This window comes from Salmo trutta, chromosome 14, assembly GCF_901001165.1.
Source record: "Salmo trutta chromosome 14, fSalTru1.1, whole genome shotgun sequence".
NCBI lineage: Eukaryota > Metazoa > Chordata > Actinopteri > Salmoniformes > Salmonidae > Salmo > Salmo trutta.
The window spans coordinates 32262733-32334821 of NC_042970.1; the positions used below are offsets into that span (position 1 = coordinate 32262733).

The 72089-nt window shown below is 42.9% G+C and overlaps 3 protein-coding genes and 1 long non-coding RNA gene across 5 annotated transcripts in view; all 4 read left to right on the forward strand.

The window, feature by feature from the left end:
- The window catches only part of LOC115207844 (receptor tyrosine-protein kinase erbB-3), a 35416-nt gene extending 33178 nt beyond the window's left edge, over window positions 1-2238 (forward strand). For both annotated transcript variants that reach the window (XM_029775344.1, XM_029775345.1), the window contains one exon: window positions 141-2238. In XM_029775344.1, coding sequence (XP_029631204.1) covers window positions 141-1024 — 884 coding nt within the window. In that variant the 3' untranslated portion in view covers window positions 1025-2238. The remainder of the gene's footprint in view (window positions 1-140) is intronic.
- Window positions 2239-10300: 8062 nt separating this feature from the next.
- On the forward strand, window positions 10301-24143 carry LOC115207845 (proliferation-associated protein 2G4-like). Its single transcript, XM_029775346.1, has 12 exons — window positions 10301-10446; window positions 13688-13816; window positions 15676-15781; window positions 17422-17491; window positions 18922-19078; window positions 21546-21624; window positions 22314-22392; window positions 22555-22688; window positions 22864-22958; window positions 23055-23182; window positions 23443-23496; window positions 23591-24143. Exons 1-12 carry the CDS (start codon window positions 10362-10364, stop codon window positions 23654-23656), a joined length of 1182 nt encoding a protein of 393 aa, XP_029631206.1. The 5' UTR covers window positions 10301-10361; the 3' UTR covers window positions 23657-24143.
- Window positions 24144-27622: 3479 nt separating this feature from the next.
- LOC115207846 (uncharacterized) lies at window positions 27623-29271 on the forward strand. The gene is made up of 4 exons (XR_003881065.1): window positions 27623-27692; window positions 27793-27819; window positions 28376-28398; window positions 28942-29271. It is a non-coding gene; the product is annotated as an uncharacterized LOC115207846 (long non-coding RNA).
- Window positions 29272-32041: 2770 nt separating this feature from the next.
- crbn (cereblon) lies at window positions 32042-51263 on the forward strand. The gene is made up of 11 exons (XM_029775348.1): window positions 32042-32176; window positions 32761-32870; window positions 33121-33323; window positions 33561-33710; window positions 40896-41058; window positions 41421-41483; window positions 41706-41790; window positions 44245-44360; window positions 45809-45873; window positions 46999-47130; window positions 49556-51263. The coding sequence occupies exons 1-11, from the start codon at window positions 32104-32106 to the stop codon at window positions 49737-49739; spliced, it is 1344 nt and encodes a 447-aa protein (XP_029631208.1). The 5' UTR covers window positions 32042-32103; the 3' UTR covers window positions 49740-51263.
- Window positions 51264-72089: the final 20826 nt, after the last annotated feature.

A 72089-nucleotide genomic window follows, 5' to 3' on the forward strand; every position in this document is an offset into this window, starting at 1 on the left:
CACATGTTTTTGTTTGTGGATGGTTGCATGGTCATTGTTATGACTCAATGTGTCAGTGTTAATTGCAAGAGTACTCAGATCATTTCAGATCTCTGGATCACCTTACTCATTCCTCTGTCCCTTGTCACTGTTCTCCACAGATACGCTACTGTCTAGCTCACGGGTCACCCTTCCTCACGGGAGGACGTCCAAGGTTCCCTCATACCCGTCAGGACCCTCGGAGGACAATGACAGTGCCTGTGAAGAATATGAGTACATGAACAAACAGGCGTTCATGATGACTCTCTCCCCCAGGCAGCAGCCTGGCCGCTCCAAAGATGGCCAGTGGTTGAAGATGAACAAGAGGCAACGCTCTTCTCTGCCATCCCTGGACACAGAGTATACAGAGTGCACGGGGCACAGGACATCAGCTGGGGAGAACAGGGGAGGCCAAACCAAGAATGAAGAACTCCAGGACTATGAATTCCCTGCCCTCAACTCTGATTCAGACAAAATAGAGGAAAGTGGCTCTGGGGACGTTGAATATGAGTACATGGACATTCGAAGTGTTGGACCAGAGGCCAGTGAAAGACCAGACGATCCCCCAACACGAGTTGTCCCTCATCCTGGAGCTACGCCCAAACAGCGGATGAGAGGCGAGAGAGAGGTGGAGGAAGAGGACGATGAATACGTAGAAGAGGATGACTATCATTACACTAACAGGCAACCCAAGCTGCGGCAGGCTCTGCGAAGCAGGGAGGGGCTGAGGATGCAGAGAGGAGGAGAGGGAGAGGTGGATGAGTACGAGGACATGGATTCACTGGCTGCCCCTGGAGCTGGGGACCCAGTGGAGTATGAGAATTTGCAGGGAGAAGGTGAGGGTGTAGTGCGGGCAATCGGGGGTCAGCGCACAGGGATGGGGGCATTTGTAAAAGTGCGTGCAGGGGTAGGGGTGGGGGAGCCTGGTGGCGGAGATTGCTCATTTGACAATCCAGACTACTGGCAGAGCAGGTTGTTCCTGAAGCCTAACACTGTGAGCACGTAGGGAAGTGGACCTCTTTCAACAAACCTGAAGGGGATAGCTGCCTCTGTAGCTTTTCCATGTCCGTTGAATTCAATGAAGGACCAGGAGAGGGGAGAAACCAATCCAGAGCCATCCAAATATCAAAAATATTTAAGACATATCTCTGTGTGCCATTTTTGTATTTTAAAGAGCGACTGACACTAAAAAGCTACTTCTTGTTTTAAAAATAGCCTAATATGAGTCAGAAACATTCATTCTAGTGTCAAAACAAAGTGTAAATCATAAAGTCAGTCTCGTTCAATACAGAGATTTTACGAGATGATAGGAAAACATTTTATGTCACGGAATAAAGGGTACCGTAATAGTTTTCTTGAGGTTGGGTTTATTTCAATCCTGCCCACCAAGCCATCATCAATTTGGAGGTTGCAATGCCCGTAGTCAATTTGATTTGACATTCGATATAGGGACCATCAGTAAATGGTACATGGGACAATATTTTTTAAATATCAATAGCTCCAAATTTAAATGACTTAAAAACCTAATACAAACTATAAATTGTAGAAATTCATAAACAAATATTGAAAGCATTTAATGAGACAATTAAAAGATGTGCAACATGAAAAATCTACTTTGCCACGGTCACATACCAGCCTGCAGAAGCTAATTGGCAAAAGAAGTTGGCTAGCACTAGCTATCTTAGGCAACTTTAAGACACAAGGCCTGGTTTCAAGATATCTAGAAGGGTGAGTTACTGTAACTGTGTACTGTTTTGGTAGAGTGAATGTACAAACGCTTGCCACATACGAACACACACACACAAGAGACACCCACATTAAACCACCTTACAAGACAACTCTTGTTTGGCTTCAGTCATGGCCGCTGCGTTTCTTAATGACCAAGCCGAAAAAGAAGCCAAATCAGGAAGTTCCGCCATTAATGTGTCTGTTACAGGTTTACATTGATCATGTTTTTTAGCCATAATAACATATAGGCTTTGGGATGTTTTTCTTTGAAATATGATACTGTATTATAAGTGTAAGGCACTGTGAGTGTGTGAAGCACTAATAGAAATGGCCCGATTATAAGCTTTGTATATGTTTTTACTTATAAGAACAAAAAATTATTTTGTACAATGTTATTTTTCTATGGTATTTTCATGTTTTGAAAATGTTAATGTAACCTTTAAGTGATATTATTGAGTATTTTCTATATAATAAAACTCTTTGAAGAATGTATGTGATTGTTTTCATTAATGAGTGGGAATGGGCATAATTCACAATCTGTTTGTTGATAACAGATGTTTAATTCATTTCTGTGGTGTCTTGCTGTTCACTTGTTACACAGTCCCATTCATTGGGGTAAGTAAGAAATGAATAGGCACATTCCATGTTGTCGTTATTCCAGTTGGGCTGAGCATATTACCAGAGCTCAACACCTGAAACAACATCCCAGGAACCACATTTATAGGGACCTTAGTACAACAATTAGTGTCCTTGTCAAGTTATTCTCTGTGCATAACGGTTAAGGAAATCAAAGATGCTGATCTAACGCCGTGTTCACATGCTATTGGAAACTTGGAACCTCCGCATTAAAATGAACTTAAGTTATTTTGCGTAGAGCTTCATACTGGTTGATTCCGAAACTTCCCAGGTGGGAAACTGGATCATTTTCCACAAGTTATCAAGTCGTAACTCAACGATATTCCGCTGGCTGTCTGAAAAGTACTTTAGGGTTAGGGTTTAGGGTAGCAATGTACCAAGGATCATAAACTCTGCCTATTTCTATCAATCAAATGTATTTATAGAGCCCTTTTTACAACAGCAGATGTAACAAAGTGTGTACACAGACCTGCGAGCAACTGTGGCCGCTCATGAGTTCAGAATTGTTTTAACCCCCATCCCAATCAAGTTGCCCATCCCTGATTTAGACCATAAAGCTCTATTTGGTTGTGATGTTTTTGCTTATGTAGCAAGAACATAGGAGGAGATTGGAGAATCAGGGGCTTGAGCAGCTACATGAAGTGGAGCTTGGTCAGAGATAGTCTTTATTCTTTTGGAACTTTTGTAAGTGTAATGTTTACTGTACATACTGTTTATTTCACTTTTTCCTGTTTATTTCACTTTTGTTTATCTATTTCACTTGCTTTGTTAATTTTAACATATGTTTCCCATGACAATAAAGCCCCTTAAATTGAATTGATATTAGAGAAAGGAGGAGATAGGAATCACATTGGTCAATGAGTGGATTAATGTACAACGCCCCACACAGTAGACTGTCGCCCAATCGCGTTCGTGGTTATCATGCTACATCACGCGGTGGCTAAACGAATTGTCACGCAATCCCTACTCAAAGTCAGGGTATGAGTCGAGAAACGTGCCTATTTTCATCGAAAGTACGTAATCTCACGGTTCCAAAGCTATGCAATATTAAAGAAAGAAAGTTATTTATCTCATATCTTTGAAAATATTGGTAATGTTGTACTTCTTGTTGACGAAATTCATGCTAATGTTGTGGTTTTGAGCCAGCGTCAAATTGACTCCCATTCACTCCTTGAAGGAGAGCTCTTCTTGTCCCAGAATCACCCAGAATGCACCGCGCAAACCATTGATGCTTAAACGTGTTTTCCATCTCCAAATAAGTATCTCTGGCATGGTAGTGGCGGTGCCTGTGTGAAGCTAGCCACAATAAGGATTAACCACAATTGTGGACTTGACTGTTTGGCTTCAAAATAAAAGTACCCTATTGAAAGTAATTTAAACAGAAATAAATAGTGGAATCTTTCCATATTTGGACTAGATAACAGTAAACAAGGTCGGAATGTAATTATATAAATTCACCAAAAGACAATTATTTATTAATTTTACACAAAAAAAGTAAAAATCAGTGGATATATTAGAATTGCTTTGGTGGCATAATAATAATATGCAGTGTACAAATAAAATTTGATATGTGACATGCGCCGAATACAAGAGGTGGAGACCTTAATGTGAAATGCTTACCTACAAGCCCTTAACCAACAATGCAGTTCAAGAAAATATATACTAAATGAACTAAAGTAAAAAACAAAATAAAAAGTAACACAATAAAATAACAATAACGAGACTATAAACAGGGGGTACCAGTCCCGAGTCAATGTGCGGGGGTACAGGTTAGTCGAGGTAATTTGTACATGTAGGTAGGGGTAAAGTGACTATGCATAGATAATAAACAGCGAATAGCAGCAGTTTAAAAACAAAGGGGGGGTTGTCAATGCAAAATAATCCGGGTGGCCATTTGATTAATTGTTCAGCAGTCTTATGGGTTGGGGGTAGAAGCTGTTAAGGAGCCTTTTGGATCTAGACTTGGCACTCCGGTACCGCTTGCCGTGCGGTAGCAGAGACAACGTGGACACCAACGAACTTGAAACTCTCAACCCGCTCCACTACAGCACCGTCAATGTGAATGGGGGTGTGTTCGGCCTTCCTTTTCCTGTAGTCCATGATCAGCTCCTTTGTCTTGCTCATGTTGATGGAGAGGTTGTTGTCCTGACACCTCACTGCCAGGTCTCTGACCTCCTCCCTATAGGCTATGTCGGTGATCAGGCCTACCACTGTTGTGTGGTCAGCAACTTAATGATGGTGTTGGAGTCATGCTTGGCCACGCAGTCGTGGGTGAACAGGGAGTACAGGAGGGGACTAAGCACACACCCTTGAGGAGCCCCCGTGTTAAGGATCAGAGTGGCAGATGTGCTGTTACCTGCCCTTACCACCTGTGGGAGGCCATTCAGGAAGTCCAGGATCCAGTTGCAGAGGGAGGTGTTTAGTCCCAGGGTCCTTAGCTTAGGGGTGAGCTTTGTGGGCTTATGGTGTTGAACGCTAAGCTATAGTCAATGAACAGCATTCTCACGTAGGTGTTCCTTTTGTCCAGGTGGAAAAGGGCAGTGTGGAGTGCGATTGAGATTGTGTCATCTTTGGATCTGTTGGGGCGGTATGCAAATTGGAGTGGCTCTCAGGTTTCCGGGATGATGGTGTTGATGTAAGCCATGACCAGCCTTTGAAAGCACTCCATGGCTACCGACGTGAGTGCTATGGGGCGGTAGTCATGTATGCAGGGTAACTTCCATTTTTGGGCACAGGGACTATGGTGGTCTGCTGGGAACATGTAGGTATTACAGACTCGGTCAGGGAGAGGTTGAAAATGTCAGTGAATACACTTAAGGGGCGAAAGGTAGCCTAGTGGTTAGAGCATTGGACCAGTAACTGAAGGGTTGCTAGATCGAATCCCCAAACTGACAAGGTAAAAATCTGTTGTTCTGCCCCTGAACAAGGCAGTTAACCCACTGTTCCATCATTGTAAATAAGAACTGACTTGCCTAGTTAAATAAAAGTCTAATAAATATATATATATATTTTTGAAACCAGTTGGTCCGTGCATGCTCTAAATACACGTCCTGGTAATCCATCTGGCCCTGCGGCCTTGCGAATGTTGTCCTGTTTAAAGGTCTTGCTCACATCGGCTACAGAGAGCGTGATCACACAGTCATACGGAACAGTTGGTGCTCTCTTCAGTGTTGTTTGCCTCGAAGCGAGCATAAAAGGCATTTGGCTCGTCTGGTAGGACCGCGTCACTGGGCAGCTCGCGGCTGGATTTTCCTTTGTACAGCCTTACCTATTGATCTTCGGACCATGAATTGGGTATCAGCCTACTCGGTGACACCCACAGATTACAATTCTGAAGAGTTTACACAAATATTACCATTGTTGCTCATATTTGGGAAATTTAACTGTGGGAGGTCAACTCACTAGATAGCCTAGTGTGCGTATTGACGTTTATATTGCAATGTATAGCCTTACCTACGGATTTTGAAATGGGGTATCAGCCTACTCAGTGACATCCACAGATTACAACTGTGAAGAGTTTCACAAATATTAGCATATATTGACTAATTATCAAATCAAATCACATTTTATTTGTCACATGTGCCGAATACAACAGGTTTAGACCTTACCATGAAATGCTTACTTAGGAGCCCTTAACCAACAATGCAGTTCAAGAAATAGAGTAAAGAAAATATTTACTAAATAAAAGAAAGTAAAAAATGTAATAAATGTAAAACAATAAAATAACTATAACGAGGTTATATACAGGGGGTACAGGTACAGACTCAATGTGCCGGGGTACAGGTTAGTCGAGTTAGTTTTTACATGTAGGTAGGGGTAAAGTGACAATGCATAGATAATAAACAGCAAATAGCAACAGTGTAAAAACAATGTGAGGGGTGGGAGGAGGAGGTGTTAATGTAAATGGTCCGGGTGGCCATTTTATAAATTGTCTCTGGCCCCCTCCCAGTTAGGGGGAGTGATGAGCTCTACAGCAGAGTCTCACAACTCAATCGCTGGTTGAAAACTGTTTTCTGCCCCTCCCAAAAGATAGAATTTGTAGATAATTGGCCCTCTTTCTGGGACTCACCCACAAACAGGACCAAGCCTGGCCTGTTGAAGAGTGACGGACTCCATCCTAGCTGGAGGGGTGCTCTCATCTTATCTACGAACATAGACAGGGCTCTAACTCCTCTAGCTCCATAATGAAATAGGGTGCAGGCCAGGCAGCAGGCTGTTAGCCAGCCTGCCAGCTTAGTGGAGTCTGCCACTAGCACAGTCAGTGTAGTCAGCTCAGCTATCCCCATTGAGACCGTGTCTGTGCCTTGACCTAGGTTGGGCAAAATTAAAGATGGCGGTGTTCGCTTTAGCAATCTCACTAGTATAAAGACCTCCTCCATCCCTGCCATTATTGAAAGAGATTGTGATACCTCACATCTCAAAATAGGACTACTTAATGTTAGATCCCTCACTTCAAAGGCAGTTATAGTCAATGAACTAATCACTGATCATAATCTTGATGTGATTGGCCTGACTGAAACATGGCTTAAGCCTGATGAATTTACTGTGTTAAATGAGGCCTCACCCCCTGGTTACACTAGTGACCATATCCCCCGCGCATCCCGCAAAGGCGGAGGTGTTGCTAACATTTATGATAGCAAATTTAAATTTACCAAAAAAAAACAACAACGACGTTTTCGTCTTTTGAGCTTCTAGTTATGAAATCTATGCAGCCTACTCAATCACTTTTTATAGCTACTGTTTTCAGGCCTCCTGGGCCATATGCAGCGTTCCTCACTGAGTTCCCTGAATTCCTATCGGACCTTGTAGTCATCGCAGATAATATTCAAATTTTTGGTGACTTTAATATTCACATGGAAAAGTCCACAGACCCACTCCAAAAGGCTTTCGGAGCCATCATCGACTCAGTGGGTTTTGTCCAACATGTCTCTGGACCTACTCACTGCCACAGTCATACTCTGGACCTAGTTTTGTCCCATGGAATAAATGTTGTGGATCTTAATGTTTTTCCTCATAATCCTGGACTATCGGACCACCATTTTATTACGTTCGCAATCGCAAAAAATAATCTGCTCAGACCCCAACCAAGAAGCATTAAAAGTCATGCTATAAATTCTCAGACAACCCAAAGATTCCTTGATGCCCTTCCAGACTCCCTCTGCCTACCCAAGGACGTCAGAGGACAAAAATCAGTTAACCACCTAACCGAGGAACTCAATTTAACCTTGCGCAATACCCTAGATGCAGTTGCACCCCTAAAAACTAAAAACATTTGTCATAAGAAACTAGCTCCCTGGTATACAGAAAATACACGAGCTCTGAAGCAAGCTTCCAGAAAATTGGAACGGAAATGGCGCCACACCAAACTGGAAGTTTTCCAACTAGCTTGGAAAGACAGTACCGTGCAGTATCGAAGAGCCCTCACTGCTGCTCGATCATCCTATTTTTCCAACTTAATTGAGGAAAATAAGAACAATCCGAAATTTATTTTTGATACTGTCGCAAAGTTAACTAAAAAGCAGCATTCCCCAAGAGAGGATGGCTCTCACTTCAGCAGTAATGAATTCATTAACTTCTTTGAGGAAAAGATCATGATCATTAGAAAGCAAATTACGCTCCTCTTTAAATCTGCATATTCCTCCAAAGCTCCATTGTCCTGAGTCTGCACAACCCTGCCAGGACCTAGGATCAAGGGAGACACTAAAGTGTTTTAGTACTATATCTCTTGACACAATGATGAAAATAATCATGGCCTCTAAACCTTCAAGCTGCATACTGGACCCTATTCCAACTAAACTACTGAAAGAGCTGCTTTCTGTGCTTGGCCCTCCTATGTTGAACATAATAAACGGCTCTCTATCCACCGGATGTGTACCAAACTCACTAAAAGTGGCAGTAATAAAGCCTCTCTTGAAAAAGCCAAATCTTGACCCAGAAATTATAAAAAACTATCGGCCTATATCGAATCTTCCATTCCTCTCAAAAATGTTAGAAAAAGTTGTTGCGCAGCAACTCACTGCCTTCCTGAAGACAAACAATGTATACGAAATGCTTCAGTCTGGTTTTAGACCCCATCATAGCACTGAGACTGCACTTGTGAAGGTGGTAAATTACCTTTTAATGACGTCAGACCGAGGCTCTGCGTCTGTTCTCGTGCTCCTAGATCTTAGTGCTGCTTTTGATACCATCGATCACCACATTCTTTTGGAGAGATTGGAAACCCAAATTGGTCTACATGGACAAGTTCTGGCCTGGTTTAGGTCTTATCTGTCGGAAAGATATCAGTTTGTCTCTGTGAATGGTTTGTCCTCTGACAAATCAACTGTAAATTTCGGTGTTCGTCAAGGTTCCGTTTTAGGACCACTATTGTTTTCACTATATATTTTACCTCTTGGGGATGTCATTCGAAAACATAATGTTAAATTTTACTGCTATGCGGATGACACACAGCTGTACATTTCAATGAAATATGGTGAAGCCCCAAAATTGCCCTCACTAGAAGCCTGTGTCTCCGACATAAGGAAGTGGATGGCTGCAAACTTTCTACTCTTAAACTCGGCCAAAACAGAGATGCTTGTTCTAGGTCCCAAGAAACAAAGAGATCTTCTGTTGAATCTGACAATTAATCTGGATGGTTGTACAGTCGTCTCAAATAAAACTGTGAAGGACCTCGGCGTTACTCTGGCCCCTGATCTCTCTTTTGAAGAACATATCAAGACTGTTTCAAGGACAGCTTTTGGGTTGGCGCCCCCCCTTGGGCTGTGCCGCGGTGGAGATCTTTGTGGGCTATACTCGGCCTTGTCCCGGGATGGTATGTTGGTGGTTGGAGATATCCCTCCAGTGGTGTGGAGGCTGTGCTTTGGCAAAGTGGGTGGGGTTATATCCTACCTGTTTGGCCCTGTCTCCTGACCCCCCTCCACAGTGTCTCCTGACCCCTCCTGTCTCAGCCTCCAGTATTTATGCTGCAGTAGTTTATGTGTCGGGGGGCTAGGGTCAGTCTGTCACATCTGGAGTATTTCTCTTGTCTTTTCCAGTGTCCTGTGTGAATTTAAAAATGCTCTCTCTAATTCTCTCTTTCTCTCTTTCTTTCTTTCTCTCTCTCGGAGGACCTGAGCCCTAGGACCATGCCTCAGGACTACCTGGCTTGATGACTCCTTGCTGTCCCCAGTTCACCTGGCCGTGCTGCTGCTCCAGTTCCAACTGTTCTGCCCGCAGCTATGGAACCCTGACCTGTTCACCGGACGTGCTACCTGTCCCAGACCTGCTGTCCCAGACCTGCTGGAACCCTGACCTGTTCACCGGACGTGCTACCTGTCCCAGACCTGCTGTTTTCAACTCTCTAGAGACAGCAGGAGCGGTAGAGATACTCTCAAAGATCGGCTATGAAAAAGCCAACTGACACTTACTCTTGCGTTACTGACTTGTTGCACCCTCGACAACTACTATGATTATTATTATTTGACCATGTTGGTCATTTATGAACATTTGAACATCTAGGCCATGTGCTGTTATAATCTCCACCCGGCACAGCCAGAAGAGGACTGGCCACCCCTCATAGCCTGGTTCCTCTCTAGGTTTCATCCTAGGTTTTGGCCTTTCTAGGGAGTTTTTCCTAGCCACCGTGCTTCTACACCTGCATTGCTTGCTGTTTGGGGTTTTAGGCTGGGTTTCTGTACAGCACTTTGAGATATCAGCTGATGTAAGAAGGGCTATATAAATACATTTGATTTGATTTGATTAATTGTTCAGCAATTATGGACTTTTTTCAAATGTATATAACAACTTTCCAAACTTGTTTAGCATTATCTACTCCAAATATGACATGATTCCATTATTTGTATCAGTTTGTATCACTTTCAATTGGTGACTTGTATTTTGAAGTCGAACCGCAAATTCCACTATTGTGGCTAGCTTCACACAGATGTCGGTCTTGGTGCCGACACATTAGGAAGTGTGTTGTAAAGAGAGTCGCTGTCAAGATGTCTGACAATGAAGAACAAGAACAGACTATCGCTGAGGACTTGGTTGTCACCAAGTACAAAATGGGAGGTGACATCGCCAACCGTAAGTGTCAGATCGGGGTGACTTGCATTTAAATGAGGTGACCTGCTCTTGGCGGCCTTTCGTACAACACCAGCCTGATGTGTAGGCACAGACCAACACAACCATGTGCTTTGACATAGTAGGCGCAGTTTAGAAACGTGTGATGGTGGAATGGAAATTGGCCTAGCCCTGGTATCCTAGTCTAGTGCTAGCAAGCGGACTTCACGACGTTATTTTGTGAGCAAAGTTCAGTAAGCCAGCTAGCTATGGTTAACGGTTATTTTGTCAAGGACCGTGAACATAACGGCTAGCTAGAAAACGTTACCTAAACATTAATTATCAACAGTCACACCAGACAGTAGTAACCACTATTGTATTTGTTAGTTAGATGTAGTTAGCTAGCAAACGTTATTTTTTTGTATTGTCATAATCTTAGTTCACTGTTTGGGGAGCTACAGTAGTTAACGGAATTTATGTTTCCATGTCAACCACACAGCTAGGAAGTGGCCTTGGGGAAATTTGGTTAGTTATGTCAAACAAAAACCAAGAAACAAAAACTCTAGGCACAAGGATTACTTTCCAAAAAAAATGTTACAAAAGTGTTTATAAAAATATGTTTACTTGACGAACAATGCAAATGCAAAGTTTTGTAACAGAATGATGGTTTATGCTGTTTGAGCCATTCTGTTACCAAACTTTGCATCTGTACTGTTAAAGTAAATTAGTTTTTGTAAAAATGCTGGCTTGTGCATAGAATTGTATGGTTTGTTTAACTTTGCAATCATTGATTTTTGTTTGGCATACATTTAAAGTGAAAAATTTGCCTCCGCATAATTCTGTCGTCATGGAATTGCCCCTTACTAGCAGTCATAACTAGCTAACTTAGCTAGTTCCATGTAAAGTGAAATAGGTCTGGCTATATATGTGTACGTTTGTTCTGCCTAGCTGTAGTCAACTGAGACAATTTTACTGGGAAAGGCTTAAACTTGACAGGGAAATATTATTCCAACCACACATGCATGATCTGGCTAGCTAGCTGCCTCACTGACAACTTGTTCACAGGTATTATAAATGGACAGCTAATTTCCTACCCAAAGCAAGTGGGCTAAAAATGCTGACATTGCTTGTTGGCATGACCTTAGTAGCTTTATGACACACAGAAATAGAATGAGTAGACGGGGCTCTTCATTCAAGTCAATGATGACATAGTGGGTGGACTTGCAGCCATTTTGAGTGTAACCATAGCAGGAAGTTTACCCTTCAATCTGTGCTGTGATTTGTTGAGCCACCTCAATTGACATTACAAAAAATAACATAGCATGAATAGGAGAATTGGGTTAGGTTAGCGAAAATGCCCCAAAATTCCACTGTTGACGGTAATTTGACAAAGCTGGTTCCTTTCTAGACATGACACAGCTAGATCGTTGGCGGTGTTGAGCAGGAGGAGGAGCTCCGCAGACCATTTGTGTCCGGAAGTAATTTTGCCATTCATTGTAGTGATTGCGCTGTGTAGAGTTGCTATTTTCTCAAGTTTTCTCGTAACTTGTGACATTCCTGGATTACTCATTATAGTAAGTCAGATTTAATCAACAGATACGATAGTCAGTTTCACAAAAGATAAATAGGCTGACTACACCGCTCGCATGTGCGAGCGTTGCAAAATACATTTAGAAATCTATATTATTCAATTATTGCACCCACACTGCTCACGCGTGCCAACGAGCGTCTGCGTTGCCAAGGGCTAACACGGACCCAAACTCGTGCACCATTGTGCATAAATGTATTTTGTCCCCCCACACCAAACGCGATCATGACACGTAGGTTAAAATATCAAAACAAACTCTGAACCAATTACATTAATTTGGGGACAGGTCGAAAAGCATTAAACATTTATGGCAATTTAGCTAGCTAGCTTGCACTTGCTAGCTACTTTGTCCTATTTAGCTAGCTAATTTGTCCTGGGATATAAACATTAAGTTATTTTACCTGAAATGCACAAGGTCCTCTACTTCGACAATTAATCCACACATAAAACGGTCAACCGAATCATTTCTAGTCATCTCGCCTCCTTCCAGGCTTTTTCTTCTTTGAACTTATATGATGATTGGCATCTAAACTTTCATATTTACCACGACGACCGACAAGACAGTTCATCTTTCAATCACCCACGTGAGTATAACCAATGAGGAGATGGCACGTGGGTATCTGCTTCTATAAACCAATGAGGAGATAGGAGAGGCAGGACTTGCAGTGCGATCTGCATCACAAATAGAACTGACTTCTATTTTAGCCCTTGGCAACACAGATGCTTTTTGGCACACAGTGTAGTCAGGGTATAAGAGTGCATGACTGTACATAGCTGGCGGTGTTGGCAAAATCACTACTTATCCCATCGAACCAAGCGAGGAGCGGCTGCCCATTGTCACAGTTCCAAGACCAGTCAGAAACATCCAGCTAACCCTACGCCAATGATGCCGGCGGATCTCAAAACTGAACTTGGATCTGCGTTAAGTAGAAATGATATCCTTCGCCACCGTCATCTTACTACATCTCCAACCAGTCATGACTATTCAATAAAATAAGTTTCTTTCCAGCAAATTTGTTATTTACCTGATTGTATAACTAGCAAGGTGTTTTGAAGTCGAGGGTGGAGTATTTATGAAGTTTGGTAATGAGGACGGAAACTAGCATAGTTCAAATGGGAAAACAAGCTTAGCCTTAGTGCGCATGTGTGCCCACGCGCACTAGGCTAATTCAATAGACAGCTTTAAGTTTTTATGCACTGATACCAGGAGCTGGCAGAGAAAAGTTTGATTTAAACAATTCAGAGACAAACAAATAAATCAGATGACCTATATTTAAGGAGAGCGAATGGGTATACAATATCGAAATCCGCTGTAACTGTCAATAGTAAAAAACAAAAATTCAAATGATGTTTGAATGAACCCTGAATACAATAAATGAGCGGGGACGTAAATTCCGGACACGGTAGACTCCTCCTCCTTACCCCTCTATGGACAGGCTTCAAACTGACCCCAGGCCCAGGGTCATGACTCATACCCCAACATTGAACTCAGTTAAATGGCAGCTGATTCATCATGACATAATACAACCATGATGGATAGTCTTATTTATAGAGAATGCACATGTTCTGATTGAATGTGATGATGACATATTTGGTCTCACTTCTACACTCTTTTTCACCTCTCAAATGTCTCATACATCTCCACCTCCTATTCCCCTGCCCTCTTGCTCTCTCTAGAGGCCCTGCGCGTGGTGATTGAGGCGTCCAAGTCAGGGGTGTCTGTGCTCAGTCTCTGTGAAAAGGGAGATGCTCACATCATGGCAGAAACTGGCAAGGTCTTCAGGAAGGAGAAAGACTTGAAGAAAGGTAAAGGGCTGGGGTGGAAGGGGGGTAAGGGCTGGGGTGGAAGGGGGGTAAGGGCTGGGGTGGAAGGGGGGTAAGGGCTGGGGTGGAAGGGGGGTAAGGGCTGGGGTGGAAGGGGGGTAAGGGCTGGGGTGGAAGGGGGGTAAGGGCTGGGGTGGAAGGGGGGTAAGGGCTGGGGTGGAAGGGGGGTAAGGGCTGGGGTGGAAGGGGGGTAAGGGCTGGGGTGAGAAGTGCAAGCGGAATGGGGTTACAATTGTTCTTAATGTTTAAACTGCAATTTTTATCATTTAAACGTTTAAATGAAAAGAAAAAATCTTAAAATTACGTGAATTTACTATTCAGATATAATCCTGCGTATGACCGCTAGGGGGCAGTACATTTCAATCTACCGCAGTCCTTGCTACTTACAGAAGACGCTCACTTTACTGCTAGTTAATGCTGTTTTAGGTTCCCTGCTGTGTCCCTCTCCTCCATGTGCTCAATTGTCAGTGCATGTCCCACTTTTCATTAATGTGATGGCTCGTTGCAGTGATGTATGACGGCGTGTTCATAGACGTCCAACAATCTGCTGTTAACACCACGTATGGTGTTTGAGAGCTCGCGCTTTGTACTCGCGCTTTGTACTCGCAGAGGAATCATTGTACAATTTCACCATCCAGGTCGTTACATTTTGTTTCTACATAGCATCTTGTAGACAGGTTCTAGATATGCCATCAGGGCAGTGAAGCTGACATTGTCTACCATTGACAATGGCTGCATATCAACTGCAATACTTTCTGTAATCAGTGCTGTGATTTTCTCACTCCATGGTGCCTCCATTTCAGATGATGGTTAAGCATTTCACCTGTGTTGCCACTGTAGCTCAATTCCACCTTGCACAGTTCGCATTTATTTCACCACCTTCTCATTTAACTTCTCAAAGTATTGCCATACAGGACTTCGCTGCGGTCCCTTCCCTGCCTCACTCTGCTATTTTGATAACTATTAACCGCGATGAGGTGTGGAGCGCTTTATATCCTTGGCAAATCATTTGAAAGATGCATATCTCCTCCTACTAATGTTACAGAATTGTTGCGTTAGGTATTTGTTTAATTTCCATTTTCCCTTAATGATGATAATGATCGGCTATGAAAAGCCAACTGACATCTACTCCTGAGGTGTTGACCTGTTGTACCCTCGACAACCACTGTGATTATTATTACTTGACCCTGCTGGGTCATCTATGAACATCTTGGCCATGTTCTGTTATAATCTCTACCCGGCACAGCCAGAAGAGGACTGGCCACCCCTCAAAGCCTGGTTCCTCTCTAGGTTTCTTCCTAGGTCCTGGCCTTTCTAGGGAGTTTTTCCTAGCCACCGTGCTTCTACCCCTGCATTGCTTGCTGCTTGGGGTTTTAGGCTGGGTTTCTGTACAGCACTTTGTCACATCAGCTGATGTAAGAAGGGCTTTATAAATACATTTGATTGATTTGATTGGGACCTGTTGGTAGTAGCTTTTTATAACCGTTAACTATCCCAATGTCGTTTAAACGTTCACACCCCTACTATGTAGTTATGACTGTTGGTCCTGTCTCTTACGTCTCCCATAAATGTTTATATAGGGCAGGTGGTTCAAAGCCATGCTTTCTTTTGTGAGGGGGACAGTATGTTGTCATACTGTCTCCAGATGAGAAACACATGCCACACATTCACAATGGGCCTGAACATGGGATGAGTTATTGAATATGTCAGTGAGATGACAGGACTGTGAGGAGTGATATTGGTTGAAAAGAGGGACATTATTTGCCATCAGTCAGGTCTCTCATAAACACTGCAGATTATTTTCAATTGAAGATTTGGTGGTTCTCTCTTCCCTCTTCCAGGAATTGCCTTCCCCACCAGCGTCTCAGTCAATAACTGTGTTTGCCACTTCTCTCCCCTGAAGAGTGACCCTGACTACACACTTAAAGATGGAGATCTGGTCAAAATGTATGAACCTCAATCTACAGTAACATTACCCCTTCACTCTGTGTGTCTTCAGTCTCCCAAGTATGTGTTGTCTGTCATCTTGTTTGCTGTGTTCTCATGCATCTGATGGGGTCTCCTTGGCTGTTGACTTGTCGTCTTTGTTAGGTCTTGTCTCCCTGTATGTCTATGTGCCTGTATGTCTATATGGCAAACGATAAGTAAAGATTGGATTACTAGCCTTGTTCATCTGGTATTGGTGCCTAATTGTCACTATTGCCATTGTATAGTTGAACAAGCCTTTTCATCTTAGTTGTTGGATTGCCACTTGTGTCATCTCTCTGTTGACTCTCCCTTTCCTGTTTTCTGTCTTCTGTTAATATAAGGATGTCACTGTCTGGAATATTGTGAGTGTTAAAGAGCCAACTATACTGAACAAAAATATAAACCCAACATGTAAAGTGTTGGTCCTATGTTTAATGAGCTGAAATAAAAGATCCCAGAACTTTTCCATACACACAAAACGCTTATTGTTGTTGCCAGAGAATTGAATGTTCATTTCACTACTATTCATCCGTCGCAATCACCTCATGTTTCAGCATAATACTGCACAGCCTGATGTTGCAAGGATCTGAACACAATTCCTAGAAGCTGAAAATGTCCCAGTTCTTCCATGGCCTGCAGACATATCACCCAGTGAGCATCTTTGTGATGCTCTGGATCGACGTGTACGACAGCGTGTTCCAGTTCCCGCCAATATTCAGCGACTTCGGCACAGGAGTGGGACAACATTCTACAGGCCACAATCAACAACCTGATCAACTCTATTCGAAGGAAATGTGCTGCGCTGCATGAGGCAAATGGTGGTCACACCAGATACTGACTGGTTTTCTTATTCACACCCCTACCTTTTTTGTTGTTGAAATCTGTGACCAACCATAGAGTCGGGCCTAATTAATTTAGTCGGGCTTAATTAATTTATTTCAATTTGGTCATATGAACTCTAACTCAGTAAAAACTTTGAAATTGTTGCATTTATATTTTTGTTCAGTGTAGATGGTTATGCCATTCTCTGAATCTGTTGAAAAGTCATTTTTCATTACTATACCAAAAGCTTGGGTGTATACTTCACTAGCAATTTCATTGTCATGGGTGCTGTCTTCGGAATACATTATGATCCCCCTGCGGTATGGTTGTAGGTGAACAAGCCAATAACAACTTACCCTCGGAGCATATCCTCACTCGACACTTACCGTAATATAATCACACAAAATAGACTGTTTAATTTATCTCTGACGTTGTCTTTTTTGTCAGTAAACTTTTTCCCATTTGATCTTTGGAAGCACAACATGACTGCCATTTTGTCCTTGTCTAAATGTATTTAATCATCTATATGTCCTTTTACACAATGACATAGATATCAGCAACTGGTTTTGTATTTGTATTTTATTAGGCATCCCCAGCTACTCTTCCTGGGGGTCCAACACATCAAGACACTTACATTACACAAGATAACAGTACATCATAAAACATCGCTACACCACTACATGGTTGGCATAACGATTTCTGAATGTCTGATGAACTTCTATTTCCTTCATAACTTAAACATTTCCATCTCTCCTTTTCTCTTATCCTCTCCATCTCTGTCCCCTTTATTTCTGCAGTGATCTTGGAGTCCATGTTGATGGCTTCATCGCAAATGTGGCTCATAGCTTTGTTGTGGGAGCTACCAAGGTATGTACCGTTATGACCTAATGACTTGGAATTCTTAAGCCCTCATTGAAGAGATATATTCTGGAGGATTGAAAATGACCTCATTTTTGTTGCCTCCTGTTTTGGACCTGACTTATAAATGTATGGCTCATACATGCATAATACATTATCTGCTGTCCTCTCCCAGCGGAAAAAAGGCACAGAATCCTTACATTCTAACATGCCATAATTTAGTGCATGAGATCTACTTGCTCATTCTTGTCATGCAGTGAACGTGCGCTCTGAAGCAAGTGGGATGAGTGGCTGCATGCGCTTACCATTAGTTATTTTGATAACAGCAAAAATACATTGAATTCATCGAATGCATGATAACGTCCATGCGTCAGAAGTTAGAAAGCCTCCTGAATTAGAAGTGAGATCTATTAGACCTAGGTAGTTGTTTAATTTCTTTCAAAGCATTTCTCAGCAAACCAGAGAATGTTGTGCGCTAAAGATGCCATTGTAGCCACACAAATACATTGATCGCGTGGACAATGGTGTCGCTGGTGAATTTTGGAACATATTGCACAATAGGCTAAGGATTTTACCAGGTGCGCGTCCATCCATTTGTCCCATTCGCCAATCGACACAACACGCATGTTGATGCGCTCGAGAAATGCATGCTTTCACCCACTTTTTAAACAATAAAATATCGGCCTACCTCATTATGTCTAATGAGGTTGCAAGGTTAAAGTGGGAGGCGGGATCACGATATGCCCAGTATTGTCCAATGAGGTTGCGGTAGGGCCTGGAAGATACCAGTATCTCGATACTTGTTAGTATCGTGGCAAGGAAACAAAACATGAAGCAGATGGAACTTCTTTAGGAAAACAGCCCTAATGTTGGAAACAAACATAATTATGTTGTCATCCAGAGTCGCATGTATTTATTTCCCAAGCAATAGCACACAATATTTTACATACAGTCGGTTTTTAAAGGACGAAAGAGGTTGGTCTGCTTCATGTTTTCATTACAGCCCCAGTTTTGAAGTGAGCCCAACATACACACCACTTGAACACCACAGAGGTTTTTTTACTCTCTTTGATCACAGCTACAGAGGCTTGAGAACAATGACGCGAGGACGTTGTACACAATTGTGCACAATTTTCGGGATCCGCTTTGGCTCGTGAGCACTACTTTCAAAACTACTGGCTGATATTATACAAAACTTCCAGAAAATATATTTAAATCACCCACATTAACTCTCCTTCATGGTTCTGACATATGTGCCTAAATAATTTTGCTGCGCGACCACCAGTGCGCTTGTAAAAAATTAAGGATTTTAGCTTTAATATCTCAAATATTTTCAATTTCGCTCATAAATGTCTTTGTGTACATCTACATTTTTCAACTCCTTGAAAAAAAAAAGGTCAACGTAGCGCCCTGACCTAACCTCTGCCTTGTACATGTAGGAGGCGCCAGTGACGGGGAAGAAAGCTGACGTGATAAAGGCAGCTCATCTGTGTGCGGAGGCAGCCCTACGCCTTGTCAAGCCAGGCAACCAGAACTCAAAGGTGACAGAGGCTTGGAACAAGATCGCTCAGTCATTCAAATGCACAGCCATCGAGGGTGAGTGCCTTCACTAGTTGAGGCAGAAAGTCAGTTTTGCCCTGAGAGTTGACTCTGATTCATGGGTCTAAGATAGTGAATCAACGGTTTTAGCTGACCGTTTACATATAGACGGGTTGATTGTTTAGCAACAAAACCGACACTTGCGCAACTATGGGGCAAAACAGACTGGGTTGGCTTAGATTGTTGACAATATGTAAACTATAGTTAGTCTCAAAATGTTTATTGAAAACAGATGCATTTGCACAATGAGCACTTGTCTCTCAAATACATTGTTACAGTTGTTGGTTAGCTAGCTCGCGAATTTTAGTCATATTAGCATTGATATGAAATCACTCAAAACGCCTCACAACAAGACATGGTATCAAAAACAAGATAAAACTAGCTGAAATGAGCCACCTAAAATTCCCCACATGGCAGCTTATTGTAATTGTTGTAAGCCATCTGCATGGCTTCCGGCCCCATCAATTTGAGGTCCACCGATTATGATTTTTCAACACCGATACCCAAAAAAAGCCGATACCAATTAATCGGCCGATTTTATTTATTTTTTGTAATAATGACAATTACAACAATACTGAATGAACACTTATTTTAACTTAATAAATACACATCAATAAAATCAATTTAACCTCAAATAAATAATGAAACATGTTCAATTTGGTTTAAATAATGCAAAAACAAAGTGTTGGAGAAGAAAGTAAAAGTGCATTATGTAAGAAAGCTAACGTTTAAGTTCCTTGCTCAGAACATGAGAACATATGAAAGCTGGTGGTTCCTTTTAACATGAGTCTTCAATATTCCCAGGTAAGAAGTTTTAGGTTGTAGTTATTATAGGACTATTTCTCTCTATACGATTTGTATTTCATATACCTTTGACTATTGGATGTTCTTATAGGCACTTTAGTATTGCCAGTGTAACAGTATAGCTTCTACCTGGGCTCAAACCAGGAACACATCGACAACAGCCACCCTCGAAGCAGCGTTACCCATGCAGAGCAAGGGAAACAACTACTCCAAGTCTCAGAGCGAGTGACGTTTGAAACGATATTAGCGCGCACCCGGCTAACTAGCTAGCCATTTCACATCGGTTACACCAGCCTCATCTTGGGAGTTGATAGGCTTGAAGTCATAAACAGCGCAATGCATTGCGAAGAGCTGCTGGCAAAACGCACGAAAGTGCTATTTTGAATGAATGCTTACGAGCCAGCTGGTGCCTACCATCGCTCAGACTGCTCTATCAAATCATAGACTTAATTATAACATAATAACACACAGAAACACGAGCCTTAGGTCATTAATATGGTCGAATCCGGAAACTATCACGTTTATTCTTTCAGTGAAATACGGAACCGTTCCGTATTTTACCTAACGGGTGGCATCCATAAGTCTAAATGTTCCTGTTACATTGCACAACCTTCAATGTTATGTCATAATTACGTAAAATTCTGCCAAATTAGTTCGCAACAAGCCAGGCGGCCCAAACTGTTGCATATACCCTGACTCTGCGTGCAATGAACGGAAGAGAAGTGACAATTTCACCTGGTTAATATTGCCTGCTAACCTGGATTTCTTTTAGCTAAATATGCAGGTTTAAAAATGTATACTTCTGTGTATTGATTTTAAGAAAGGCATTGATGTTTATGGTTAGGTACGGTCGTGCAACGATTGTGCTTTTTTCGCAAATGCGCTTTTGTTAAATCATCCCCCGTTTGGCGAAGTCAGCTGTCTTTGTTAGAAAGAAATAGTCTTCACAGTTCGCAACGAGCCAGGCGGCCCAAACTGCTGCATATACCCTGAATCTGTTGCAGAGGTGACACATTTTCCCTAGTTAAAAGAAATTCATGTTAGCAGGCAATATTAACTAAAGATGCAGGTTTAAAAATATATACTTGTGTATTGATTTTAAGAAAGACATTGATGTTTATGGTTAGGTACAAGTTGGAGCAACGACAGACCTTTTTCGCGAATGCGCACCGCATCGATTATATGCAACGCAGGACAGGCTAGATAAACTAGTAATATCATCAACCATGTGTAGTTAACTAGTGATTATGATTGATTGATTGTTTTTATAAGATAAGTTTAATGCTAGCTAGCAACTTACCTTGGCTTCTTACTGCATTCTCGTAACAGGCAGGCTCCTCGTGGAGTGCAATGTAAAGCAGGTGGTTAGAGCGTTGGACTAGTTAACCGTAAGGTTGCATCCCCAAGCTGACAAGGTAAAAATCTGTCGTTCTGCCCCTGAACAAGGCAGTTAACTCACCGATTACCGATTGTTATGAAAACTTGAATTCGGCCCTAATTAATCGGCCATTCCGATTAATCGGTCGACCTCTACCATCAATGCACAAGCATCATTTTCAGGACATTGTCAGCCAACCAGTCTATGAAGTTAACTGTTGTGTGACTGCAGTAAAATGTGGCGCGAGAACTGTTGTAATGTCTTTGTATCTTTCTGTTTAAGGTATGTTATCTCATCAGCTGAAGCAACACGTCATCGATGGAGAGAAAACCATCATTCAGAACCCCACAGACCAGCAAAGGTACATTAACGTCCAAGCACTTGAACACATGTAGAGAATAGTGCTTTGATGAAGTGCAGTACCACGAAGGCAGACAGCATGTTGCATTTATATTTTTGTTTTGTATAAAAGTAAGTCTGGCTCACATCTAACAGCCGATATAAGAAGAGACGAGAGGAGACAAAACTAGCCAGTTTTAGAATTTTGTGTTGTGGAACTGAAGACGGAATGGCCGGGCATTCAAAAAGACAAGAAGTGAAGTTGAGTCAGTTTCCGTACTAACATGGTCTTTTTACACCGTGATGAAACATTGTTGCTCCTTGTTTCAGCAAGGTACAGTATTGTAGCAATCATGGGAAAACATGCACCCAATGGATTACCAAAAACAGGGCACACTCTGTGACTTCACAGAGAAATGTCAGCAAGTTAGGCTAGCTAACTCCAGCTAGCTAGCTATCCCCTCTGCTAGCTGTCAGTCAGCTTGGCTAAACAGTAAACACAGTTTCTGATTTGAGTCCAAGGCAATGCCTAGGAGCACATGCAGTCATGAGGAGAACGTTTTTTTGTTGTTTTTTTGCTATTCGAACAGTTATAACGGTAATTTGGCCGATCCAAAATTCCATGACCGTCACAGCCCTAGTCACTAGGACTGAATGATAAATGAAAGATGTGAGTTGCTCTGATTGGCTACTGTTGATGCCCATCTGCAGGAAGGACCATGAGAAGGCGGAGTTTGAGGTGCACGAGGTCTACGCTGTTGATGTGCTGATCAGCACTGGTGAAGGGAAGGTGAGAGAGCGAGGGGGGGATCCCAATGCCCCCATGCGGTAACATGGATAGAAAAGGGCATTATTACTGAGTCTGAACTATCCTTTTTTTCCTTTTAATTTCTTACCTGGCTAAATGTGACTGTCCAATACTGATCTTTCAATGCTCCTGTCCCCTGCCCAGGCCAGGGATGGAGGCCAGAGGACCACCATTTACAAGAGGGACCCCAGTAAGCAGTACGGGCTGAAGATGAAGACCTCCCGCATGTTCTTCAGCGAGGTGGAGCGACGCTTCGACGCCATGCCCTTCACTCTCAGGTAGGATGTCCTCATATTAGAAGTGTCAGAGACTTGTTATAACCAACCGCATCAACACCATAATCTTATCATTAAAGACGTGGACTTTTTTTCATCAACCATCTCACTGATGCTGTGAGTCAGGTGCTTTGAATGTCCACCTAACAGGTGTGTCTTGTTCCTCTCCTCTCTTCAGGGCGTTTGAGGATGAGGCCAAAGCCCGCCTGGGCGTGGTGGAGTGTGCCAAACACGAGTTGCTACAGCCTTTCAGTGTGCTCAATGAGAAGGATGGTGAGTCTCTCTGCATCTTTCTTTTCCTATCCTCTGTGCACTGTTTCTTTCTTTTTTTCCTAACTACGTGTCTCATTATCTCTCTCTGCTTCTCAGGAGAGTTTGTGGCCCAGTTTAAGTTCACAGTGCTGCTGATGGCCAACGGCCCCCATAAAATCACCAGCGGACCCTTTGAGGCAGAGCTCTACAAGTCAGAGCATGAGGTGCAGGATGCAGACCTGAGGGTAAGTAGGGCTCCAGCTGGCTCCCAGCCCATGGCCCCAGGCAACCTGAATGGCTCTTCACTGCTCATATTACATGAATAACTTTATTAATGAACAGGGACTTGCATCTCAGAGCCTACACTTTAAGTAACTGCATAAGGGTATGAGATGGCATCTGAGGTTTTGACCAGTGTATTTCCACACTTAGCAGTTCTGTTGTGGCACTCTTCCTTGGAAGACATCTCTTGATTGACAGCAAACAATCCCTTTTTCTCCCCCAGACTCTACTACAGAGCTCAGCCAGTCGCAAGACACAGAAGAAGAAGAAAAAGAAGGTATTTGATATGACGATGGTGAAAAACAAATTAATTCAAAACATTCTGTTTGCTCTCTCCATTCTTAATCGGTGCCTTGCTTCCTCCCTCCTAGGCCTCAAAGACTGTGGAAACCACTACTGGACAGCCAACCGAGGAGAGCAACAAGGCTGCAGAGTAGATGCCTACCTGTCTTCAGCCACACTGATACATACACACACACACCATATAACAAACTTAGAAAGTGAATCTAAATCTTCCCCAACTGTTAGCTCTTTTTGACCCTCATGCCCTTTTGTAGTATTTGGCCCATTGAATACATCTGATAGATTTGGAGTTGAGCCTGTTGGGAATGCACTCAAATCTGTTGAAAAAACAATTTTTTTGTAGCCATTCTGTTGAATCTGGAGTCTGAATAAGGGTCACATCCTTGTAACACATATATATGGAGTTTATTTTCCATTGATACTTAACTGGAGTATGAGATTGGGGAAACACATTTTTGGAATATGATGGATAAAAAACCTTTTCTAGCATTGTGTTTTTACACCTTATCGTTAGGTGATGTACCTGACTTCAGAAATGTTGCAATCTATAGGTGAAGTGTTATAAACTTTTGAAATTAAAAATGTCAAAACAAAGTAGAAGTTTTGTTTTGATTAACTCAATTTTAACTGGATGATATCTGTTGGAAAATAATAGTTGGGTGCCAGTGTTACAGTTATTCAAACATGACAGAATTGAAAGGTTAAAGCACAGAATTTCAAAGACAGAATTCTTGCACTAACACCTGTTATGGGAACAAACCCTGCTATACTTACTGGCACCCCCCCTCTTTCCTGGTAGGGGATTTTTAAGGGAATGGTGTTGTGCTGTTCAGTTTAGAAATCTATTTTTATTTTCAACAATACCTCATTTTTATCAACCAAATGAAACATTTTAGTGGAGCTTTTAAACAAAGTGTCTTCATTCAGAACTGCTTGAAGTCATATTTTAAGCAAATCTGTTTTTCAACTAAGTGAGAGCATGTCATTAAATGGCAAAAAGCTAAATTGACAACAGTAGTACATGTTGAGATGTACTTTTTAAAGCATAACCAGTATCCAATACTTATTTGTACCTAATGAAATAAAATGTCCTTTTAATATGTCTAATATGTTGTTCTCTGTTGGAAGGCTCCAACAAGGCTATTGAGTCATGATCTGATCTGCACAGATATGAGTCAACATTACATATTAATCATGGTCCCCTCTCACATATCTGACAGTGAAAGCAGGCAATAGGTAAATTGTTGTAGTAGCAAGAACAGAAAGATTTTAGTGACAGGAAATAAGTTGCCGATGTCTGTCAACATACAGTTCCTTCGGAAAGTATTCAGACCCCTTGACTTTTTCCACATTTTGTTACGTTACAGCCTTATTCTAAAATGAATTAAATAAATATAACCCATTCAGCAATCTACACACAATACCCCATAATGACAAAGCAAAAACCGAAACCATTTATTTACAAAGGTATTCAGACCCTTTGCTATGAGACTTGAAATTGAGCTCAGGTGCATCTTGTTTCCCTTGATTTTCCTTGATGTTTCTACAACTTGATTGGAGTCCACCTGTGGTAAATTCAATTGATTGGACATGATTTTGAAAGGCACACACCTGTCTATATAAGGTCCCACAGTTAAAGTGCATGTCAGAGCAAAAACCAAGCTATGAGGTTGAAGGAATTGTCTGTAGAGCACTGAGACAGGATTGAGTTGAGGCACAGATCTGAGGAAGGGTACCAAAAAAATATCTGCAGCGTTTAAGGTCCCCAAGAACACAGTGGCCTCCGTCATTCTTAAATAGAAGAATTTTGGAACCACCAAGAATCTTCTTAGAGCTGGCTGCCTGGCCAAACTGAGCAATTGGGGGAGAATTGCCTTGGTCAGGGAGGTGACCAAGAACCTGATGGTCACTCTGACAGAGCTCTAGAGTTCCTCTGTGGAGATGGGAGAACCTTCCAGAAGGACAACCATCTCTGTAGCACTCCACCAATCAGGCCTTTATGGTAGAGTGGCCAGACGGAAGCCACTCCTCAGTAAAAAGCACCTGACAGCCTGCTTGGAGTTTGTCAAAAGGCACCTTAAGACTCTCAGACCATGAGAAACAAGATCTAATAATACCAAGATTGAACTCTTTGGCCTGAATGCCAAGCATCATGTCTGGAGGAAACCTGGCACCATCCCTACGGTGAAGCATGGTGGTGGCAGAATCATGCCGTGGGGATGTTTTTCAGTAGCAGGGACTGGGATACTAGTCAGGATTGAGGGAAAGATGAACGGAGCAAAGTACAGTAATCCTTGATGATAACCTGCTCAGGACCTCAGCCTGGGGCGGAAGTTCACATTCCAACAGGACAATGATGCTAAGCACACAGCCAAGACAATGCAGGAGTGGCTTCAGGACAAATCTCTGGATGTCCTTGAGGCCCAGCCAGAGCCCGGACTTGAACCTGATCGAATATCTCTGGAGAAACCTGAAAATGGCTGTGCAGCAACGCTCCCCTTCCAACCTGACAGCGCTTGAGAGGATTGCAGAGAAGAATGTGGGGAAACTCCAAGTACAGGTGTGCCAAGCTTGTAGTGTCATACCCAAGACTCGAGGCTGTATTCGCTGCAAAAGGTACTTCAACAAAGTACTGAATAAAGGGTCTGAATTATGTAAATGTGATGTTTCAGTTTATTTTGATAAATTAGCAATTTATAAAATCCTGTTTTTGCTTTGTCATTATGGGGTAGTGTATGTAAATTAATTGGGGGGGGGGATAATTTAATCAAATTTAGAATAATGCTGTAACCTACCAAAATATGGATAAAGTCAAGGTCTGAATACTTTCTGAAGGCACTGTATATTACTTTAGACTGCACAGCCATAAAGAGTACACTATATATACAAACGTATGTCGACACCCCTTCAAATTAGTGGATTTGTCTATTTAAGCCATACAATCTCCATAGACAAACATTGGCGGTAGAATGGCCTTACGGAAGAGCTCAGTGACTTTCAACGTGGCACTGTCATAGGATGCCACCTTTCCAACAAGTCAGTTCGTCAAATTTATGCCCTGCTCGAGCTGCCCCGGTCAACTAAAAGTGATGTTATTGTGAATTGGAAACTTCTAGGAGCATCAGTGTTAGTGGTAGGTCACACAAGCTCACAGAACGGGACCACCAAGTGCTGAAGCGTGTAGTGTAAAAATGGTCTGTCCTCAGGTGCAACACTCCCCACTGAGTTCCAAACTGCTCCCTGCAGCAAGGTCAGCACAAAAATTGTTTGTCAGGAGCTTCATGAAATGGGTTTCCATTGCCGAACAGCTCCACACAAGCCTAAGGTCGCAATGCCAAGCGTTGGCTGGAGTGGTGTAAAGCTCGCTCCCGTTGGACTCTGGAGCAGTGGAAGCGGGTTCTCTGGCGTGATGAATCACACTTCACCATCTGGCATTCTGACTGACAAATCTGGGTTTGGTGGATGCCAGGAGAACGCTACCAACGCATAGTGCCAACGCATAGTGCCAACTGTAACATTTGGTGGAGTTGGCATAATGGTCTGGGGATGTTTTTGATGGTTCACCTTTGGGATGAATTGGAACACCTACTGCGAGTCAGGCCTAATCGCCCAACATCAGTGCCCGACCTCACTAATGCTGTTGTGGCTGAATGGAAGCAAGTCACTGCAGCAATGTTCCAACATCTAGTGGAAAGCCTTCCCAGAAGAGTGGAGGCTGTTATAGCAGCAAAGGGGGAGACCAACTCCATATTAATGCCCATGATTTTGGAATGAGATGAACAGGTGTCCACATACTTTTAGTCATGTAGTGTATATAATTGATGCCTGGACCATTCAGTTTCACTTTAATCAGAGGTTTCTGATTATATATGACGAGAACTGTGGAGGTGTGGTGAAAAATAACATTTGCTTGATAAGATTTAAAAGGAAACTTACATGGATGGAAAGTGTGCCACATTTTTTTCTATTATTAACAGCACCCATAGACTTACGTGATTGTAATGCCTGAACACAAGTATATAATTTAAATTTCAACGACTTCTGCCTACATCTCCCAGTGAGCAATGAGCTGAGCAAGTGGCGATTGAATATGACGTTACGTTTTGTTCTATAAAGGCCCTCCCCTTTCTTCGTCACGTCCTCTTTCAATTTGGTGTCTTCGCTGTAGAGGTAAGAAACATTGAATTCTGTCCCAAAACAAATCCAACTAAATCAGTAGTAATTGCTTGCCATCCGTTACATTCAACAACTTTGTTATCTGTAATTGCAGACACATCTCCACAAGATGAGAGCAAAGGTGAGTTGATAAATATCTAACTTCATATTAGCGGGCTTTTGTTTGACTCATTGTCATTAAGCAGTGGCTAGCTACATAACGCTATATACACATTTCTCTGACAACGTGCCTAAATAGTTGGCTTCCTATATTATGGAAACATTGGCTGTATTCAATATTACATTAAAGGGTAAACGCTTAATTGGCACGAGTTTTTTGAATGTTGGATATACAATTTGCTTCACCCATGGCGTATTAGCTAACGTTTGCTAGCTTGACCACGTTGGCGAACTTGGTTTCACGGCCCAATGGCGCACAAGGTACTAGCAATATTACTTGTAATGTATTTTGTAGATTTCGGGAGTGGCTTATATTAGCAGGATAAATGATACTGTTCACCAGTGTCATGCCTACTGCGTGTTTGTATGGTCTTAACTCCTAACCTTGTGACGCATGGTCCGCATTGCCATGCCAGATATTCACATGTCTTCCTGTTTAGATCCGCAGCTTGTGCTGTAAACATGAATGAATACTTGTTTGCATGTGACTCTTAAATTTCCTTTTTTATTTTTTTTAGTGGAGGAAGAAGCGTATGCGCAGGTAAGGATCACTTCCTTTTAGGATTTTCATCTGAATGTTGATGTTGCTTTGTAGTTTCGTTCAGATAAGCATGGTACTCCAGTCTTAACATGGACACAGCACACATTTGCAATTAACTATCTACTACAATAGATTTGACAACCATGCATATGACTGTTTTTTTTAGGCTCATAAGAGTTCAATCCAGGATGTATGTTGAATGTTTGTTCATTTGGGGTGGCAGGTAGCCAAGTGGTTAGAGAATTGGGCCAGTAACCACAAGGTTGCTGGATCGAATCCCCGAGGTGACAACTTAAATCTGTTTCCCAGAACAAGGCAGTTAACTTAGCCTACCGGGGACCGTGTGTCATTGTAAATAAGAATTTGTTCTTAACTGACTTGCCTAGTTAAATAAACGTTAAATTTTAAATACTAAATGAGCACACAGCAATGGTGGGATTAATGCTAATCATTGTAGGGACTTTTACAATCAAACTGACATGCTGTGTTTGGTATGTAATGATGCAGCTCTGGTCACTAATTGACACTTTCTGGTCTTTGTAGGCTGAAGCGTAAAAGGCGAAAGATGAGGCAGAGGTCCAAATAGACTGGCCCATTCCCCTACTGCTGTGATTGTTTTTCCCCACCCACTCCAAGCCCCCTGTTTGAAGCCAGCGGTCCATGATTTGCAAAGAGCTGAACCATGGTTGTCTGAAGCCGGTCTCATTGGTGTGAAGGACGGATCCCGCATACCCAGCCCTCTACTCTGCCAATGGCACCTGGCTGTTGACTACTGCTAGAATCTCTCCTGTTGTTGTTGGACTCTGGCCTTTTACCACCTGCACAGCTGATTTGTTGTGAAGACCATAATAAATATTTGGTTTACTAACTACATTACTGTCTCTAAACATTGATTGAAGTTCATATCAAAGTTTATTGGTCACACATTTAGCAGATGTTATTGCAGGTTTAGTGAAATTCATGTCTTTCGCTCCACCCAACTTGCACTACACTTATGCTTTTGATAATGTTAACTAATATCTAGGGAACCAGTTGGGATGCTTTTGAAGCACAATTTGGTTTACATTTGTACAGCTGTAGGCTTTGAAATGCCCTGGGGATCAAGTAATATAGTTGAGGTTCTGGCCTTCTCTGGGGCATATGAAGGTGACATCGACGAGGCCTTGTACTATTGTGCCTGTCCTAACAAATGACTCATGGTCAGTTGCACAAACACTGTGGAATAATGGTACTATAAAAATCGCTTGCAGGTCTCTTGTTTGGTGTGAACTGGAAGCCTGGTCTGTTGGCGCCATCTAGTGGCGATTTGAGGCAAACGGCTAATGGGAACAAACTACTTTAAATTCTTACGTTCCTTAACAGTAAGTTCTCTTAGATGCCTGATTGGCATGTTCCCTCTGCTCTTAGTCACATCCTGACTGGTGTTGCAACTGCACTGCCTGTGACCGGAAGGTGCAGACAGCCCAGCGCAAGGCCTGCAACTGCCAAAGACTCCAGCAACCCCAGATACTTCTGTGCTGCTGCCCAGCAGGTGGTACCGGTGCAGTTTCTATCCCCTGGCAGTAACACTTATGGCTAACTACTGCTTTCCTGCCCACATACTGTCCACATTGGTTGCCATTCATATTTATCTTGCTATTGGTCGCTTTTCTTTTAACTATCTTCTACATTGTAGAATAGTGAAGACTGAAATAACACATGGAATCGTGTTGCCGAAATCAAAAATTATCAGAATTTCTTCAAAGTAGCCACCCTTTGCCTTGACAGCTTTGCGCACTTGGCATTCTCTCAACCAGCTTCATGAGGAATGCTTTTCCAACAGTCTTGAAGGAGTTTGCACTTTTCCTTCACTCTGCGGTCCAACTCGTCCCAAACCATCTAAACTGGGTTGAGGTCAGGTGATCTGATGCAGCACTCCTCTCCTTGGTGAAATAGCCCTTACACAACCTGGAAGTGTGTTATTGGTATTTGTCCTGTTGAAAAACAAATGATAGTCCCACTAAGCCCAAACCAGATGGGATATCGCTGTAGAATGCTGTGGTAGCCATGCTGGTTAAGTGTGCCTTGAATTCTAAATAAATCACTGTCACAGGCAAAGCACCATCACACCATGTTTCACGGTGGGAACCACACATGCGGAGATAATCCGTTCACCTACTCTCGCAAAGATGGTTGGAACCAACAATCTGAAATGTGGACTCATCAGACCATAGGATAGATTTCCACCGGTCTAACATCCATTGCTCATGTTTCTTGGCCCAAGCAAGTCTCCTTATTGGTGTCCTTTAGTAGTGGTTTCTTTGCAGCAATTCGACCATGAAGGCTTGATTCACACAGCATCTGAACAGTTGATGAGATGTGTCTGTAAATTAAACTCTGAAGCATTTATTTGGGTTGCAATCTGAGGTGCAGTTAACTAATGAACTTATCCTCTGCAGCGGCGGTAAGTCTAGGTCTTCCTTCCTGTGGCGGTCCACATGAGAGCCAGTTTCATCATAGCGCTTTTGCAACTGCACTTGAAGAAACATTCAAAGTTCTTATTTTTTTGAATTGACTGACCATGTCTTAATGATGGACTGTCTTTTCTCTTTGCTTATTTGAGATGTTCTTGCCATAACATGGACTTGGTATTTTACCAAATAGGGCTATCTACTGTATACCACTCCCTACCTTGTCACAACACCACTGATTGGCTCAAACACATTAAGAAGGAAAGAAATTCCACAAATTAACTTTTAACAAGGTACACCTGTTAATTGAAATGCATTCCAGGATACTACCTCATAAAGCTGGTTGAGAAAATGCCAAGCGTGTGCAAAGCTGTCATCAAGGCAGAGTGGCTACTTTGAAGAATCTCAAATATAAATCATATTTTGATTTGACACTTTTTTGGTTACTACATGATTCCATATGTGTTATTTCATAGTTTTGATGTCTTCACTACAATGTAGAAAATAGTTAAATAAAGAAAAACCCTTAAACGAGTAGGCATGTCCAAACGTTTGACTGGTACTGTCTATTCTCATGCGCAACGCGGAGTGCCTGGACATAGCCCTTAGCTGTGGTAAATTGGAAATACACCACAAACCCCCGAGGTGCCTTATTGCTATTTTAAACTGGTTAGCAACCTAATTAGAGCAGTAAAAATACATGTTTTGGCATACCAGTGGTATACTGTCTGATTACCACGACTGTCAGCCAATCAGCATTCAGGGCTCGAGCCACCCAGTTTATAAATTACCGTTAGTATATTACCATAAGTATATATATATTCCTGCTATCAGTCACTTTTCACCCTGGTTTACATGTATATTCTACTATCAGTCACTTTTTATTTATAAATCCACCTCAACCGCTCCAGTACCCCAGACATTTGGCAGTGACCTGTATGTACTTGCGTTCTCGTGTTTCTTACTCACATTGTAGTTTTTGTGTGGTTGACATTTTTTATATTGTTGGGAAAGAGCTATCAAGGTACGGTTTTACACCTGCTGTATCCTGTGCACGTAGCGAATAAACTTCGAAACTTGAAATAATTCCCTTAACCCAAAATTCATAATTAATTTTGAAAACAGGAATACAAGACTAGCTCCTTCCACTGAGGGACGATAGTGAGTCGTTTTCGACGCATACCCTGCGATAAGACACCACTGAGAAAGAAGTCTAAACCATTTTTTTTACAGTCTATGGTGTAAACAGAAGGATATGGCCGACGAGAGGGGTGCAGGCGACAACAATATCAACGACAACATGGGCAACCAACTACAACTTTTACCCGGTAAATGTGTCTTCAGTTGAATTGCATTGGTATACTAGTGTACTGAATACGTTGGTTATTGTAAATGGTAAAGCCTCGTTATGAAAGCCAAAATCAGTTTTGTATTCTGCAAAGAATCGAGGCCACACCACTTCAAGTGACAGAGCATAATCAACTCACTCAATCGCTGTCGCAGTCAAGCAATTATTTTTATTTTTTATCTTGACGGATTGATTGCTTGTTTTATAATTTGTAATATCTTGCTAGCTAGCTATGGAATTGTTTCAACAGACTGTAATTAAACTGTCTATTTAGCTAGCTAGCTACCATGTATGCTAATGTGATTTAATCCCCAGTTGATAGTCATGTCAGTCTACTTGTACTTGGCATTAAGATGCAGTAGCTTGCCAGAGCTAGGTTTTTTGGTCTGTGTGTATGATCACTGGTAATCATCATCTAAATGCATGTCCAACAGGTTATGCTGTTGTCAACACAATGACTAAGGGAAATACTTTTTTTTTTTTTACAATGGGGTCATTTGAAGTCAAAGAGAAAGTACATATTTGCTTGTTTAAGTATGTATTGCGTGCCACTCACTATTATAGAAAATGAAGAGGAAGAGGAGAATGAGATGGAGACTGAGGACCGTGAGGATGCAGAGGATGCAGAAAAACCAAACATAAACTTTGACCCCAGTCTTCCAACTTCACATGCTGTGGGTTTTATATTTACTTCTACAAAGTATTGTTGTGCAGCTGTATCAGTATTCAGTATGGGGTTTTCTACACACACAGTACTAATTCTTCTTTCCGTATCTGGGAAATGCTTCCCTTCTGCCTTTTAATCACTTAGTCAGTAATTTATTCAAATAAGCAGTGCAGTTAGATTTGCCTACTGATTCCAGTAGTGCTGTTTCTTCGTGTATCTGATAATGTCTCTCCCTCTAATGCCCCCTTCACTCCCAGTACCTGGGCTCAGACATGGAGGAGTTTCATGGGCGCACGGTGCATGATGACGACAGCTGCCAGACCATCCCAGTGCTGCCATTCACAGCTGTCATGCTAATCCCAGGACAGACCCTGCCGCTGCAGCTCTTCAGACCGCAGGAGGTCAGCATGATGCGAAGCATTATCCAGAGAGACCGCACCTTTGCTGTTCTCGCACACAGGTATGGCGGGAGAGAGGAAGAGGAGGACGGCATAGGGGGACGGAGGGAGAGTGTATGGGTTCAGAAAGAGTGGGAATCGTAATGGGCTGCATTCCAATTGGCTACCCCTCTCCACAAAGTTTTCTCTTGCTCATTCTCTGTTATGTATTAGAATGCATTCGATTGGTGTGTGAGCATGGCTAGAGTAGAGCACAATAGGGTGTTGCTAAATAGATGTCTGTATTCTCTCCCCCCCAGTGAAACAGGCGAGGTGCAGGCAGAGTTTGGGACGACAGCTGAGATCTATGCTTACCGGGAGGAGCAGGAGTACGGCATTGAGACAGTCAAAGTGAAGGCAGTCGGACGGCAGCGGTTCAAGGTCCATGAGATCAGAACCCAAGCAGATGGGTGAGTGGAACTAAATGTTACTGACCAGACCAGAACGACCTAGAACCTCGTAGAACCTGGGCATAGTAATGAGTAAAACGGCTAATAAGACACAGACCAACATATATCCAATCTGTCTATCAGTTGAGCTTCACTCTGACTTTCATCATCATTTTCAGATTCATAAAGGCATTATCTTCATGGCCATTACAGTTGAAGTGGGAAGTTTACATACACTTAGGTTGGAGTCATTAAAACTTGTTTTTCAACCACTCCTCAAATTTCTTGTTAAGAAACTATAGTTTTGTCAAGTCGGTTAGGACATCTACTTTGTGCATGACACAAGTAATTTTTCCATCAATTGTTTACAGACAGATTATTTCACTTAGAATTTACTGTATCACAATTCCAGTGGGTCAGAAATGTACATACACTAAGTTGAGTGTGCCTTTAAACAGCTTGGAAAATTCCAGAAAAGTATGTCATGGTTTTAGAAGCCTCTGCTAGGCTAATTGCCATAATTTGAGTCAATTGGAGGTGTACCTGTGGATGCATTTCAAGGCCTACCTTCAAACTCAGTACCTCTTTGCTTGACATCATGGGAAAATCAAAAGAAATCAGCCAAGACCTCAGAAAAGAAACTGTTGATCTCCACAAGTCTGGTTCATCCTTGGGAGCAATTTCCAAACGCCTGAAGGGTACCACGTTCATCTGTACAAACAATAGTACGCAAGTATTAACACCATGGGACCACGCAGCCGTCATACCGCTCAGGAAGGCGATGCGTTCTGTCTCCTAGAGATGAACGTACTTTGGTGCGAAAAGTGCAATTAATCCCAGAACAATAGCAAAGGACCTTGTGAAGATACTGGAGGAAACAGGTACAAAAGTATCTATATGCACAGTAAAACAAGTTCTATATTGACATAACCTGTAAGGCTGCTCAGCAAGGAAGAATCCAATGCTCCAAAACCACCATAAAAAATCCAGACTACGGTTTGCAACTGCACATGGGGACAAAGATCGTACTTTTTGGAGAAATGTCCTCTGGTCTGATGAAACAAAAATAGAACTGTTTGGCCATAATGACCATCGTTATGTTTGGAGGAAAATGTCAGCAATTGTGAAAAACTGAGTTTAAATGTAGTTGGCTAAGGTGTATGTAAACTTCCGACTTCAACTGTAAATAGAGATTATGTATGTATGAGCAGGAAATATTTTGTAAGTGATACCATAAGTAACCACAAGATGGAAAACTCTATTTGTATCATCTGAGTGGGAAAGCACATAAGACAGTATTCCCTATAAGGGGTGGACAATCATATATCCTCAGAGACAGTGGTAAACCAATTGTTTTGTGACCAGCAGTATATAGTTACAGCAGTGTTTCTTTCCCAAATACATGGTTGTTGAGAGGTAGAATACAGAAGGTGCAATTTCGAAATTTGGTTGTGCATAAGCAATTCCTTTTGATATTTCAGTCACTAAGCAGGTTTCCATCCAAACTGTCTCTAACCAGAATAGAAAGAGGAGTGGGAGGCCCCGGTGCACAACTGAGCAAGAGGACAAGTACATTACAGTGTCTAGTTTGAGAAACAGATGCCTCACAAGTCCTCAACTGGCAGCTTCATTAAATAGTACCCGCAAAACACCAGTCTCAACGTCAACAGTGAAGAGGCGACTCCGGAATGCTGGCCTTCTAGGCAGAGTTGCAAAGGAAAAGGCATATCTCAGACTGGCCAATAAAAAGAAAAGTTAAAGATGGGCAAAAGAACACTGACACTGGACAGAGGAACTCTGCCTAGAAGGCCAGCATTCCGGAGTCGCCTCTTCACTGTTGACGTTGAGACTGGTGTTTTGTGGGTACTATTTAATGAAGCTGCCAGTTCATTACCAGTCAAAATTTTGGACACACATTTTCTTTATTTTGACTTATTTTGACTATTTTCTACATTGTAGAATAATAGTGAAGACATCAAAACTACGAAATAACACATGGAATCATTTAGTAACCAAAAAAGTGTTAAACAAATCAAAATATATTTGAGATTCTTAAAAGTTGCCACCCTTTGCCTTGATGACAGCTTTGCACACCTTGGCATTCTCTCAACCAGCTTCATGAGGAATGCTTTCCCAACAGTCTTGAAGCAGTTCCCACAATGCTGATCACTTGACTCCTTCACTCTGCGGGTCAACTCATCCCAAACCATTTCAATTTGGTTGAGGTCGGGTGATTGTGGAGGCCAGGTCATCTGATGCAGCACTCCATCACTCTCCTTGGTAAAATAGCCCTTACACAGCCTGAAGGTGTAACTACATGATTCCATATGTGTTATTTCATAGTTTTGATATCTTCACTATTATTCTACAATCTAGAAAATAGTTAAAATAATGAAAAACTCTTGCATGAGTAGTTGTGTCCACATTTTTGACTGGTACTGTACATGCACACTGAACGAAAATATAAACGCAACATATAAAGTGGTCCCATGTTTCATGAGCTAAGATCACAGAAATTGTAAATACACACAAAAAGCATATCAAGAATATGATTAAACAACAGGATAATTACACAGGTGCACCTTGTGCTGCGGGCACAATAAAAGGCCATTCTAAAATGTGCAGTTTTGTCACACAACACAATGCCACCGATGTCTCAAGTTTAGAGGGAGCGTGCAATTGGCATGCTTACTGCAGGAATGTCCACCAGAGCTGTTGACAGAGAATTTAATGTTCATTTGTCTACCATAAACCGCCTCCAATGTTGAATTAGGCAGTATATCCAGCCAGCCTCACAACCACAGACCACATGTAACCACGCCAGCCCAGGACCTCCATATCCGGCTTCTTCACCTGCGGTGTCATTTGAGACCATCCACCCGGGCAGCTGATGAAACTGAGGAGTATTTCTGTCTGTAATAAAACTCTTTTGTGGGGAAAAACTAACGCTGATTGGCTAGGCCAGCTCCCCAGTGTGTGGGCCTTTACCCTCCCAAGCCCAATCATGGCTGTGCCTCTGCCCAGTCATTAATTGGGGCCTAATTTATTTTTTTATTTTTGATTTACTGATTTCTTTATATGATCTGTAACTCAGTAAAATCGTTGAAATTGCTACATGTTGGATTTATATTTTTGTTCAGTATAATAATCATCATTCGAAATAAACTTGTGGTCATCCCACTATGACTTGGGAAAGCATGCAGTTTATTCGGCGACATAATAAATAAGTTACGATGAACTTCAAATGGTGGTCAAAGTGCAAGTTGATGAGCTTGATGGTCATTTCCAATAAATATCGAGGGGCTCATCCTGTTGACATGATGATCGATGCTTGGCTGCCATTTGACAAATAAAAATTCTCGCACTTTTAATAATCCATAATAGGTGTCTACAGACCCTGGTTCGATTCCAGGCTGTATCACAACCGGCCGTGATTGGGAGTCCCATAGGGCGGCGCACAATTGGCCCAGCATCGTTTTGGTTTGGCTGGGGTAGGCCGTCATTGTAAATAAGAATTTGTTCTTAACTGACTTGCCTAGTTAAATAAATACAACAATACCCACACTATTTCTGCGAGCTGTTGGCTAGAGAGCACGTGCCAATACCAGAGTGGGCACATTCACTATCTAACGCTACATTTATTGTGTCAAAAAACATCAGTAGAGTTGGAAATGTGATGGAAATCCATTTAACAAGCCCAATTTTATTAGGCAGATTTTATAATATTCCCATAAATCTGTCGCCAATTGGATGGAAACCAAGCTAGTGTCAGTCAGCTAGCTAACAACTTTTGGATTGGTAAATTAGTAGCGCCAGCTATTTAAACTTGTAGTAATCATGGCGGAATACCGACTGGGCACGAAGCCATTTATTTTGTTAGTCACTCTCACTCACTCAGATGTTAATATGACATGGCATAAGTCATGGCATGGTGGGTAGAATTGCAGGAAAGTATCTGTAAAACTGAAGCTATGGTTTAAACTGGCGTTGTTGTTCTGTAACACAGTTTACTCATAATTTAATCCAAATTTTAACTGAGGAACTTTTAAATTTAGTAACATTTTTGCCGCAACTAAAGTTTCTGCAGATAGGGAAGGTGCGAACATTTTCAGTTTCTTCATTGAATAGTTAAATATCTCACACAGTTCAGTTCATATTACATTCCAACATATATGAGACATGGAGGAAGAACAGGCTGCTGCACCTGGTTATTATAGAGATTTACCGCTCACTGATTAAGCTGTTCTAGAACTTTACGTCACTAAGATCCTCATTACCATGGAAACCCCATGTGTTCCATGTACATTAATAGTGTTTATAATGATATCTCTCGCGTCTTCAGTCGGTCTATTCATTAGTAGGTGTACATAGACCCCCTGAGGTCAAAACAATTTGGACCTGTTGGTGCACTTGGTGACTTACCTATGATTGTGTCGGCGGTCATTTACCCTACACTGTGATCACCCTGCGATCTATACACCCTGGTGACCGCTTCAACATGTGTCTACTGTTTATTAGCATTGAAATAGTCATCAGTCCCACAGAGAAAATACATTACATATAGAGTACATACAGTGAGGGAAAAAGTATTTGGTCCCCTGCTGATTTTGTACGTTTGCCCACTGACAAAGAAATGACCAGTCTATAATTTTAATGGTAGGTTTATTTGAACAGTGAGAGACAGAATAACAACAAAACAATCCAGAAAAACGCATGTCAAAAATGTTATAAATTGATTTGCATTTTAATGAGGGAAATAAGTATTTGACCCCCTCTCAATCAGAAAGATATCTGGCTCCCAGGTGTCTTTTATACAGGTAACGAGCTGAGATTAGGAGCACACTCTTAAAGGGAGTGCTCCTAATCTCAGTTTGTTACCTGTATAAAAGACACCTGTCCACAGAAGCAATCAATCAATCAGATTCCAAACTCTCCACCATGGCCAAGACCAAAGAGCTTTCCATGGATGTCAGGGACAAGATTGTAGACCTACACAAGGCTGGAATGGGCTACAAGACCATTGCCAAGCAGCTTGGTGAGAAGGTGACAACAGTTGGTGCGATTATTCGCAAATGGAAGAAACACAAAAGAACTGTCAATCTCCCTCGGCCTGGGGCTCCATGCAAGATCTCACCTCATGGAGTTGCAATGATCATGAGAACGGTGAGGAATCAGCCCAGAACTACACGGGAGGATCTTGTCAATGATCTCAAGGCAGCTGGGACCATAGTCACCAAGAAAACAATTGGTAACACACTACGCCATGAAGGACTGAAATCCTGCAGCGCCCGCAAGGTCCCCCTGCTCAAGAAAGCACATATACATGCCCGTCTGAAGTTTGCCAATGAACATCTGAATGATTCAGAGGACAACTGGGTGAAAGTGTTGTGGTCAGATGAGACCAAAATGGAGCTCTTTGGCATCAACTCAATTCGCCGTGTTTGGAGGAGGAGGAATGCTGCCTATGACCCCAAGAACACCATCCCCCCGGTCAAACATGGAGGTGGAAACATTATGCTTTGGGGGTGTTTTTCTGCTAAGGGGACAGGACAACTTCACCGCATCAAAGGGACGATGGACGGGGCCGTGTACCGTCAAATCTTGGGTGAGAACCTCCTTCCCTCAGCCAGGGCATTGAAAATGGGTCGTGGATGGGTATTCCAGCATGACAATGACCCAAAACACACGGCCAAGGCAACAAAGGATTGGCTCAAGAAGAAGCACATTAAGGTCCTGGAGTGGCCTAGCCAGTCTCCAGACCTTAATCCCATAGAAAATCTGTGGAGGGAGCTGAAGGTTCGAGTTGCCAAACGTCATCCTCGAAACATTAATGACTTGGAGAATATCTGCAAAGAGCAGTGGGACAAAATCCCTCCTGAGAGGTGTGCAAACCTGGTGGCCAACTACAAGAAACGTCTGACCTCTGATTGCCAACAAGGGTTTTGCCACCAAGTACTAAGTCATGTTTTGCAGAGGGGTCAAATACTTATTTCCCTCATTAAAATGCAAATACATTTATAACATTCTTGACATGCGTTTTTCTGGATTGTTTTGTTATTCTGTCTCTCACTGTTCAAATAAACCTACCATTAAAATTATAGACTGGTCATTTCTTTGTCAGTGGGCAAACGTACAAAATCCACAGGGGATCAAGTACTTTTTTCCCTCACTGTACATCCATGAATGTATTCATCTCAAAGGCAAGCCTTTCGCCTCTGACATGGTTATATACCAGCAAATAGGCCTAGTAGCAGAGATTCAGCACCATGGATAGCGCAGTGGTTGATCAAATCACTGTGAATCTGACTAGTCAAGCCTGTGCACTCACTTTTGTTATTGTAACATGGAACAATGTAGCAGATGTCCATTTCCTCAAGCACGTTTGTAGACACAGTGTACCAGTCGTTTTGTTAACACTGAGTAGCTGCAGTTTATATTTTGAGCATCTGCCAGTATCACAAAGCTAGTTTGGAGATTTGGGAATGCGAGATGGAGATTGCCTTCAGTAAATGTGTTGAGAGGAGGCCTGTAGCATGGAAATAATAGTAAGCAATACAATTTAAAGTCATGCACGTAAGTGATGTTTTCTTTTGGGGACTTTATGTTGAGTAGGCCTAGGCTAAATATGGTTGGCTGCTAGCATTGTGATGACTGGTCTAATGTATGAATGAAGCCAGAGAGTTAATATATCCGGCAGGGTTTTCTCCAAAGAATGTAAGACCTTGTGGAGTGGCTGTTTTTAAGGGCAGGTACCACACCATAATATGGTATGTTTGTGCTCTGTGTCCGGCTTATGCAGATATTCGCACAAGCTATTAGCAATGAGCACCCCTTCTAGGATGTTTTTATATCATCTGAGGAATGTTTGTACCAAATGTCTTGCTTTTATTTGTTGCATAACAGTTTTTATGGTCAAATACTTTTATTATGGAAGCCATTTTGGATTTATGCAAAAAACTCTATTCCTGGTAAAATGTTAATGTGCACCCCTTCTGGGATGTTGTCACCTGAGGAATGTTTGCACCAAATTGCATACTTTAATCCACCACGTAATGTTTTTTTCACTAAGGCCCCAGATTATCTCCTCTCTCTGATGAAGTATGCTTTTGCTTTGTAATTGAAATGCAAAGTATACATACCTAAGGGTTTATTCACTATCTTGATCTAGCCCCCAATTCTCTCTGTCTTCTCTCTTGTCTCTTCCAGGATCAGACAGGCCAAGGTGCAGATCCTCCCCGAGCGGATTCTACCAGACCCCCTGACCGCAGTGCAGCTCACGCCCCTGTCCCGCCTCCACATGCACCCCTCCTCCAGACCCCCCGCCCAGAGCTGCAAACAGGCCCAGCGCTGGTGGGCCACCTACCGCCAGGTCCGACACACATTATTCTTGTGGAAATTAGGAACGGGGAGGGATGGAGTCAACGTTAATTGTTTGTTAGGGTGTTGTTTAAGATGCCGAGGAGAGGTGGCAGTCTTCAAGCCGAGACATACAAAACATGAGATGTGTTCAAATCAAGGCCCAACCTTATGAAGTGTTCATATAAACTTGTTTTAGCTAGAACAGACATGCTTCTTTGTCATAAAAAAAAGAAAACATATCCGCTCTTTATACAGTTGCTCACTCCTGAATGCGACCTGGCATCCCAGTGTTTGTGTTCAACAATGAAGATGAATAAAGATGTTCTCTTGCTGAGGTGTTGTTGTCTGTGTGTTTGCCTCTGTCCTCCTCAGAGGAAGTTCCACTGTGCCAACATGACCTCATGGCCTTCCTGGGTCTACGCCCTCTATGACTCTGTGAGTACTGAATGCCCTGCTCATCTCTGCTCTGTAGGTTAGTGTGCTAACCTATCAGGGCTAGATATAACTACTGTGTGTGTACAGACATAACATTTCCACTGGAACATGATTGAGCTGATTTATTCCATAATGCGTTTCAGAGAAATACTGTAAGTGAGTTTAGTGACTGTTATGACACACATCTTGTTTGTAACATGGTTTCTTGTGTTTGTCTCCCAGGAGACTCTGATGAAGAGAGTGAAGAGACAGCTCCATGAGTGGGACGAGAACCTCAAGGATGATTCCCTCCCCACAAACGCTATAGGTACAACTGTCCTCTAGGCCATGTATACTGTGTATATACACTGAACAAAAAAATAAATGAAACAATTTCAAAGATTTTACTGATTTACAGTTCCTATAAGGAAATCAGTCAATTGGAATAAATTCATTAGGCCCTAATTTATGGATTTTACATGACTGGGAATACAGATATGCATCTGTTGGTCACAGATACCTTTAAAAAAAGGTTAGGGGTGTGGATCAGAAAACCAGTCAGTATCTGGTGTGACCACCATTTGCCTCATGCAGCGTGACACATCTCCTTCACATATAGTTGATCAGGCTGTTGATTGTGGCCTGTGGTTCCACTCCTCTTCGATGGCTGTGCGAAGTTGCTGGATATTGGCAGGAACTGGAACGCTGTCGTACACGTCAATCCAGAGCATCCCAAACATGCTTCAGGCAATGGAAGAACAAGGACATTTTCACTTGGTTTGCGGTTGTGAAGCTGGCTGGACGTACTGCCAAAAGCTCTGGTCCACATACAGTGGGGGAAAAAAGTATTTGATCCCCTGCTGATTTTGTACGTTTTGGCCACTGACAAAGAAATGATCAGTCTATAATTTTAATGGTAGGTTTATTTGAACAGTGAGAGACAGAATAACAACAAAAATATCCAGAAAAATGCATGTCAACAATGTTATAAATTGATTTGCATTTTAATGAGAGAAATAAGTATTTGACCCCCTCTCAATCAGAAAGATTTCTGTCTCCCAGGTGTTTTTTATACAGGTAACGAGCTGAGATTAGGAGCACACTCTTAAAGGGAGTGCTCCTAATCTCAGCTTGTTACCTGTAAAAAAGACACCTGTCCACAGAAGCAATCAATCAATCAATCAGATTCCAAACTCTCCACCATGGCCAAGACCAAAGAGCTCTCCAAGGATGTCAGGGACAAGATTGTAGACCTACACAAGGCTGGAATGGGCTATAAGACCATCGCCAAGCAGCTTGGTGAGAACGTGACAACATTTGGTGCGATTATTCTGAAATGGAAGAAACACAAAAGAACTGTCAATCTCCCTCGGCCTGGGGCTCCATGCAAGATCTCACCTCGTGGAGTTGCAATGATCATGAGAAATGTGAGGAATCAGCCCAGAACTACACGGGAGGATCTTGTCAATGATCTCAAGGCAGCTGGGACCATAGTAACCAAGAAAACAATTGGTAACACACTACGCCGTGAAGGACTGAAATCCTGCAGCGCCCGCAAGTCCCCCTGCTCAAGAATACATACACATGCTCGTCTGAAGTTTGCCAATGAACATCTGAATGATTCAGAGGAAAACTGGTGAACGTGTTGTGGTCAGATGAGACCAAAATGGAGCTCTTTGACATCAACTCAACTCGTATATGAGCCCTCCTTTGTTGCCTTGGCCGTGTTTGGAGGAGGCATCAAAGGGACGATGGACGGGGCCATGCATCGTCAAATCTTGGGTGAGAACCTCCTTCCCTCAGCCAGGGCATTGAAAATGGGTCGTGGATGGGTATTCCAGCATGACAATGACCCAAAACACACGGCCAAGGCAACAAAGGAGGGCTGAAGAAGCACATTAAGGTCCTGGAGTGGCCTAGCCAGCCTCCAGACCTTAATCCCATAGAAAATCTGTGGAGGGAGCTGAAGGTTCGAGTTTCCAAACGTCAGGCTCGAAACCTTAATGACTTGGAGAAGATCTGCAAAGAGGAGTGGGACAAAATCCCTCCTGAGATGTGTGCAAACCTGGTGGCCAACTACAAGAAACGTCTGACCTCTGTGATTGCCAACAAGGGTTTTGCCACCAAGTACTAAGTCATGTTTTGCAGAGGGGGTCAAATACTTATTTCCCTCATTAAAATGCAAATCATTTTATAACATTTTTGACATGCGCTTTTCTGGATTTTTTTGTTGTTATTCTGTCTCTCACTGTTCAAATAAACCTACTATTAAAATTATAGACTGATCATTTCTTTGTAGGTGGGCAAACGTACAAAATCAGCAGGGGATCAAATACTTTTTCCCCCCACTGTACCTACGGTCATCATGCCAATTGCACGCTCCTTCAACTTGAGACATCTGTGGCATTGCGTTTGCGTGACAAAACATCACATTTTAGAGGGGCCTTTTATGGTCCCCAGCACAAAGTACACATGTGTAATGATTGATATGCCACACCTGTCAGGTAGATGGATTATCTTGGCAAAGGAGAAATGCTAACTAACAGGGATGTAATCAAATTTGTGCTCAAGATTTGAGAGCAATAAGCTTTTTGTGTGTATGGAAAAGTTCTTGGATCTTTTATCTCAGCTCATTTAACATGGGACCAACACTTTACATGCTGCATTTTATATTTTTGTTCAGAGTATATATGCCACCTAAAATCTTTTAGAGTACTACTGACAATCTCACGGAATTCAAATCCTGAACTGTAATATTCCTGCTCCCACTCCTTCCTGCCAGATTTCTCCTATAGAGTGGCGGCCTGTCTGCCCATAGATGATGCCCTTCGGCTCCAGCTGCTGAAGATTGGCAGTGCCATCCAGAGGCTGCGCTGTGAGCTGGACATCATGGCCCGGGTGAGCACAGACACAGACATGTGCGCCCACGCACAGAGCCAGAAATACACATCACTAAACCTTACAATTTAGCACTGACCATCCACACACTGTCTGATATGTACCCTTAAACACACAACACACATCCATCCAGCTGTATCGACTGACTCCCCGACTGATCTGTCTAACCTCTGACCCCCTACTCCTCCCTGCTGTTCTGTGGCAAACGGCCCTGTCTCTCTCTCTTCCCTCTCCTCTAATGTGCTAGTGTCTATATACTGATCAAAAATGTAAATGCAGCATGTGACAATTTCAAGATTTACAGTTCATATAAGGAAATCAGTCAATTGAAATGAATTCATTAGGCCCTAATCTATGGATTTCACATGACTGGGCAGGGGCACAGCCAAGGGTGGGCCTGGGAGGGCATTGGCACGCCCACTTGCGAGCCAGGACCACCCACTGGGGAGCCAGGCTCAGCCAATCAGAATCAGTTTTTCCCCACTAAAGGGCTTTATTACAGACAGAAATACTCCTCAGTTTCATCATCTGTCCGGGTGGCTGGTCTCAGACGATCCTGCAGACGAAGAATCCGGATGTGGGGGTCCTGGGCTGGTATGGTTAAACGTGGTCTGCGGTTTTTAGTCCGGTTGGACGTACTACCAAATTGTCTAAAACAACATTACATTCTCTGGCAACAGCTCTGATGGACATTCCTGCAGTCAGCATGCCAATTGCATGCTCCCTCAAAACTTGAGACATCTGTGGCATTGTGTTGTGTGACAAAGTTGCACATTTTAGAGTGACCTTTTATTGTCCCCAGCACAAGGTGCACCTGTGTAATGATCATGTTGTTTAATCAGCTTCTTGATATGCCACACCTGTCAGGTGGATGGATTATCTTGGCATAGGAGAAATGCTCACCAACAGGGATGTAGACACATTTGTGCACCAAATTTGAAAGAAACCAGACTTTTGTGTGTATGGAACTTTTCATGAAACATGGGACCAGCACTTGTTTGGTTTTATATTTTTGTTCAGTATATTTAGCCACTGCCTATATACTGTATAGTGATGATAATTTCCCCTCTGAGTCGGTGGGTCGGAGATGCTGCCTTCCTTTGTGAATTCTCTAATGCATTGAGAGCTGTTACAGTGCTACTTCCCTAAACCCTACCTCCATCATCACCCTCATCTCCACTCTGACCACTCTGCACCCCCTGCTATGATTTCATCACTCTGACCACTCTGCACCCCCTGCTATGATTTCATCACTCAGAGCCTGCACCACTGCTTGAAGATAATTAGCACTCATGCTGCTGCCTGGAGAAAGAGGGTTATAAAGAGAAACACCTGGCCCTTCTGAGGTGCTTGTTAGTACAGGCAATAACTACGGGGATGTTTGCTTCTGCTACAGAAGTCTGGTGGATTGAACATGAAGTCACATTAGTTGTCTTTTTTTCCTACAGTGCACCTCGCTGTGTTGCAAGCAGTGCCAAGATACAGAGATCACCACCAAGAACGAGATCTTCAGGTGAGGGAGAGATGCACCTAGACTCTGAATAGTGTCTGTCGAGTAGTCTAACACTGGTTGTCAGAGTGAGATGGTAGTGTTGTGATAAACAGGCACCCAAAAGCAGAGGCAATGAGCTTCTCCAGACCCATTTCTGGTTCTGTGCAGCCCTACTAGGGAACGGGCAGCTATACACTGAGTATATAAAACATTAAGAACATCTTCTCTTTCCATGACATAGGCAGACCAGGTGAAAGCTATGATCCCTTATGTCACTTGTTAAATCCACTTCAATCAGTGTAGATGAAGGGGAGGAGACAGGTTAAAGAAGGATTTTTAACCCTTGAGACAATTGAGACATGGATTGTGTATATGAACCATTCACAGGGTGATTGGGCAAGACAAAGATTTAAGTGCCGTTGAACAGGGTATGATAATAGGTGCCAGGCGCGCTGGTTTGAGTGTGTCAAGAACTGCAACGCTGCTGGGTTTTTCACGCTCAACCGTTTCCGGTCTGTATCAGGAATGGTCCACCACCCGAAGGACATCCAGCCAACTTGACACAACTGTGGGAAGCATTGGAGTCAACACAGTCCAGCGTGCCTGTAGAACGCTTTCAACACCTTGTAGAGTCCATGCCCTGACGAATTGAGTCTGTTCTGAGGTCAAAAGGGACGGTGAAACTCAATATTAGGAAGGTGTTCCTAATGTTTGGTATACTCAGTGTACATAACTGATGACTGATGTGTTTAATACAGTATACGTTTCAAACACACTAGATTAATGATGCTGCAGGTGCATTTGTACTCTGCTCAAATGAGAGCGATGAAGGAAGGATTAAGCAGAAGTCTCTTGTTTGACATTCATCTAGTTAGGTTTCATAACCAACTTTCTGTCTACTGTCCCATTCAGTTGGGCTAAACTGTCTGACCTGTACCTTACCACAGCCTTAGCCACCTGGCCTGGGGTCATTGTAGTATGTTTGTATAATTTTAGAATATTTGTAGTTTTAGTATATTTCTATACCAGTACTTAAAATGTTTGCATGTCATTTTCTACAGTCAATTCAGCTGCTATTTGTACAGTGTGGTTTAGACTATTTTTTTATTTTTATCTCTACCATGTCTCCTCTCTCTTCTCCTGCAGCCTGTCTCTGTACGGCCCCATGGCAGCCTATGTCAACCCCCACGGCTACGTCCATGAGACCCTGACCGTCTACAAAGCCAGCAACCTCAACCTGGTCGGTAGGCCGTCCACGCTCCACAGCTGGTTTCCAGGGTAATGCCTCTCTATACATGACACGCACATATAAAGTACCAGTCATAAGTTTGGACACATCTACTCATTCCATGGTTTTTCTTTATTTTTACAATTTTCTACATTGTAAAATAATAGTGAAGACATCAAAACTATGAAATAACACATATGGAATCATGTAGTAACCAAAAGAAGTGTTAAACAAATCAAAATCTATTTTATATTTGAGATTCTTCAAAGTAGTCACCTTTGCCTTGACGACAGCTTTGCACACTCTTGGCATTCTCTCAACCAGCTTCATGAGGAATGCTTTTCCAACAGAGTTCCCACATATGGTCAGCACTTGTTGGCTGCTTTTCCTTCACTCTGCGGTCCAACTCATCCCAAACCATCTCAATTGGGTTGAGGTCAGGTGATTGTTGAGGCCAGGTCATCTGATGCAGCACTCCCATCACTCTCATTGGTCAAATATGTTTTGGGTCACTGTCCTGTTGAAAAACAAATTTTAGTCCCACTAAGCACAAACCAGATGGTATGGTGAAGATGTAACATTCTGAAAGTAGCCAATTGGCTTCAGTTGGCCGGTGTGTGACCATTGCAAAAGTTGTTTGACTTTGGATACCCTATCCTAACTAGCCCCATAGGGATATCCAAAGTGAAATCAAATTTAGCACGGTCAGTGTGCGTTCCACACCCATGTGTTTAGTGGACATTACGATTGGGTCGTGTGCAGCTGCACTTCAAATTCAGTGTTTCCCCTATATTCATTAAGCAGCGGTGATCCACCACTGCTAAATTGTTGCCGCCGCTGCAAAAAAGTATGTAAAGCATGTAATAAATTAAAAAAAACATGTCATGTTTGTAAATATATATTTCTGCCGAGACGCGATAGCCGTGGGCTCAATGACTGGAAGTGACAGTCATTTGGCAGAATGAAGTCTATGGGAACAGCTAGAAATAGCAATTCCCCCCCCCCCGATGCACTGGATTTGTTTTTATGGGAAACACTTCAATTGATGATTACTTGGGTGCTGCCAGCTGTGGACATGTGGGCCGGATTGAAATAAAAATAAACCCAACCCAAGGAAAGCTTACATCCCGCAAATCTCAGTTTGGGACGATACTGACTTTGACCAAAATTATCCTATTTACATTTTGTAGTCTATTTTGACACTAGAATGCATGTTTCTGACTCATATTATGCACACAGGCCGTTTTCAACCAGAGAAGTTGTTTTTTTGGTTAATTTGCGCTTTAATACCTTATTTGGTCCAGGAATAATCTAAGCTGCTAAAGACTTGAAAACAAAAGTGTCTGGCCCTTTGGTGTACTGTCATTTATGGTATTGTTTGTCATTTTTGGTACGTCGTCAATATGCTAAATGTATATATATTTTTTGACATAGTTCTCCTTGCAGGGATGCCTTACACATACAGCAGCTGTGTGTGTGGGTGCCTGGGTACATAACATCAGGCTTGACCGAGGTATTGACGTAGAACCTGAACTGATTGAAGAGAAGTGGAGCGCTCCACGGGCTTCTCAGTGGTTCTGTAACGTAAGGGCCCCTTCAACCAACGCCGCTCCTCATAAATGGTCCCCAGTATGCATTTTCTGCATGAGACAATGCATTTGTGCCGGTGTTAGCCTCCAGTAATAATAATGACAGTAATAACGGCCTCCACTTATTCTCCTCGAGGGCTGGTCAAGCTGAGTCTTATTCAAGTCCTCTCAGAGTGGAGGTATGGAGGGGTAGGGGGAAGAAAGGGGTTTTGCTCCACTCAACCTCTATGTGCCACACTGCTTTTCTGGGGAAGGGTGCTTTTACAGCCTGTTAGCATAAGGTGTTCTGCGAAGACTTGTTGTAGAGAGAGCAACAGACCCACAAGATGGCAGTTTTAGGCTGTATACTGGTGTTTGTCAGTATACAGCCTATTTGAATTGCCAGTGCTGCTGGGTGATACTTGTCATGCAGCCACTTCAAATGGTATGCTGTTGCCAAGAAGAGAACACTGGGATACGTCTTCATTTGACAGGTGTCAGATGAGAGGCTGGAGGGGAGTGGTTAGTCTGTGTGCCTTGCTTCCATCTCCCGCCGCCGTTCCCACGTGAAAGCCAACAAAGGCTTTGGTCTGAGGAGGAAATGAGGCTGGAACAAATAGAGAGGAGATGCGAGTGGATTGTATTGATTAGACACACTCTGTTCTTTCTCAGTGTAATATCTGGGAAGGAGAGCCTCCAAGAGCCTTAGGCCTCTATTAGCTGATGATTAGAACAATACTATCTGGTATGCCATATATGTTGAGGGGGATTTGAAAGACAACCAACTAGGGTATTCGTTTCTGTGTCAGGTGCCTTATGACAACAATAATAAGAAATGTGGCATGCAGCACAAATGCATGAGGACTAATATGTTCTTTCTGTTTTTCCTCTCTCCCTTCCCCCTCAGGTATGCCTGGACGATCGCTCAGTGTCGTACCTGTGCTTCACACATGGGCTGGAAGTTCACAGCCACCAAGAAAGACTTGTCCCCTCCTCGTTTCTGGGGCTTGACCCGCTCGGCCATGCTGCCCCGCATCCCCCAGACTGAGGGTGAGGAGGGGGACGAGGGCTCCCGCCTGCTCTGCCTGTGACAACATGGGGACCTCTCCTCCCCACCCCCCATGTCCTCAACGGGTCTTCGATCGCCCCACCCTGTCCACTGGGCAAGGGTCTCTATTTTAGTAATTGATGCGTCCCGCCCAACCCCCTGACAGCCATGGCAGCACATTCATCATATTAGTGTAAAGGTCATCCTGCTTTAAAATGGCATTTTCTAACATGGGGGGGCGAGAGAGAGCAAGGAGGAGGTGGGAGGGGTGTTTTGTTCCTGACTGCAGGGACACTGGTGATGGAATGCGTTGCACATCGACAGATAGATGTGGGGAATGGATCAAGAGATTAGTTCTGCAACACGGCATATCTTCCCCATAGCATGCTCCTCTTGACCTGTCTGTATGGCTGTCTACTGTGGTCTGTCTATCCAGCTTCTATCCTATTTGCCACAGACACGGCACGCACCAGTGCATTGCCACTTGCTGTTAAACATAGTAGGTGTGACTTTGCATGCGGTATCCAGCTAGGTGTATATAGTGTTATAGACAGCCATCAAGAGGACCTTCAGTCCCCATAATCTATCTCTAAACAAACCAATCAATAGAAAGCCACTTGTGATTCAAGTCCACCGTTTGTCCTTGATGTGTTTCTCAGAGAAGCTCAGTTCAGCTGGATCGGGTCATGGAGAGTTAAACCATGTCAAATCCACGGTTTAGACGCTGTACGTACATATGAAAGTATACTGCTTTTACAAGGATGTATCATGCCTTTGTTTCATATGCCCGTTGAATGCATATGATGGAGGAATTCGGAACATGAACAATGTAAGGAAGCTATTGCTTTATTTTGAAATGTGTGGAAATATATTATTTGATTGGTTTTCATATTTTCACATTGTTTAAAATGTACAGTATATGTAATACACATGTAGAGATAGAGGTTTCTATTTTGAAACGGGTGGAGGCCCATTGAACTGCAAGAGACTGTTCCTCTGAAGACAAGGAGTACCTCTGGTTAGTGAAGACTAGAGTTGGTTTGATGCCTGGTGTAATATAGACTTAGATAGTAGGGCACAAGGCAGTGGAGCCAGAGATACTAGAATTTCAGTCTTTCGCCATGGTTCTATATGTGATGTTGCTGCACTAAGGGCATGGCTGGATGGCGTGCCTATGGTCCAAATCAATGTCTAATGAGCCACACAATTAAATGGGACATTGTGTTAATTAGCCTGTATTGGTTGAAAATGGCAACATCATATCAAGTGTTACCTACATAACTATATTTTTGTTTAGATCAATGTATTTGTTTTAAATTAAGAATTGTATTCCTTGCTGATGTACAAGGTTATTTTGGCTCATGTTTGTAAGTAACCAATAAGAATCAATGATAGCAATTCTGCTCTGATATAACTGATTTATCTATGTAGAACCTCGACACACTTGCCCCTCCCATTGCCGTGTATTTCCATTTTAGAACATGTAATACATGATTGATTTGTTCAGCTCAATTATCAACATTTGAGTAAAGTAATTCCACGCAATAAGAAATGTTCTACAATATGATTGAGATTGTCTTTTTTCTTTTTTTCCCTTGAGTTTTGTTAAGATTAATTTTTAAAAAGTGTTTATATGTGATGTCCCAGTGGGTAAACCTTAAAGGTCCAATGCAGCCATTTTTATATCAAAACATTACGACCAGGAATGTGACTTTCCCAAAGCGCATCCTTTGTTGGCACCTCCCAGGGCATTAGAACTGATTCCAGAGGCCGACCCAAAACAATTCCGCCGGAGGAGAGTGTGCCGGAGTGGTCTTCTAGTGAGGCTTCGGATGCGCGCACATCACCCACCGCTTCCGTGTATATTACTCGCTAATGTTCAGTCCCTAGTTAAAAGTCAACGAAATCAGGGCAATAGTTGCTTTCCAAAGAGATATCCGGGATTGTAACAGTCTGTTTCACGGAAACATGGCTAGCTTGGGACATGCTGTCGGAGTCAGTACAGCCAACGGGATTTTCAGTGAATCGTGCCAATAGGAATAAACATCTCTCCTGTAAAAAGAAGGGCGGGGGTGTATGTTTCATGATTAACGACTCATGGCGTAATTGTAACAACATACAGGAACTCAAGTCCTTTTGTTCACCTGACCTAGAATTCCTCACAATCAAATGCCGACCGTATTATCGCCCAAGAGAACTCTCCTCGGTTGTCACAGCCGTGTATATCCCCCCGCAAGCGGATACCAAGATGGCCGCCAAGGAACTTCACTGGACTTTATGCAAACTGGAAACCATATATCCTGAGGCTGCATTTATTGTAGCTGGGGATTTTAACAAAGGTAATTTGAGAACAAGACTACCTAAATGCCATCAGCATATCGATCGCAGTATACAAGCTAGTAACACGCTTAACCATTGCTACTCTAACTTCCGCGATGCATACGAGGCCCTCCCCCGCCCTCCTTTTGGCAAATCTGACCATGACTCCATCTTGTTGCTTCCCTCCTGTAGCATTGGCGCAAAACTGAAAGCATGTACCACCGCATTTAATCATGGCAAGGCAACTGGGAATATAGCCAAATACAAACAGTGTAGTTATTCCCTCCATAAGGTAATCAAACAAGCAAAGTGTCAGTATAGAGACAAAGTGGAGTCGCAATTCAACGGCTCAAACACGAGACTTATGTGGCAGGGTCTACAGACAATCACGGATGACAAAAAGAAAACCAGCCCTGTTGCGGACATCGTCTTGCTTCCAGACAAATTAAACAACTTCTTTGTGTGCTTTGAGGACAATACAGTGCCACCGACACATCCCACTACCAAAGACTGTGGGCTCTCCTTCTCCGTGGCTGACGTGAGTAAAACGTTTAAAAGTGTTAACTTTCGCAAGGCTGCCGGCCCAGACGGCATCCCTAGCCGCGTCCTCAGAGCATGCGCAGACCAGCTGGCTGGTGTGTTCACGGACATATTCAATCAATCCCTATCACAGTCTGCTGTCCCCCCATGCTTCAAGAGGGCCACCATTGTTCCTGTACCCAAGAAAGCTAAGGTAAATGAGCCAAACGACTATCACCCCATAGCACTCACTTCTGTCATCATGAAGTACTTTGAGAGGCTAGTCAAGGATCATATCACCTCCACCCTACCTGTCCACCTAGCCCCACTTCAATTTGCTTACTGCCCCAATAGGTCCACAGCCGATGCAATCGCCATCACACTGCACACTGCCCTATCCCATCTGGCCAAGAGGAATACCTATGTAAGAATGCTGTTCATTGACTACAGCTTAGCATTCAACACCATAGTACCCACCAAATTCATCATTAAGCTTGAGTCCCTAGGTCTTGACCCCGCCCTGTGCAACTGGGTCCTGGACTTCCTGACGATCCGCCCCCAGGTGGTGAAGGTAGGAAACAACATTTTCACTCCACTGATCCTCAACACTGGGGCCCCACAAGGGTGCGTTCTCAGCCACCTCCTGTACTCCCTGTTCACCCACGACTGCGTGGCCATGCACGCCTCCAACCCAATCATCAAGTTTGCAGACAACATAACAGTGGTAGGCTTGATTATCGACAACGACGAGACAACCTACAGGGAGGAAGTGAGGGCCCTCGGAGTGTGGTGTCAGGAAAATATCCTCTCACTCAATGTCAGCAAACCAAAAGAGATGATTGTGGACTTCAAGAAACAGCAAAGGGAGCACCCCCCTACCCACATCGACGGGACAGCAGTGGAGAAGGTGGAAAGTCTTTTTAAGTTGCTCCGTGTACATATCCCCGACAAACTGAAATGGTCCACATACACAGACAGTGTGGTGAAGAAGGCGCAACAGCGCCTCTTCAACCTCAGGATGTTGAACAAATGTGGCTTGTCACCGAAAACCCTTACTAACTTTTACAGGTGCACAATCGAGAGCATCCTGTATCACCGCCTGGTACAGCAACGGCACCGCCCACAACCGCAGGGCTCTCCAGACGGTGCGGTCTACACAACGCATCACCGGGGGCAAACTACTTGCCCTCCAGGACACTTACAACACCCGATGTCACAGGAAGGCAAAAAGATCATCGAGGACAATAACCACCCGAGCCACTGCCTGTTCACCCTGCTTCCATCCAGAAGGTGAGGTCAGTACAGGTGCATCAAAGCTGGGACAGAGGGATTGAAAAACAGCTTCTATCTCAAGGCCATCAGATTGTTAAACAGCCATCACTAGCACAGAGAGGCGGCTGCCTACCTACAGACTTTGTCATTGGACACTTTAAAAACACTAGTCACTTTAATAATGCCACTTTAAGAATGTTTCCATATCTCGCATTACTTTTCTCATAGTGTAGGATACAGTATACATATACATTCTATACTATCGATTGCATCAGCCGCTCTGTCACTGCTCATCTATATATTGTATATTTATAAATTCTTATCCCATTACTCGATTTGTGTTGTGGAATTTTAAGATATTAGGTTTTGTTGTGGAATTGTTAGATATTACCTGTTAGATAATACTGCACTGTTGGATCTAAAAGCATAAGCCTTTCGCACTACTCGCAATAACATCTGCTAACCATGTGTATGTGACCAATACAATTTAATGTGATTTGAGACTGACCAGGTGAAAGCTATGATCCCATATTGATGTCACCTGTTAAATTCATTTCAATCAGTGTAGATGAAGAGGAGAAGACAAGTTAAAGAAGGATTTTTAAGCCTTGAGACAGTTAGACCTGGAGTGTGTATGTATGACATTTGTCGTGGACGAATCAGAATTAGTTGGGTAACAGATAATTAAGATGTTTTATTAGTATAATATGCTTATTTGAGGTACTTGTCATTAGAAAGTGTCCATTGGACTCTGGTGTCTTTTCAGTTACACATTTCCCTTAGCTGGGGCTCAGACACTGTGGGCCCAGAGAGGGTAAGAGGTCAGACTTGTCTTTTACTTGTCTCTGTTGCTCTGCAGAATATCAGCAAGAGAGGAGGACAGAATGAAATATTGTCTTCATATGTGAATGTCTCTTTACCTATGCTTAAACCATGTGAAGGGATGGCGTGATTACTGGGGAACCAATGACTTGTCTCCACAATGTCTGTGAGCAAGTCACACCCTCCTTTTCCTTATTGTGGGGAGGTTTATGGCAGTGTCTGGGACCATGGTCTCTTAGATCTCACACTTATCCTGTGATAATATATGGCCTAGAGGCTCACTCCCTCCAGTGAGCCTGTCCAGGAGTGGGGTCAAGAGGGGGTTTGCTTGAGATGGGAGTATCTAGAGTTGACAATTGATATATGCCATTGGATGAAATTGTTCTGTTCAATACCGTACCAGGGAGGGACGGTTCTAAGGAGACCAGATACTGGGCTATACCATTAATCCTGTTGACATAGCAGTTACTGTCTGATGTGTTTTATTGATATCTGTCATACAAAACTTAACCTTTGTGAACTGTTACTAAGTATCTGTGGTTTGTCAATGTACGTTGAAGGGGCTGTATCGTTGCTATAAAAGATCCCAGTAGCCATTCTGTAATCACCTCATTAAATGATTCATTCGAGAGAATGCATTATTGGGGGTCAAGAACTTTTGCAAAAGTATCTTAATTAAGTATTAAAGATGTAGTTTTAACTCGGACTGGTGTGTTTGTAACTCCTCATTTGGTAATGCGGAAATTAGCCACCACACATTCAGAGTGAATGGGCAAGACAAAAGATTTAAGTGCCTTTGAACGGGGTATGGTAGTAGGTGCCAGGCGCACCAGTTTGAGTGTGTCAAGAACTGCAACGCTGCTGGGTTTTTCACACTCAGTTGTTTCCCGTGTGTCTTAATGGTCCACCACCCAAAGGACATCCAGCCAACTTGACACAACTGTGGGAAGCATTGGGGTCAACATGGGCCAGCATCCCTGTGGAACAAAACAAAGTAAGTTTGAATGACACGGAGGGGCAATGCTGTTACATCCAATGCCTGTTTCCCTGAGGCTGATGGCGCGCAGGTGCTTGTACGCGTGTACACATGCATATACACACACACATACAGTTGATGTCGGAAGTTTACATACACCTTAGCCGAATACGTTTAAACTCAGTTTTTCACAATTCCTGACATTTCATCCGCAGAAAAATTCCCTGTTTTCGGTCAGTTAGGATCACCACTTTATTTTAAGAATGTGAAATGTCAGAATAATAGTAGAGAATGATTTATTTCAACTTTTATTTCTTTCATCACATTCCCAGTGGGTCAGAAGTTTACATACACTCAATTAGTATTTGGTAGCATTGCCTTTAAATTGTTTAACTTGGGTCAAACGTTTCGGGTAGCCTTCCACAAGCTTCCCACAGTAAGTTGGGTGAATTTTGGCCCATTCCTCCTGACAGAGCTGGTGTAACTGAGTCAGGTTTGTAGGCCTCCTTGCTCGCACATGCTTTTTCAGTTCTGCCCACAAATTTTCTATAGGATTGAGGTCAGGACTTTGTGATGGCCACTCCAATACCTTGACTTTGTTGTCCTTAAGCCATTTCGCCACAACTTTGGAAGTATGCTTGGGGTCATTGTCCATTTGGAAGACCCATTTGCGACCAAGCTTTAACTTCCTGACTGATGTCTTGAGATGTTACTTCAATATTTCCACATCATTTTCTTGCCTCATGATGCCATCTATTTTGTGAAGTGCACCAGTCCCTCCTGCAGCAAAGTACCCCACAACATGATGCTGCCACCCCCGTGCTTCATGGTTGGGATGGTGTTCTTCAGCTTGCAAGCATCCCTCTTTTTCCTCCAAACATAACGATGGTCATTATGGCCAAACAGTTCTATTTTGGTTTCATCAGACCAGAGGACATTTCTCCAAAAAGTATGATCTTTGTCCCCATGTGCAGTTGCAAACCGTAGTCTGGCTTTTTTATGGCAGTTTTGGAGCAGTGGCTTCTTCCTTGCTGAGCGGCCTTTCAGGTTGTGTCGAGATAGGACTCGTTTTACTGTGGATATAGATACTTTTATACCTGTTTCCTCCAGCATCTTCACAAGGTCCTTTGCTGTTCTGGGATTGATTTGCACTTTTCGCACCAAAGTATGTTCATCTCTAGGAGACAGAACACATCTCCTTCCTGAGCGGTATGACGGCTGCGTGGTCCAATGGTGTTTACACTTGCGTACTATTATTTGTACAGATGAACGTAGTACCCTTCAGGTGTTTGGAAATTGCTCCCAAGGATGAACCAGACTTGTGGAGTTCTACAATTTTCTTCTGAGGTCTTGGCTGATTTCTTTTGATTTTCACATGATGTCAAGCAGAGGCACTGAGTTTGAAGGTAGGCCTTGAAATACATCCACAGGTACACCTCCAATTGACTCAAATGATGTCAATTAGCCTATCAGAGGCTTCTAATGCCATAATGTTTGGGAATTTTCCAAGCTTTTTGAAGCCACAGTCAACTTCGTGTATGTACATTTCTGACACACTGTAATTGTGATACAGTGAATTCTAAGTGAAATAATCTGTCTGTAAACAGTTGTTGGAAAAATGACTTGTGTCATGCACAAAGTAGATGTCCTAACCGACTTGCCAAAACTATAGTTTGTTGACAAGAAATTTGTGGAGTGGTTGAAAAATGAGTTTTAATGACTCGACCCTAAGTGTATGTAAACTTCCAACTTCAACTGTACATACACATGTAAATAGTACCACATGCACTCAAAGGTATGTACAGTTGGCCTCGCTGTTTTGATTTTTGTTGTCCTTGATGTCTGTTTGTTTTTGCAATGTTTTTATCTCTTGTTCATTTTGTTGGTGCATTGGGGGGGTGGCTTGCTGGGGAATGGAGGGAGAGGTTTTTTGGGGTGGTCTCAGATGGTTGAGGGTCAGCTCTCGGGGAACTATAGGTGGATCTTGGATGGTTGGTGGCCTGGCGGTTGGGAACTTGGGCCGGTGGCCGATAAGTAGCTGGTTTGGGTCCCCGTTTTGACTTGGTGGGAGATCTTGACCCTGGGTGCAACTCAATATTAGGAAGTTGTTCCTAATGTTTTGTACACTCAGTGTAAGCTTTGTGATTACTTTAAATTGAATCAAACAGGCATGCTTTTGAGCTTGTTCTATTAGATATGATAAAAACAATTCTTAAGGGTAAAGCTACTCAAATGGCTTTTTCCATTCGTGATCCAGATTTACTCTTGTCATTAATGCATCAGTGTGACCTCAAGTTCCGTTGGCAGTAACGTGACATTTATCTACAAACTCATCTTGACATGTCAATATGCCTTAACGCTGTGTGTGTGTGTGTGTGTGTGTGTGTGTGGTTGATTGAATAAAGGCAGCTAGCTACACAACCAGTGGTTGTCATCTGATTTGACCAATATGGAAAAGTTTCTATGAAGGAAATTGTTGTCCCTTTGTGTGTTTGTTTGTGTCCTCAGTGGCAGACCCCGGGGACAGATTGTTTAAGGTCAATACAGTGTAATCCACCTGACAGAGACAATAACCATCACCATGGGACCGTGTCAATAGGACCATGTCTGCTGGACTTACTATGGGGATCCTAGTCTCACAGAGCTGGTGAACACATGATTGGTATTAATTGTGGTTTAATATAGTAGAATGAAACCAATACAGAGGACATGTTTGTAGTGTCTTACCAAAGAAGTTACCCAAGAGATTCAAAATCCAAACACGGCATTCCTTTTGTCAAGTTTGGGGATAAAACTTTATCTTTAGTCAGGAGCAGTGGAGGCTGCTGAGGGGAGGACTCCTCATAATGGCTGGAAAGGAGCGAATGGATTGGCATCAAACACATACCCAACCTATGTGTTTGTATTTTAACCATTCCACTCCAGCCATTACCACGAGCCTGTCCTCCCCAATTAACGTGCCACCAACTTCCTGTGGTCAGGAGCCATATTACCCAGCATCTTAGTCCTGGCTTGCCTATATAGTTAAGTAAGGTTTGGTTGGTCGAGCCTTGGGAGACCAGATTATGTTGGAGGGCCAGTAGGGGGCACTATTCCCTCTAGTCTAAGGACACTCCAATGCCCTTGAATGTTTTCAGTGTTCTTCTGTAGCTAAAATCAAAATAAGGAGCTGAAAACTCCACAGTTTAAGTGTTTGTTTCTTGGCACATGTGGAGGTGCACTCAGCATCAGAAGGGATTTTAGAAGCCAGCAGATACACTTCTCACTTTACTGTTCCAACAAACAAAGGAACATTAGGCACACTCCCTCAGACAGAAACAACACCTATAGAGAGATACAGAATGTAGGAAAAACCTCTTTAGACAGAAGGGGGTAAAAGGGAACAACGGTGAGAATGAAAAGAAGGTGGGAGGAAAAGAGATGGCAGAAACCTGGGCTGAACCTCTGTGTTTGTACTGATTATCCATACAAAGTATACAGTAATTTGTGTGTGTTGTAGGCATACAGGTACACGTGCACTGCTGTGTGCTGGCTTGGTCAGTGCTTTCCTGCAGCCTTCTGCCGCTGTCTCATATGCTGGCCCAGCAAGGGGCTAACCAGAGAGTGGCTACTGGGCGGGAGACTGGCCTCTCTGGGTGCTCTCCGGCACGCACCTCAACCTGCCTTAACACACTCCACGAGAGGGACGTGAGAGGCCCTCATTGTGGAAAAATTGCAGCCAGTGTAATTGTGTTCCTTTTCATGTCCAGTGTGTGACAGCTCATATCTCATAGCACTCAGTTGAGCTTGTTATAGATGCCCCCTGCTACTGTCACAGCCACGGTGCCTGGCTTGTCTCTTGTCTCCCTGGCTGTGAACCTAAACTCTCTGGTCTGCATTGCTTTTATCTTGCTTGGGTTTATCTGTGCAGTTAGCCTACTACGCTCTTTGAAACTAGAAAGGACGACCTTCGTTAGATAATTTCGTGCCCTGGTTTCTTCACAATTAAATTATACATTTTCCATCGGCATGGCCATAATAAATATAATCTATGAACAATCTCTCCATGTCTCACTCTTTCTCCTCTCTTCTTACCCTCAGCCCTCTCTTTCTACCCTCTCTCTCCCTGCCATAACCTGGAGTAATTTATCCTCGAAGACTGGTATACTGTTGTGAGCGATAGCTTTATTATAGGCATTTTCATATGGCTGTTAGTTGAGGCAGTTGAAAGAGAGAAAGCTGCACAGGTCCAGGATGTCAAAGAAAGAACAAGTAATTGTCAAATAACAATGGTAGGGAACGGTTTTCATACATGCGATTACGCTGTAGCTGAACACTGTAAGTGTTCATCTTTAGACAGACCTCACTCGTTGCGAGTGTCCTGTGTTATTCTCCACATGTGTACCAGTCCATGTGAGCATGTATCTGCTGAACCTCGGTGAGGAAGGAATGATATCCATATTTATGTGTTTGTAAATACACAGTAATGACTGATGACTATTCATTTGGGTTGTCGACATATTATTATGATAGTCTCAATGGGCACGATCAGCACATTAAAGTAACTTGACCCCAAAAAATATTTTTCTTGGTATTTCATTACTTTAACAGAAGGTTTCCTAAAAGTTTGAACATTCTTACATTTAATTTTGATTTTGATAATGTTCTAGGAACATTCTCCAACTGGTTTGACATTGGGAATGTTCTCATAGTTCAGAGTATTTTAAACAACGTTCTTCTTCTGTGTCACCACTTCTGCCGAAGTCGCTGCCCCTCCTTGTTCGGGCGGTGCTCGGCGGTCGACGTCACCGGTCTTCTGGCCATCATTGATCCATTTTTTATTTTCCATTGGTTTTGTCTTGTCTTTCTACACACCTGGTTCCAATCCCATTCATTACATGTTGTGTATTTAACCCTCAGGTTCCCCTCATGTCCTTGTCAGTGATTGTTTGTTGTTTTGTGTTGTCATTTTTGGTGTGTAACAGGGTTTTGTACCCATGTTTCTTTTTGTATTGTACTTTGGGTTTGGAGTTTGTTTTACTTTATTAAACTACTCCAGTTCCACCAAGCTTGACTTCTCAGCCACCTACACACACGCCGTGACATTCTGTGGGAATTTCAGTACTTCTGCGTTCTACAGGTTACTTAATGGTTCTATTTGAAGTCATGTTCTCAAAACATTAAGGAAACTTTCTATGAAAACATTTAAAGAACATTCTAAGAATGTTATTTAAAACATATACATTCCATTCTCAGGGTCAACAAAAGGGAGGGATGAATCGGAGAGAGACAACAAACAAGCTGTTGCGAGTCACCCACTCTGATACACTCCACTTCCATGACATGTGCGCTCAGAGACCACACGTGGACATACAGTATAACAAGCATTTTAAAGAGTGGTGAATTTAAGAAAATGGCAGAGACTGTATTTAATGATTTATGCTGGAATAAGCCAGATACAACAGGTGAGAATTGGTGGTGTTGTTGGTTTTTGATGCCAGGCCATTAGTCCAATTATTTTAGTAAACATACAGCATTTGAAACGTGCACACACACACACACACACACACACACACACACACATACACCTCTGTCCTCTGCCACTGTTCATACAGTAGCTTCCAACAGCTGGTATATTTAGGAGCCTTTTCTTCTCTGCCTGAGATTCTCTTTTAGGATATCAGAAGGTTGTCTTTATGTCTGTACTAATTATTAACTTTCTTCCCTTCAGAAATTGTAATCGTAAGCTGCATCCAAAGAAAAATATGCCCTCTTGACGTAGGAGGCAATTCACAAAAGAACAGAATTAACCTCCAGCTTCATCCAAAACATGGATCCCCCAAAAGTTTTGTGATTGAAGAAACTAGATATCAGTTCGCTTTAGTTTCAAAGTTACCGTATATTTGATTTGGCAGGAGTTGGTAATGGCAACCTACTCATTGGGTTCCGGCAGATTGATCACCACCACCCTGACTAAACCATGTTGGTGAACCTGATCCAACAGATTGTTTGCTGTCCAGGCCAGACGACTCTAAGGGGAAAGTGTAGGGAACACTCGGGGACCCGTTGATCTGCCGGCCTGGACATTAATCCGATAAGAGCGCTGGGAATGAGACTGCTGTGGACCCGATGTGTTGTTTGATCAAGGATTTAGTATGATGAGCTCCCTATGAGGTTTCATGCCCGTCTGACTCTGCCTCCATCTACTTGTGTCCATTGGTAGTTGTGCAAATAGGTCAAATACGACTCAATGGGCCAGTTTCCTGGACTAAAAAACTATTTCAATGGTCACTTTGCATTGAGCAGGTTTTTTGGTCCAGGACTAGGCTTAATCTGTGTCCAGGAAACTGGCCCATTGAGTCGTTACAATAGGCCTACGTTTGATCCACAGCTGGTCACTTTTTCTTAGGAATTAATGGGAAACATATCGAGGAGGTTTTATGACTTCATGAGCCTTTGCGTGGTCCTCACAACAGCACTTTTGGTTGTATCGCTCAGCATATGTTTAGTTATGAGAGAGAGTCAGTTACAACTGAATCAAGGTTTGCAGGGCCTCGTTCTCTGGTAAGTTTTAGTCACTCGCCCTTTGTAGCTCAGTTGGTACAACATGGTGCTTGCAATGCCAGGATAGTGGTTCGATTCCTGGGACCACCCATACATAAAATGTATGCATGCATGACTAAGTTGCTTTGGATAAAGCATCTGCTAAATGGCATATGCTATTATAAGGTCTTGTACTTCTCTCTCACAAACTCTGAGTCTCAAGTCTCTCCATGATCTGTAGCACAATTGCAGCTCATTAGCCAAGAGCCTAATTTGTTGCAAGGATCAGAGAGAAGTGAACACACCCTCCTGCTCTAAATCTATTATTCGTTTTGGTGATTTCACTGATTATAAGAGTGTCGGAGTATGCATATGTACACCCCGACCTCAGTTCACCGGAGAACTCTTGATGAGATAAGTCACAAGTGTCAGTTATTTAATTACTTTAAACCTTACCCTTGTAGCTCAACTTTGATACAGCAAAATCCACATGAATATTGTTGTGATTGGAGTTTGCAAGAAAATTGTTAGGCCTATACATGTTTATGTGGAATATGTGAAGCGCTTCTGTTCCCTTGCTTGGATAATCATCGGTACCCACTCGACTGAAAGATGCATGCCCACAGATCCCAGACTATTTATATACTTCAGAGGTAGTTACAGTTCATGATAAGATCTTGTCCAATCACAGGAGCCCTCTCAGTCAAAACAGAACCGGGCATGGTGGCTGCCATAGTGATCTAGACAAAAACAACCTGTCCGTTGTTTCTATAGTTACAATGACATTGGCCTGCTGATGCCAATAATGCTAGAGAATCACAGAGCGATAATGAAGCTGTGTCTGTGGCAGAGATGTTTTGTGTCCACAGTGTTCTGTCATTGCCAGCTAGGTCTGCTATGATAACTGCCTTTCTCCCTGGTAGCCTAATACGTTGGGTGGGTGCAAAGCAAAGCCACATAATTTGTTTTGGAAGAACAGGACAGTGGGTGGCTTGAGGTGTGTTTGGTTCAAATATGTATATGGAGATGAAATGTTATGGATTGATTCTCCATAGTCTAGTGCTCACCCCTCACAAACACATTGCTGGAGGATACATCAATTATCCAGCTCTCGCTTTCATCCCTTTCATCCTTTTCTCATTTAAAAAACAAGCCTTTGATGAAGGGAGGAATAAGAGATTTAAAATAGTGGTCCAGGGGTGTAAAAAATACTTGAAAGTACTAAGTTTTTGGGGGGTATCTGTACTTTACTTTACTATTTATTACTTTTACTTTTACTTCAATACATTCCAAAATAAAATGATGTACTTTTTACTCCATACATTTTCCTCCACACACAAAAGTACACAAAAGGACAGGAAAATGATCCAACTCACACACTTATCAAGAGAGCCTCCCTGGTCATCCCTACTGCTTCTGATCGGGCGTACTCATTAAACACAAATGCTTCATTTGTAAATTATGAGTGTGCCCCTGGCTATCTGTCAATAAAAAAAACACAAACATTCTGCCATTGTCACGTTCTGACCTGTAAAGGTGTTATTTGTTAGTGTTTAGTTTGGTCAGGACGTGGCAGGGGGTATTTGTTTTATGTGGTTCAGGGTGGTTGTGTGTATGTGTCCATGTAGAGAGGGGTATTTGATTTATTAGTCCAGGGTTTTGGTTATTGTTCTATGTTAGTTTATTTCTATGTTCTGTCTAGTCATTTGTATTTCTATGTTTAGTTAATTGGTGTTGGGGCCTTCAGTTGGAAGCAGCTGTCTATTGTTGCCTCTGATTGAAGGTCCTATAATTAGGGATGTGTTTGTATTGTGGGTAGTTGTATTCTGTTTTGTGCTTGTCACATGACAGAACGGTTAGTGTCGTTTCTGTTAATTGTATACGTGGTTCATTTGGTTTCTCCTTCTTATATATTAAAAAGAGAAGATGAATATACACTTCCCTGTTGAGTCTTGGTCCTCCACACACGACACTCGTTACAGAACTACCCACCACAACCGGACCAAGCAACAGAAGAGGGAGCAGCCAAGGAAGCAGGAGGACTACAGGGAATCATGGTCATGGGAGGAAAAATCCTGGCGGGAGAATGTCCGTGGCAAAGGAACGGTGAGGACCGGGAGAAGTACGTTGGGATGAGGCTTGCAAGGAAGCCTGAGAGGCAGCCCCAATACAACATTTTGGGTGGCACACGGGGTGGGTGGCTGGGCAAAGAATGCCCCTGAAGCCAACACCTCGTGCTTATTATGGGGAGCACATGGAGTGGAGAGCGCCGAAGTACGAAGAGGTACGCAAGATCTCGCCCATGCGCACGCACAGTCCGGTGCGTGTGATCTCAGCCCCAAGCAAAGGCCGTGCTAGAGTGGGCATCCAGCCTGGAAGGAGGATGCCAGCCCAATACGTCTGGCCACCGGTACGCCTCTGAAGTCCAGGCTACAGGACACCTCCTCTATGCACGGCGACCATCAGGCCCCTGCATAGCCCAGTCCGCCCTGTACCAGCACCCCGAACGTACAGGGCTACTACTGCCATCCAGCCAGGACGGGTTGTGCAGGAGGTGAGCTCGAGACTTCCAGTACTCACCCAAGGCCCGGTGTCTCCTGCTCCTCGTAGAAGCCCACAGCTCGACCTAGCCCTGCTCCCGCACAAGCCTACAGGTGCGTGTCTCCTGCTCCTCGTAGAAGCCCACAGGTGCATGTCTCCAGTCTGGCTCCTCCAAAGCGTGCACCAGGCTTCCCGAGCGGCAGCTAAGTCCAGCTCATCCTATTCCTGCGCCACGCACAAGCCTACAGGTGCGTGTATCCAGTCTGGCTCCTCCGAAGCCAGCACCGCGCACCAGGCTTCCCGAGCGGCAGCTCAGTCCAGCTCGATCTAGCCCTGCTCCCGCACAAGCCTACAGGTGCGTGTCTCCTGCTCCTCGTAGAAGCCCACAGGTGCATGTCTCCAGTCTGGCTCCTCCAAAGCGTGCACCAGGCTTCCCGAGCGGCAGCTAAGTCCAGCTCATCCTATTCCTGCGCCACGCACAAGCCTACAGGTGCGTGTATCCAGTCTGGCTCCTCCGAAGCCAGCACCGCGCACCAGGCTTCCCAAGCGGCAGCTCAGTCCAGCTCGACCTAGCCCTGCTCCCGCACAAGCCTACAGGTGCGTGTCTCTAGTCTGACTCCCCCGAAGCCAGCACCACGCACCATGCTCCCAGTGCAGCAGCCCAGCCCAACTCGTCCTACTCTTGCCCCTAGCACTAGCCCTGAGGTACGTGGGCCTAGTCCGGCGTCCCCTACGCCAGCCCCACGTACCAGGCCTTCAGTGCACGCGCCTCGCCCAGGTGGCACAGCGCCTCGCCCAGCGACAGCGCCTAACCCAGAGTGCCCGATGACAGTGCCTCAGTCCGAGTGTCCGGCACCTATGCCCGAGAGAGAAGTGTTCCACAGTCCGACGCAGCCAGAGTCGCCCTCCAGTCCGACGCAGCCAGAGTCGCCCTCCAGTCCGACGCAGCCAGAGTCGCCCTCCAGTCCGACGCAGCCAGAGTCGCCCGTAGCAAGGATCCCAAGTCCGAGGTCGACAAAGAGGGACCTCGCCCCAGAGTCTGCAAAGAAGAGGGGTGAGCAAGTGGCGGAGCGAGGAATACGTCCCACTCCAGAGCCACCTCCGTAGGGACTAGTATGCGGGAAGGGGGGAGCGTTGCAGAGGCATCGTCGGTGACGGTGGCTGCCCTCCCTTCCCTCCCATATAAGCTGGGATTTTTTTTGTTTTGGGGTTTGGGGGGGGGGGGGTACTGTCACGTTCTGACCTGTAAAGGTGTTATTTGTTAGTGTTTAGTTTGGTCAGGACGTGGCAGGGGGTATTTGTTTTGTGGTTCAGGGTGGTTGTGTGTATGTGTCCATGTAGAGAGGGGTATTTGATTTATTAGTCCAGGGTTTTGGTTATTGTTCTATGTTAGTTTATTTCTATGTTCTGTCTAGTCACTTTGTATTTCTATGTTTAGTAAATTGGTGTTGGAGCCTTCAGTTGGAGGCAGCTGTCTATCGTTGCCTCTGATTGAAGGTCCTATAATTAGGGTGTGTTTGTATTGTGGGTAGTTGTTTTGTGTTCACCTGACAGAACTGTTAGTGTCGTTTTCGTAATTGTATACATGTTTCACCTTCTTCAATATAAAAAGATGAGTATACACTTCCCTGTTGCGTCTTGGTCCTCCACACGCGTCACAGCCATCTGGTTTGCTTAATACTTCAGAATTTGAAACCAAATACTCAAGTAGTTTTTTACTGGGTGACTAACCTTTACTTGAGTAATGTTCTATTAAGGTATCTTCACTTTTCCTCAAGTATGACAATTGGGTACTTTTTCCACCACTGGTTACGTCAGACCTTTTAATTTTTAACTTTTATTACCTGCTTGACTGTTATATCTACGATAAACAGTAATTGTTTGTATCAAAAGGTGTGTGCTTATGCCTGCCTGTCTGTATGCATAAGTGCACATGAATGAGCCTTTGAGTGTTTCAATAACTCAGAAGTTAGAGGGACAATACAACTTTGCCACTAACAAGCCATGATTATAGGACCTAGACTGATGTTGTATTTGTGTTAATTACAAACACAGTTGTCATTTATCACACCAACAAACTGCCCTCCCTCTCCCCACATTAGGACACTGTGGATACAATCAGCACATATGGAGTCCTCTGATTACAGTCATCATATTCCAGTCTGGGTTTGTCCAAGTTTCAATATGTTAGCCTAAAAGATGAAGAAATGTCATCTTGAATTTCAGCATATTTAGATCCACGGGTACACAGGAATTAAGTTCAATCCCAGTGAAAGAGCCTATAAGCCTATAAATCCTGTGTCTAATTGTGAAAGATTCCTAATGACAGAGTATTACTTTGCCATTTAGAGAATGTTGAGACCCTGGCTGGCCTGAGGCACAGACAGCGTTTCTAGGGCAGGACCCCAGATCGTTTTCAGTTCACAACAACAATGTCTGTCTCAGGCAGGGGTTGAACCAAAATTATTTTCAAATCGTTTAATTCTGAACAGAACCATTCTTTTTTTTGTTCAGTTCCACTGTTCCGACCAGAGAAATTAAGTTCTGAACTAGTTCGAACCCCAAAAAAGTACCAGTTTTTATATCGTTCCTTTTTAAACCTCTGAAATATAGCCTACCTTTTTTTACATTTAGCTCAACATTAAATTACTTCACCAATCAGTGCAGATATAGCAGCTTGCTGTGGAGCAGGTAAGAGATTTAATCTTTATCGGAAAGTCGTTAAGAGCAAATTGTATTTTGCAGTAAAAGCATGGTTTAATCATAATGAAAGACAAACTTTCGAAGGTGAGGAGAGAGGATGAAGGAAGCTTGCCTTGAAGCACTGGGCATCTTGTTATGACATGCATTATCTGAATTAGGCCCACAGAATTATACCTACGGAGGATTGGCTTCCATGGAGGAACTTTCAAAGTCTTTGAACTTCTGAGTTGGTTTAATGTTGGACCAGAGCAGCAGTAGAATTAAAAACACGTTTGACCTTTTTGTAGTTAATAAATACAATGTGAAAAGTGGTAACTATAGTATCCTTAACTAGCATTGAAAAATTAATTCCATTCTTCTGTAATTAAACATCTCTCCCTAATTTCTGAATCACGCTTGTAACGTTGTAAATAGGCTACAGCGACTTATGCTTCAGAGGGGTAGGTAGCCTACACACGCACACCCATTGTTGATGTCCCTGACATTATTGTTGTAATAGATGTTTTTATTCTGATACCTGTTATTTTTGTACTTTACTCCTTATTTTATTCTATTGAATGAAAGGTTGTTGTAATACGTTACAGAGTGAGGACTTTGCAGAGGCGCTTTGTTGCGATTTTTGTTGGACTGGAAAAAAATGCCTGGAATGTAATGTTAAGTGTACAAACATTTGAATCAAAACATGAGTGAAATGCATCAGAAAGTGCAAGAAAACATCAGGGAAGATTGTCAGGTAATAATTATGTGTAGAAAACAAGATCTGCAGTGTTTTAAATAGCAGTTTTGTCACCATCTCTTCTGTGTCCTGCGTGGCCTGTGAGCGTCATAGAGAGAGAGCTAATAGTCCCAACTGTTTGAAAACTAGAGCCAATTTCAGAGGAAGAAACCCGATCAGAGGTTACCCACGAGCTGAGGAGGGCCTTGAGCGGAGGAGGAAGGCAAGATAACAAAATGATGTATTATTAAACAAAATTATGCCAAGTTAACGGGGCCCCTGAGGATGTGAGGCCTCAGGCAATTGTCAAGTTGTCTAATTGTAAGAATGCATTGCACACACATTAGCTGTGATTGATTGACAGGCTGTCACATGGTACAGACTGGTTTCCCAGTGCGGCACTGACAGGCCCTGGAACAGAACAGCTAATAACAGCTTTCTGATAAATGTGTGGAGCTTTGGAACACTACTGACATACAATTCTGCTGATATCCATTCCCTTGGCAGGCCATATTATATTTCATCACCTATTCATACCTTACAGTATGGCTATATTCAGGGAGAAACTGTCAACTAGCTCTCATAACGATACAGAGACCGGTCCGACAGGCTCCTTGCGAAAGTATTAACCCCCCATTTTTCCTATTTTGTTTTCTTACAACCTGGAATTAAAATTGATTTTTTGGGGGTTTGTATCATTTGATTTACACAACATGCCTATCACTTTGAAGATGGAAAATATTTTTTATTGTGAAACAAACAAGAAATAAGACAAAAAAAAAACTTGTGTGCATAACTATTCACCCTCCCAAAGTCAATACTTTGTAGAGACACCTTTTACAGCAATTACAGCTGCAAGTCTCTTGGGGTATGTCTCTGTAAGTTTGGCACATCTAACCGCTTGGACTTTTTCCCATTCTTCAAGGAAAAACTGCTCGAGCTCCTTCAAGTTGGATGGGTTCCACTGGTGTACAGCAATCTTTAAGTCATAGCACAGATTCTCAATTGGATTGAGGTCTGGGCTTTGACTAGGCCATTCCAAGACATTTAAATGTTTTCCCTTAAACCACTCAAGTGTTGCTTTAGCAGTATGCTTAGGGTCATTGTCCTGCTGGAAGTTGAACCTCCGTCCCAGTCTCAAATCTATGGAAGACTGAAACAGGTTTTCCTCAAGAATTTCCCTGTATTTAGCGCCATCCATCATTCCTTCAATTCTGACCAGTTTCCCAGTCCCTGCCGATGGAAAAACATCCCCACAGAATGATGCTGCCACCACCATGCTTCACTGTGGGGATGATGTTTCTTCGGGGTGATGAGGGGTGTTGGGTTTGTGCCAGATATAGCTTTTCCTTGATGGCCAAAAAGCTAAATTTTAGTCTCATCTGACCAGAGTACCTTCTTCCATATGTTTGGGGAGTCTCTGACACGTCTTTTGGTGAACACAACTTGTTTACTTACCTCTTTCTAAGCAATGGCTTTTTTTCACCACTCTTCCGCAAATCCCAGCTCTGTGGAGTGTATGGCTTAAAGTGGTCCTATGGACAGATACTCCAATCTCCGCTGTGGAGCTCCTTCAGGGTTATCTTTGGTCTCTTTGTTGCCTCTCTGATTAATGCCCTCCTAGCCTGGTCCCTAAGTTTTGGTGGGCGGCCCTCTCTTGGCAGGTTTGTTGTGGTGCCATTTTCTTTCCATTTTTCAATAATGGATTTAATGGTGCTCTGTGGGATGTTCAAAGTTTATTTTTTTTATAACCCAACCCTGATCTGTACTTTAACACAACTTTGTCCCTGACCTGTTTGGAGAGCTCCTTGGTCTTCATGGTGCCTCTTGCTTGGTGATGCCCCTTGCTTAGTGGTGTTACAGACTCTGGGGCCTTCAGAACAGGTGCATATATACTGAGATCATGTGACAGATCATGTGACACTTAGATTGCACACAGGTGGACTTTGTTTAACTAATTATGTGACTTCTGAAGGTAATTGGTTGTACCAGATCTTATTTAGGGGCTTCATAGCAAAGGGGGTGAATACATATGCACGCACCACTTTTCCGTTTTTTTATTTTCACTTCACCAATTTGGACTATTTTATGTATGTCCATTATATGAAATACAAATACATTTAAGTTACAGTTTGTAATGCAACAAAATAGGAAAAATGCCAAGGGAGATGAATACTTTTGCAACGCACTGTAAACCTAGCCTGGTCTCAGCTCTGTTTGTGTTCTTGCCAACTCCATTGCTGTCATTGTCAATCCAATCATGTTTTGCATGACAATGAGTGACAAGGAGTTGGCATGATGGCACAAACCGACTGACACTCAGGCTATCCTAAACTCATTGTCATCTAGAACTATGTCCTTACATCACTGTCAAATGTGACCAGTCTGTTCCATGTCTACATAGCTGTCGTTATTGTCCCTGCTGATTAGTATTTGATTGCAGTAAATGCCATTCCACCTAATGTATAGTCTACAGAGGACTCCTGAAATATGCAATGGCTTAGTTGAGACTGTCAGTGCATGCAGAATTTGGAGAGCATGATATCCATAGCAATTTAAAATAATATATTTGAACTGGGACTGAAATTTGCACTTATACAGTGAGCAGTTATCAGTAATAGGCTGGAGAGACATTTTATGACATTTCTCAGAAGTCATATTCACACTATGATCTTCCTTTCTTTCAGTCACTGACCAATTAAGGCAAAGGGGATGGTTGTGTTCTTCGTGTTTTCATGACCAATTACTGAAGTGATGTCTTCAATAATATAAAACAGAACATACTGTACTGCTGGTGTTATTGTATACTGTGGTGGATAGATAATTGGAGATGCAGCTGAAAAAATGTATGTCCATGTCACTAATAGATGATTGACTGTTTGAAAACACAATCAAGCCTGACTCATGTATGGAAAATGTAACACTTTATTCATCATACATAATATACTGTGCAAATGATATCAAGACAAAGAAGGGGAACATGATTTACAAACGTACAAATGCTTTATTGAATAGCAGTGCAGCTAAACACACAAATTCAATTTAGCTCATTAACCAGCAGCTAATTTTCTGTCGTTCTATTAGCTGTATGATTGTTGTTGTGTACCATAGACTAAAGTGACATGTTTAGACTTTAGGCTGAACGGTTTTTGATTGTGTACTTAACTAGACAGTTTATCCACTGTGCTTTATGCTGTAGCCGCAAGTAGGATATACGCTGCTGATTATGTTTGTGCATTGATGGTGTGCTTGGTCTCACTCTTTGTTAATGACAAAATAGATACTGAGGGATCTGTTTTAAGAAGAGAGATCATTAGAAATGTTGCATTTCTGCAATTGTACAACAGACACCCTCTTACTAATGGTGCCCAACTCAAACAGGAAAGGGAATTGAATAAGAATTCCTTAACTCCAAGAAATCTCCCAGAAACAGCTCTGTTGCAGAACAAAAATAAAATGGCTTCCAGCAACTTGGCAACTTTATGGGCTTAATTTCAAATGGAGAACATCTACCCACAAAAATGTGGTCGTTTATTTTACAGTCAATTGCACTACAAAATCATTAGTCTTTGTCAGTTTAACAGACCTAAACATAGAAGGCTTTCATACATCATTTTTGGTTTAAACAAAGTTTTCCAAAAATCTGTCTAGTCTTTCTGAAGTTAAGTTAGTTTATTAATTTGACCATTTTAAAAAACAAGCACACAAAACTAGAAAAAGCAATCATGCACGAGTTAAAGCATGGAGGATAACACACAAAGTCTGGGACTTATTTCCATTGTTAAAGCATGGAGGATAACACACAATAAAGTCTGGGACTTATTTCCATTGTTAAAGCATGGAGGATAACACACAATAAAGTCTGGGACTTATTTCCATTGCTAAAGCATGGAGGATAACACACAATAAAGTCTGGGACTTATTTCCATTATTAAAGCATGGAGGATAACACACAATAAAGTCTGGGACTTATTTCCATTATTAAAGCATGGAGGATAACACAC

What these genes read in the sequence shown, in the direction of transcription:
- crbn (XM_029775348.1), top strand. Translation starts at nt 32,104, where the DNA reads ATGGCCGACGAGAGGGGTGCAGGCGACAACAATATCAACGACAACATG. An exon ending in CCTCCCCACAAACGCTATAG is followed by an intron (nt 41,791 to 44,244) that starts GTACAACTGTCC and finishes CCTTCCTGCCAG; the next exon opens with ATTTCTCCTATAGAGTGGCG. An exon ending in CTCCACAGCTGGTTTCCAGG is followed by an intron (nt 47,131 to 49,555) that starts GTAATGCCTCTC and finishes CTTCCCCCTCAG; the next exon opens with GTATGCCTGGACGATCGCTC.
- LOC115207845 (XM_029775346.1), top strand. Translation starts at nt 10,362, where the DNA reads ATGTCTGACAATGAAGAACAAGAACAGACTATCGCTGAGGACTTGGTT. An exon ending in TCAGCACTGGTGAAGGGAAG is followed by an intron (nt 22,393 to 22,554) that starts GTGAGAGAGCGA and finishes TCCCCTGCCCAG; the next exon opens with GCCAGGGATGGAGGCCAGAG. An exon ending in GCCATGCCCTTCACTCTCAG is followed by an intron (nt 22,689 to 22,863) that starts GTAGGATGTCCT and finishes TCCTCTCTTCAG; the next exon opens with GGCGTTTGAGGATGAGGCCA.